Source organism: Mesoplodon bidens (assembly GCF_964165515.1).
Source record: "Mesoplodon bidens genome assembly, chromosome: 12".
NCBI classification, from domain to species: domain Eukaryota; kingdom Metazoa; phylum Chordata; class Mammalia; order Artiodactyla; family Ziphiidae; genus Mesoplodon; species Mesoplodon bidens.
Window position 1 is genome coordinate 38,346,483 of NC_138168.1, and position 72,089 is coordinate 38,418,571.

A 72,089-nucleotide genomic window follows, 5' to 3' on the forward strand; every position below is an offset into this window, starting at 1 on the left:
GAGGGTGATCAGCAAATATGTTGGGCATTGGAATGGGATAAAACTTTAGTTACGATCAACTTAAAATACACTTATATATATATTGAATATATATATCACTTTTTCTTTAGTATACTACTAAAGAAATTCATCAAATATCAATGAAGAGAGCAAGAGAAGAAGAAAGGAAGAGAGAACTTTAAAAACAGCTGGAAAATAAGGAACAACATGGCAATAAGTAAATACCTGTCAATGATTACTTTAAATGTGAATGGACTAAATTCTCCAATCAAAAGACCTAGAGTGGCTGAGTGGATTAAAAAAACCTGGACCCATCTATATGCTGCCTACAAGAGAATCACTTCAACTGTAAAGACACACATAGGCTGAAAGTGAAAGGATGAAAAAAGATATTCCATGCAAATGGAAACCAAGAGGAAAATGGAGTAACTATACTTAGACAAAATACACTTTAAAAGAAAGACTGTAAAAAAAAAGTGGATATATGTATATGTATAACTGATTCACTTTGCTGTACATCTGAAACTTACACAACACTGTAAATCAACTGTACTCCAATAAAATTATTTAAAAAATTAAAAACATAAAACAAAACTGTAATAGGAAATAGATGGTTGTTACATAAAGATAAAAGGCTCAGTCCAACAGGATGATATAACATTTCTAAATATTTATGCACCCGATATAGGAACACCTAAATATATAAAGCACATATACAGACCTAAAGGGAGAAATAGACAGCAGTAAATAATAGCAGGGAACTTGCACCAATGGATAGATCATCCAGACAGAAAATTATAAGGAAACACGATTATCATATAGATGAAGAGATAAATAATTGATTATAAGACATGAGAGAGTAAGATGTGACGTTATAAACAAAAGCACCCATTTTAGCGGGCAATTTGAAAATATCTGTAACAATTAAAATTACATATATGACTCGACTAATCATATCTGCTCATAAAATTTTATCCTGAAAATATATTTTCAAAGTATATATAGTTTCAAAGGATGTTTCTTGTTAATTTAACAGGAAAACAGCAGAAACAAACTAAAAGTCTAACCCTACAACATTGATTAGTCATATCATAATGCATACATTCATGTGTTCGTACTCATATCAAACATTTAGAAGCGTTACACAAGCATTTTATGGTTATTTCTGAAAACTGACTATGGAGGAAAAGCCTTTTTATGTAATTCTGGAGATACTTGCTTTTTTTAAAAGAATAATTTATTATAAAATTACAATGAAAAATAATATGTCCTATATTTTCAATAAATTTATATATATGTATACACACAGTTTATATAAAGTAAGGTAAAAACCTTAAACAAAGAGATAAATGGCTGAAAGTCATACAGAAATAAAAAAGGAAAAAGAATTCAGGATTTTCCCTATAAGAGAAGAGCTAGAATAATAATACAGTTATCAAGCTTAGGAATAAGAAACAACCAGAAGGTCGTGATAATTTAAATGCAGTAATTTTTTTTAATGGAGTCAATAGATATTGTCCATAGACATTACATAGAGCTTAAGAGTTTAAACATCAAAAGAATAAAACTAGAAATATTTGAAGGTAATTGCCTTAGAGGAATGGCCTTGGAGGTGAGGAATGTGTATTGAGAGTCTGTTTATCTGGATCACGAGCTCTTGGGTATATATTACTTTGACATTATTTTTAATAAAAATAAAGCAGTTGCCTCATACCACTAAGCCTGCAATTAGTCCTTTCTTTCTAAGGTTTAGATACTTCTTCTATAGGTATGTACTTCCATATCTAACAGAGGCTCATTGTCTTGGAATCATTTGCTTGCTTTCATCAATATTAAATGGGAGAAAAGAATATGCCCAGACAGATGGATAGATACATAGATAATATGGGTGTATATAAAGATCATATTTCTAGAAAAAAATGAAAAAGAAACGTTGGTTGTCTGTTGAAAGACAGAAAATAATGACATTTTACTACAAAAATTATTTTAAAAATGTCTTTATGCCTTTTAAATATACCTGTTTAAAATAATTAAAAGAATACAAAAAATATAACCTTATCTAGAGATGTGATACTGAATTCCTCTAATATTATTTACTAGCTTTAGATTTGTTATATGATCTTCAAAAAACTACCATGTAAATATTAAAACTGCCAATTTTAAACTCTGCCGTTTTCCTGAAACTTTATAGTAGCTTTATAAAGGGAAAGGACAAATACTTGGTTTTCCCATCTAGTTTGTTCTTTAATCACACAACATAACCTCAAGCATAAAGCATAAATAAGTGTGGCTACATTTCAAATCTACAATTTAAAAATAAAGTAACAGGGAAATGGATATGGATATCAGAGAAATGGGGATATGAGGCAGTTTTTCTCTACTTTAAGCTTTGGGTTTGTTAACAGAGAGAAAATCCATTAGCAAAATACAAAGCATGATCCTTCCTTCCTCATTTGACAGATGAAGAAAGTGCTTATCAAGAGTACACAGGCATTCAACATTTCATTCCCAGTGCTTTCATATGTGGTACCTATTCTGTCATTAAACCAGGTATCTTTCTTAGCAAATCTTATTCTAAACTTCATAGGATTTCTAAACATCAATCAGTAAAACATACTTACACTTGCCTCTAAGTCTTTGAGGAGGCTTGCAAAACAAAGGGAGTTTCAAAAGTTGCTGTGACTAACCCTAAAAAAAAAAAAAAAAAAAGGTTGCTGTGAGCCAGGGAGGTGAGGATTTTTATAAAATTACCTATGAAATTATACGTGACACACAAAACGATATTCAGCAATAAGTAAAAGTTCTGATTTATTATTGTTTGTAGGCTATACTGTAGCATCGCATACTTTCTACTATATCAATGTGTAAATCCTCATATTGTTTCATATTTCATGTACCTAATTTTAAGAATACATATTTATAGTGATAAATTATATAGCATATAGTGTCTCCTAACTGGTTATATTTCAAATCATAGTTTGTGCACTGTGAGTGTTATAAGGGATGGTATACATTTCTTTTTGTGAACACTGATTTTCTCTGATCAATACAATGTAGATAATGTATGTAAAAACAATGAAACAAATTTACTTAAAAATAATCCTGAATTGACAATCCAAAAAATAATAATGAAGAAGAATATTATTATAGTGGATGCTGTGGTGCATTGATGGGATTCCCCTTCAGGACACAGGCACTGACTCCCTCAGCTGACTGCTCACAAATTGGTCCCTCCCCAGCAATTCCCAGGGAAATGCCTAGTTCATTTGAGGTACAGAGGACAGTCCCCCTTCCACATTTTATGGCAACTCTGAATGTAACCAATGGAATTGATTATTTGATACATACATACATACATCTAATTTCTACACTGGTTACACACCTGACAATATATTGATATAGTTTTGACTTTAAACAGCCAAATTTGTTTTATTTTTAATTTTTAAAAATTTACTCATGCATTTACCATTTCTGCTACTGTTCATATCTTTTAGTATATCCAAATATCTATCTGGTGTGTCCTTTTCATTTTACTGAATAACTTTCAGTAACATTTCTTTCAGTGCAGGTTTACTGACAATCCCTTTTTCAACACTTTTTCTCAAAAAATGTTTATTTTGGGCTTCATTTTATTATAACTTTATTAAATTTTAATTGATGTATAATAAACTGCACATGTTTAAATTCTATGATTTGACCAATTTTGACATTTGTATAGAGACGTGAAACCATCACCATAATCAATACAGTAAACATTTCTATCATTTCCCCCAAAGTTTCCTTGTGCTTTTTTCAATTCCTGCACAGCTCTCTGATAATCTCTGAATTACTTATTACTACATTTTAGCTTGTATTTTCTAGAATTTGATAGAAATAGAATCATACGTGGGTCCTATTGTTTGCTTGGCTTATTTTACTCAGCACAATGATTTTTAAATTTGTTTAGACTGTTATCAGTAGTCTGTTCCTTTTTTTTTCTTTCTGAAAAAGTTTTATTGTGCACAGCGGGGAAAGGCTCACCTCTTCTTGGCTGCTGCCTTCCTCGTGGCGGCCAGGACGTTGCTCAGCTTCTCTCTCTTCCTCTTGGCATGGATGTGTGTCCCCACCTTTTTCTTGATGAACTTGAGGGCCCACTTGTCCTTGGAGACCTTGAGCAGCTCCATGGCCCTCAGCTCATAAGGGGTGAAGCCACACACCTCCCGGATCATGTCCTGCCAAACTTGGTGTGCTTGGTGAGGCATCTGTGTCGGTGGCTGTGCCTTGGCTTGCTCACTTCTTGGTCACCTTGTGGCCCTTGTTGAGGCCCACAGCCATGAGGTAGCACAGAGCTATGGCTGCTGCTCTTCAATGGCTGCCAGGGTGGAAGAGCCAGTAGTCTGTTCCTTTTATATTGCTGAGTAGCATTCCATTATATAGATATTCCACAGTTGACAAACAGATACCGGTGGGTGAAAAGCAAGAGAATCTTAGGACATCTTTTTTTTTAATTAACTAATTTACTTATTTTAACATCTTTATTGGAGTATAATTGCTTTACAATGGTGTGTTAGTTTCTACTTTATAACAAATCAGCTATACATATACATATATCCCCATATCTCTTCCCTTTTGCATCTCCCTCCCTCCCACCCTCCCTATCCCTCCCTTCTAGGTGGTCACAAAGCACTGAGCTGAGCTGATCTCCCCGTGCTATGCGGCTGCTTCCCACTAGCTACCAATTTTGCATTTGGTAGTGTATATATGTCCATGCCTCTCTCTCACTTTGTCCTAGCTTACCCTTCCCTCTCCCCATGTCCTCAAGTCCCTTCTCTAGTAGGTCTGTGTCTTTATTCCCTTCCTGCCCCTAGCTTCTTCATAGACATTTTTTTTTCTTTTTAGATTCCATATATATGTGTTAACATATGTTATTTTTCTCTTTCTGATTTACTTCACTCTGTATGACAGACTCTAGGTCCATCCACCTCACTACAGATAACTCAATTTCATTTCTTTTTATGGCTGAGTAATATTCCATTGTATATATCTGCCACATCTTCTTTATCTATTGATCTGTTGATGGACACTTAGGTTGCTTCCATGTCCTGGTTATTGTAAATAGAGCTGCAATGAACACTGTGGTACATGATTTTGAATTACGGTTTTCTCAGAGTATATGCCCAGTAGTGGGATTGCTATGTTGAATGGTAGTTCTATTTTTCATTTTTTAAGGAACCTCCATACTGTTCTCCATAGTGGCTGTATCAACTTACATTCCCACCAACAGTGTAAAAGGGTTCCCTTTTCTCCACACCCTCTCCAGCATTTATTGTTTGTAGATTTTTGGATGAAGGCCATTCTGACTGGTGTGAGGTGATACCTCATTGCAGTTTTGATTTGCATTTCTCTCATGATTAGTGATGTTGAGCATTCTTTCATGTGTTTGTTGGCAATCTGTATATCTTCTTTGGAGAAATGTCTATTTAGGTCTTCTGCCCATTTTTGGATTGGTTGTCTTTTTGATATTGAGTTGCATGAGCTGTTTGTAAATTTTGGAGATTAATCCTTTGTCAGTTGCTTCATTTGCAAATATTTTCTCCCATTCTGAGTGTTGTCTTTTTGTCTTGTTTATGGTTTCCTTTGCTGTGTAAAAGCTTTTAAGTTTCATAGGTCCCATTTGATTATTTTTGTTTTTATTTCCATTTCTCTAGGAAGTGGGTCAAAAAGGATATTGCTGTGATTTATGTCATAGAGTATTCTGCCTATGTTTTCCTCGAAGAGTTTTATAGTGTCTGGACTTACATTTAGGTCTTTAATATATTTTGAGTTTATTTTTGTGTATGTTGTTAGGGAGTGTTCTAATTTCATTCTTTTACATGTAGCTGTTCAGTTTTCCAAGCACCGCTTTTTTTTTTAAACATCTTTATTGGAGTATAATTGCTTTACAATGGTGTGTTAGTTTCTGCTTTAAAACAAAGTGAATCAGCTATACATATACATATGTCCCCATATCTCTTCCCTCTTGCATCTCCCTCCCTCCCACCCTCCCTATCCTACCCCTCTAGGTGGTCACAAAGCACTGAGCTGATTTCCCTATCCCAGCACCATTTATTGAAGAGGCTGTCTTTTCTCCATTGTATATTCCTTCCTACTTTATCAAAGATAAGGTGCCCATATGTTCATGGGTTTATCTCTGTGCTTTCTATCCTATTCCATTGATCTATATTGGCTCCAAGGTCTTGCCACTGGTATGCACACGCAGTGAAGGTCAGTGACAGGAGCCAGGCAAATGACAGGAAGTGCACAGTTGTAGAGGCTATTCTCCAATGCAATCACAGCAGTGTAGGTCAGCCACAGGGGTCTAGAATGGCATCTTTCACTTGTGCAGCCACAGAGGCTGGGGTTGGTTGCCAGTATGGATCCTGGGCTCCAGCATGAGGTGAGGGGAGAGAGTGAGGAGGAACTGAGGTGGCTAGTGTCTGCAAACACAAAATCTCATTGAGGACCACCTCAGTGTTAAAATCTCCAAGAGTTCCACGATGGCTATACTGGCCCTTGGTTTCTTAGGCAGTGAGAGGAGACCATTGGAAACTGCAGTTACTCCTGCTGGTGGCTGATACTATTTGACCCTGCCCTTCTTTTCTTCCTTATTCCAAGTCATCTTTATTATATCTCAGCTTTGCAGTTTCTGGGTGAAGTAAAAGTTGAAGCAAGTTCTTTGTGCAGTGTCCCCAAAAGCTACAGATGTTTGTTGCTCACCCCACTCTCGCTTTCCTGGCTTGGGGAACTCTTTTGAGCCATGGAGTTCCCTCTTGGCATTGAGCAGTACTGGCCGGGGTAAAGAAATGATGCAGGCAAAATGAAGCTGCTCTTCTTTTCCTTTTAGTGCAATTATTCTCAGTTTTTTTGTTCCACTGTGTTGCTGAAGTTTCTTAATTGGACTCCTGAGCACTGCTGGAGCTATTTCTTCTCATATATAGCTGTCTAATTGTTGATCTTTGGGCAGGGATGGAGGCTGGGGTCTTCTATCTTTGGTGATATTCTCAAAAAATGATCTTCTTATTCATAAATGAAAATACGGCTGGGCATTCCAATTATTTGCATTTAATACAAAATAGTTCTCATTTACAGTACCACATTTTATAATATTTTATAAACATTCCTACTCAAACTACAAAAACACATAAGGAGGAACAGAACCTAACATAATAAAACAGCATAATCCTGTACTTTAGAGTCTCTAAAATATATATTAAACTAGATAAAAAGTTTAAAGTTCTCCTACTTCACAATCGTTATGAAATCTCATCATTGTCTGAATCTTAAATAGATAGCAGCCAGCCATTATGTAGCATATGGGATTGCTATGGAAGTCCATATGCTTTGTAACAGTTGGTGTTCAAATGAAAATGTGTGAAGTCAAATAAAAATGTGGCCCAGACAACAAAACCTAATTACCAGCAGCATCAAACTGCAGGCTTTCTTTCAAACTACCTATATAACTTTTTCTGGTGCTTTATAGATCTTTGGTAAAATCATTTTTGACAGACTTATAGATTATAATAACATAACCTTTTTTGAAAAACTAAAATTAAAGATTACAAGTATAACTTTTATTCTAGTTTTAATCAACTGATTAATAAAGATGATGGTTTCCTTCTTCTCTAAAAACTATCCAAAAGCCAAAAGCAACAGGATAACTAGAAAAAAAAAAAAAAGAGCCATCATCTGTGAGACTAGGAGATATCTGTATTTGAAATGCATGTGTGTATTTATGTGTACATTCATGTATCTTTGCAAGTATGCATGTAGCTCAAGACTGCAGGAAGACAGAGGGAGTATTCATCGTTAAATACATAAATTAATTCAAACAAAAACATTATTCTTTAAATTAATAGCAGAATCCGAAATTAAAATCTAATACTACCTCTTTGGAAACATGAAAACATATATGCAGGCTAGATGGCTATACTTCCTGAATCAGATTTTGGTATCAATTCTTGAGAAGGAGGAAAGGCAGGGTTATACAGGGAATCTTATAAACAATATATATATATATATATATATATATATATAAAAGAAGCTTCTGACTGGAGAGGAGTGAAGATGAAGAGACATTCTCCATTGTGACTTGTCTTTGTGAGTAATATTTGCTGACCATGAAGACATAAAACTTAAAAGAGCCCACACTAAAGAGTAGGTCAGAAGAAGAAATTCTTTCATTCTGGAAGTTATCTTTATTCCTATTCAGATATGAATATCCAGAAAATAATTTGTTGAGAAATCATTAATATCCTTGCAATAAAATAGGAATTAGTTATAATAATACATGTATTACAAGATAAAAGAAAAGAAGAGGAAAATATCATGGCAGTGGAAGAATATAAGTAAGTGTGGCATAGGGGAAATGAAAATTGTGACTTAATATATTACCATCAATTAAAAAATTTTTGAAACAATCTCCTTTATAAAATAAGGTTGTAAAGATGAAATAGCAGAATATTCTGAAAAGTGTGTGTGAGAGAGAGAGAGAGAGAGAGAGAGAGAGGATTGTGAGATGACAGAGTTGCAAAAAAAACATGCCTACAAAGAATGAAAGCAAGGTTAAAAGCTGCACAGGGACTTTGTGGTGGCACAGTGGTTAAGAATCCCCCTGCCAATGCAGGGGACACGGGTTCGAGCTCTGGTCCAGGAAGATCCCACATGTCGTGGAGCAACTAATCCTGTGCACCACAACTACTGAGCCTGTGCTCTAGAGCCCACAAGCCACAACTACTGAGCTCACGTGCCACCACTACTGAAGCCCGCACACCTAGAGCTCATGCTCCACAACAAAGAGAAGCCACCGCAACGAGAAGCCTGCATCAGGTATATAAATTCTCCATACTAATACGTATATTTTTCAAGAAAATAAAGTGTGATGAACATTAGTTAGATCCAATTTAGATATTAACCTTCCTGGTATTTCACATTGGACGAGAAATGTTTTCATGCACCCATGAAACCTGCATATAACACTGATCATTATTTAGGCTACAAAGTAAACCTTCATAAATTACAAAAGATGTATTAAGTTACAGGTAATACTCATGTCATAATGATATCAGATATGAAATTAATCTAGGTGAAAAAGGGGACTTGCCTGGCGGTCCAGAGGTTAAGACTTCACCTTCCGATGCTGGGGGTGGGGTTCGGCTGGTCGGGGAGCTAAGATCCCACATGCCTTGAGGCTAAAACACCAAAACATAAAACAGAAACAATATTGCAAGAAATTCAGTAAAGACTTAAAAAAAAATCTAGGTGGAAAAAATGCTGGAAGTTGAAAAACCTAACACCTAGAAATTAAATATGTTAATTAATGCACACAAAAAAACATACATTCTACCTTTCAAGATAAACTTAAAACTCAAATAGCAGAAAATGTAAGGAAAAGGAAAAAAAAAAGGAAAAAAATGTAACCAGAACTTTAAATGTATCATTTAAAGCTTGTGTTTCCTTATTTATTTTCATTTTGGATGATCAGTCCATTGGTGAACGTGGGGTGTTAAAGTCCCCTACTATGATTGTGTTACTGTCCATTTCCCCTTTTATGGCTGTTAGCATTTGCCTTATGTATTGAGGTGCTCCTATGTTGGGTGCATAAATATTTAAAATTGTTATATCTTTTTCATAGATTGATCCCTTGATCACTATGTAGTGTCCTTTTTTGTCTCTTGTAATAGTCTTTATATTAAAGTCTATTTTGTCTGATAATGAGAATTGCTACTCCAGCTTTCTTTCGATTTCCATTTGCATGGAATATCTTTTTCCTTCCTCTCACTTTCATTCTGTATGTGTCCCTAGGTCCGAAGTGGGTCTCTTGTAGACAGCATATATACAGGTCTTGTTTTTGTATCCATTCAGCCAGAATATGTCTGTCTTTTGTTTGGAGCATTTAATCCATTCACATTTAAGGTAGTTATCAATATGTATGTTCCTATTACCATTTTCTTAATTGTTTTGGGTTTGTTATTGTAGGTCTTTTCCTTCTCTTGCGTTTCCTGCCTAAAGAAGTTCCTTTAGCATTTGTTGTAAAGCTGTTTTGGTGGTGCTGAATTCTCTTAGTTTTTGCTTGTCTGTATAGGTTTTAATTTCTCCATTGAATCTGAATTAGATCCTTGCTGGGTAGAGTAATCATGGTTGTAGGTTTTTCCCTTTCATCACTTTAAATATGTCCTGCCACTCTCTTCTGGCTTGCAGAGTTTCTGCTGAAAGATCAGCTATTAACATACAAGGGGATGCCCTTGTATGTTATTTGCTGTTTTTCCCTTGCTGCTTTTAATATTTTTTCTTTGTATTTAATTTTTGATAGTTTGATTAATATGTGTGTTAGCGTGTTTCTCCTTGGATTTATCCTGTATGGGACTCTCTGTGCTTCCTGGACTTGATTGACTATTTCCTTTCCCACATTAGGGAAGTTTTCAACTATAATCTCTTCAAATATTTTCTCAGTCCCTTTCTTTTTCTCTTCTTCTTTTGGGACCCCTATAATTCGAATGTTGGTGTGCTTAATGTTCTCCCAAATGTCTCTGAGACTGTCCTCAATGCTTTTCATTCTTTTTTCTTTATTCTGCTCTGCGGTAGTTATTTCCACTATTTTACCATACAGGTCACTTATCTGTTCTTCTGCCTCAGTTATTTTGCTATTGATTCCTTCTAGAAAATTTTTAATTTCATTTATTGTGTTGTTCATCATTGTTTGTTTGCTCTTAATTCTTCTAGGTCCTGTTAAACGTATCTTATATTTTCTCCATTCTATTTCCAAGATTTTGGATCATCTTTAGTATTATTACTCTGAATTCTTTTTCAGGTAGACTACCTATTTCCTCTTCATTTGTTTGGTCTGGTGGGTTTTTACCTTGCTCCTTCATCTGCTGTGTGTTTCTCTGTCTTCTCATTTTGCTTAATTTACTGTGTTTGGGGTCTCCTTTGCACAGGCTGCAGGTTTGTAGTTCCCATTGTTTTTGGTGTCTGCCCCCAGTGGCTAAGGTTGGTTCAGTGTGTTGTGTAGGCTTCCTTGTGGAGGGGACTGGTGCCTGTGTTCTGGTGGATGAGGCGGGATCTTGTCTTTCTGGTGGGCAGGACTGCATCTGGTGGTGTGTTTTGGGGTGTCTGTGACCTTATTATGATTTTAGGCAGCCTCTCTGCTAATGGGTGGGGTTGTGTTCCTGTCTTGCTAGTTGTTTGGCATAGGGTGTCCAGCACTGTAGCTTGCTGGTCGTTGAGTGGAGCTGGGTCTTAGCATTGAGATGGAGATCTCTGGGAGAGCTTTTGCCATTTGATATTATGTGGAGCTGGGAGGTCTCTGGTGGACCAATGTCCTGAACTCAGCCTTCCCAACTCAGGCCTGACACCCGACCAGAGCACCAAGACCGTGTCAGCCACGTGGCTCAGAACAAAAGGAAGAAAAAATGAAAGAAAGAAAGAAAAATAAATAAAGTTATTAAAATTTAAAAAATTATTAAAAATTAACAAAAGTAAAAATTAAAAAACACAAAAAAATGGTCAGACAGAACCCTAGGAAAATGGTAAAAGCAAAGCTATACAGACAAAATCACACAAAGAAGCATACACATACACACTCGCAGAAAGAGAAAAAGGAAAAAAAAATATGTCTATATATAAAAAAAAGGAAGAAAGCAACAAAATCAATAAACAAATCTACCAATGATAATAAACTCTAAATACTAAACTAAGATAAACATAAGGCCAAAAACAAATTAGATGCAGAAAGCAAACCCCAAGTCTACAGTTGCTCCCAAAGTCCATCACCTCAGTTTTGGGATGATTCGTTGTCTATTCAGATATTCCACAGATGCAGGGTACATCAAGTTGATTGTGGAGATTTAATCCGCTGCTCCTGAGGCTGCTGGGAGAGATTTCCCTTTCTCTTCTTTATTCACACAGCTCCCGGGGTTCAGCTTAGGATTTGGACCCGCCTCTGCATGTAGGTCGCCTGTGGGCCTCTGTTCTTCCCTCAAACAGGACGGAGTTAAAGGAGCCGCTGATTCGGCGGCTCTGGCTCACTCAGGCCAGGGGGAAAGGAGGGGCACGGAGGCTGGGCGAGCCTGCAGCGGCAGAGGCCGGCGTGACGTTGCACCAGTCTGAGGCGCGCCATGTGTTCTCCCGGGGAAGTTGTGCCTGGATCACGGGACCCTGGCAGTGGCCGGCTGCACAGGCTCCAGGGAGGGGAGGTGTGGAGAGTGACCTGTGCTCGCACACAGGCTTCTTGGTGGCGGCAGCCGCAGCCTTAGCATCTCATTCCCGTCTCTGGGGTCCGCGCTGATAGCCGCGGCTCACACCTGTGTCTGGAGCTCGTTAAAACGGCGCTCTTAATCCCTTCTCCTCCCGCACCAGGAAACAACGAGGCAAGAAAAAGTCTCTTGCCTCTTCGGCAGCTCCAGACCTTTTCCCGGACTCCCTCCCGGCCAGCCGTGGCTCACTAACGCCTTCAGGCTGTGTTCACGCCGCCAACCCCAGTCCTCTCCCTGCGATCTGACCTCCGAAGCCCGAGCCTCAGCTCCCAGCCCCCGCCCGCCCCGGCAGGCGAGCAGACAAGCCTCTCGGGCTGGTGAGTGCTGGTCGGCACAGATCCTCTGTGCGGGAATCTCTCCGCCTTGCCCTCCGCAGCCCTGTTGCTGCGCTCTCCTCCGCGGCTCCGAAGCTTCCCCCCTCCGCCACCAGCATTCTCCGCCCGCGAAGGGGCTTCCTAGTGTGTGGAAACCTTTCCTCCTTCACGGCTCCCTCCCACCGGTGCAGGGCCCGTCCCTATCCTTTTGTCTCTGTTCTTTTTTCTTTTGCCCTACCCAGGTACGTGGGGAATTTCTTGCCTTTTGGGAGGTCTGAGGTCTTCTGCCAGCGTTCAGTAGGTGTTCTGTAGGAGTTGTTCCACATGGAGATGTATTTCTGATGTATTTGTGGGGAGGAAGGTGACCTCCGCGACTTACTCCTCCGCCATCTTGAAGGTCTCCCCCTAGGGCAAAGTTCTCACTAGGGTGCTGTTGAACATAACAAAATGCAACAACTAGATCAGAATCTATGAACTTTTTGAGGCAATAGCATTTTCAATACTCAGCAGACTGAAAATGCTTTAATTGTACAAGAAATAAAATAAGGGTCTCTTACTCTACTGGAGCAGGAACATGTTGTTGAACTATGCTGACCTTCAGGAATGGTCTAATCCCCAGCCTCCAATAAGGTAAGTAGGTACATAGATAGATAAACATTTATTGTAGAATTTTTGTAATATGAAAATATTGGAAACAAACTGGTTAAATAAAATATGGGGTATGGTTCAATATTGAATGTTAGGAGTGGCTGAAAAAATGAGACATCTTTATAAGAAAGGACATAAAAATTTACCAAAATAAAATTTTCAATAAGAAATCAAGATGCCATACTTGTGTGCTAAATGTAATTCCTTGCTTTCTTCTGTAACCTGCTCCTGAAAATATGTTGCATAGCAAATTTTCAAATAACACGAGCCTGTAACCCATGATTAATGAGTAAATAATAATGTACTATAGCACATTCAAAAATTACATTAGTACATTTCTTACTTTTGAGATCCATTTCACTTCATACTTTTTGATCTATATACATATATCATTAAACTGTGAGCCTGTAGTATATTATATAAACTTTTCATCTATAAAAACTGATTTAAATCCAGAAGAGTTCTTGATAAATCAAAGTTAACAACCATTTTTAGTATTTGAATGAGGCCAATGTGACTAAATCTCATCTTTTTATTCCCCCACAGACTGTTACTCTCATGGGTTTAGAAGAGTAAGCTTTTAGCCTGAGACAGCTATTAAATAATCCAAGATAGAAATACTGCTACACAGACATTAGAATTTTATGCTACTACTATTTTTTTTATGCTAGGGATATGACCTCATCCCCATGTAGATACCAAATTTTTCAACCTAAATAAAAATGTTGAAAAATCTTATCAGGCCCATGATCATGTGGTGTCTTCCTTCTTTCATCTACTTAATGAACAAGTATAATCATTGTGCTAGCAAACCTGTTTCCCTTTATCATTGACCCACAACTATACTGATTTCCAGCCTCATTTTAGTAAAATGCAGGAACAAGTTGGAATTCTAGATGATGCAGTGAGTATAAGCAGAAATCATGTATGCCACTTCATAAGATTCTCCTATGTGTGATCTTTATACTCATTTTTTTTCACAATCTTCATGCAGAGCAGCATGGGAAACTTAGAAGGCACTTCTTGAAATGGCAGAACTACAAAATGAAGGGAGCTTGGGTGCTCAAATACAGAACACCAATTTTGGACTTCATTTGAGTGAGTGATAAACTTTTATCATTTCTGATTGATTATACGTTTTGAGGCTTGTTACAGTTGCCAGCTTGAACTAAACCATCACTGAATTGGGAAGCATACAAATCCACGTGATAGAATTCTGTTCTTTGGTTTTATTCCTTACTAACTGACATGCAATTACAAATTAAAGCAGTATCTGAAGCTGGCACTTAGATAACCAGTAGAGTCTTTTATCTGAATTACCTTCAGAATTTTCTTTTTTAGTCTACAACCACAAAAGAGTTATTATTTCCTGTAAAGTGTTCTGTTATGCTGTGACTTTAGAGACAAGTTTTAACATGCCATTGCTTTTGTCTATTAAGACAAGAAGGTGTTATTTCATACCCAAGCTCAGGGATAAAGTCTAGATAGCATTTGGAGGAAAAAGTTATAGAATTTTAAATGATTAAAAATGGGTCAGTGGAAGAAATGTGTTTAGTCTCATTTAGAGTTTCAGAACTCTTATATACTAACTTAAATATGTAGTTCTCACTTTTAATAGGCAAATCTGTTATTTCCTTCCTCTTTTCTCAAAGTTTTTATGTAACCCCCATACCAAACTCAAGTCATGTGATTCAGGATGAGTAGAGACCATACCCAATAACAGAAAAACAGTTGCAAACAATATGCATAACAATAACAGCTAATTAGTTTTCTTTTTAAAAAGCACTCATATATATATGCCTGGCATACTCCTCTTATAGCAACTTGAGAGTAGGCATTATTACTGTCACTAAACTAACTGTCCAAGGTAAGCTGCAGAGCAAAGTTTTGTACTGAGGTAGTTTTGTACTAGATCTTTTCAACTTTGCAGTGAACTGGCCATTCAGAATAATGTGGTTCCTCTTCACCATAATCTAGTTATTTATCTGGGTGGTTTTTGTCATACTTTTGGATCTCAGGACACTGTTACACAATAATTGGTGTGGACCCCAAATAGCTTTTGTTTATTTGGCTCATATCTATCAAGATGTATCATATTAGAAGATAACACTTAAAAAACAAATGTTTCATATTTAAAATAGCAAAAGAAATTATTAATGGAAATGGAAATATCTTATTTTTTATAAAAATCCTATATTTTCCAAAACAAAAATTAATGAGAAAAGTGGCAATTATTTATAATGCTTCAGATCTCTTTAATACCTAGTTTATTAGAACACAGCAGGATTCTCAAATCTGCTTCTGTATTCAGTCTGTTGGAATATGTTGTTTTGTGTATGAAGAAAACCTGGCCTCACTCAAATATGCACTTAGAAAAGGGAGGCATATTTATTAGTTTTCAGATGCTTGTGACATTCTTCTTGTATACTACCCCATAATTTGATAAGCGGTATTTCCTTAAAAGTTAGTTGCAAAATGAAATCAGAAGCCATATCAATGACAATTTTATAATCTGTTATATTATAATCCATTGGTCTGTTTTGCACTTTGAATTGGTCTTTTACTCATGTGTGATTTTGTAACATTGTATTTTTGTCAGTTGGAAAATATTCTTGCAGTTATGTAGATCTGTCAAAGTTGATATATTTTATGGTAAATAATAAAAAAACCCATTAATTAACATTACCTTCAGTTTTGTCAGGATAGTCCTTAAGTATCCAGAGCTCTTAAGTTCATTGTAGCAGTTTTTCAAAAATTTTCATCTCAAGTTTTACCTTGGCAAAAACCTACCATCATCATTTGTTCTCCTTAAAGTAACCATTTATTTGGAAGAAAATTATTGTATAATACCCAATTCTGAATAATAAGTGTTTTCTTCTGTCAGTAATTCTTTAAATTAAAAATAATATTTCGTGAGAGAGGCAGCTGGTTCTTTTCCCAACTAAAGCAATCACAATAGTACTTTTCCTGCAGACACCGTGGCATTTTGGCATGCAGCAGAAGTGCTATATGCAAACTTCTCATTACATCAAACAATATTTTAATACATGTGTCCATTTTTGCATCTAAAAAAAATCTCCTAATTCCTGGATATATAATGGAATATTACTCAGCCATAGAAAAGAGTAAAATTCTGCCATTTGCAACAACATGGACAGACAGACCTGAAGAGTATTTTTCTTAGTGAAATAATTCAGACAGAGAAAGATATATACTCTGTTATCACTTATATGTGGAAACTTAAAAATAAAACAAACAAATATATGTAACAAAACAGAAACAGACTCACAGATACAGAGATCAACCTTAGTGGTTAACAGTGGTAAGAGGGGGGGCTTCCCTGGTGGCGCAGTGGTTGAGAGTCCGCCTGCCGATGCAGGGGACATGGGTTCATGCCCCGGTCCAGGAAGATCCCACATGCCGCGGAGCAGCTGGGCCCGTGAGCCATGGCCACTGAGCCTGCGTGTCTGGAGCCAGTGCTCCGCAATGGGAGAGGCCACAACAGTGAGAGGCCCGCATACCACAAAAAAAAAAAAAAAAAAAAAAAAACAGTGGTAAGAGGGAAGGGAGTGAGGTGAGAGTGAGGTACTAAACTAATAGACACAAACTACTATGTATAAAATAAATAAGCAACAAGCATATATTGTACAGCAGAGAGAAATATAGCCATTATTTTGTAATTACTTTAAATGGATTACAATCGATAAAAATATTGAATATTGTACACCTGAAAATGATATAATATTGTAGATTAACTATACTTTATTAAAAATACTTTCACAGAATGTAAAAAAGAAAAGAAAAATATTTAAATAACACAAATAGTCAAAGAAATACAAAATGACATAAAACTGGTAAAATGTTTTAACTTAATTTTTAAAAATTTAAACATAGTTACATGTTTGTCAAGGGTGGAAGATTAATAAATATATATTAAGAATATAGAACTATACAACATTTCTTTTCCTTACACATTGAGACATAACTGACATGGACAGAGATTTACTTATATGTGTGTAAAATTCCAAAATATCTTCTATATATTAAGATGTATAATATTTATGTGCATAACCATTTAACCATAAATAAATATGTTTATTGCCAAAAATAAAACTACAATATTATCAAAAATCAAAATTATTAAAATTAATTATCTTCCCTTTTTTCATGTTTTATCTTTTCCTTTGCTTTTTGACACTTTCCATCTCCAATTACTTTTTGTTTAATATATTTATTTTATTTTTATTTTATTTTTGGCTGAGTTGGGTCTTTGTTGCTGCATGCAGGCCCTCTCTAGTTGCACCGAGTGGGGGCCACTCTTCGTTGCGGTGCATGGGCTTCTCATTGCAGTGGCCTCTCTTGTTGTGGAGCACAGGCTGTAGGCGCATGGGCTTCAGTAGTTGTGGCACGCGGGCTCAGTAGTTGTGGCTCATGGGTTCCAGAGCGCAGGCTCAGTAGTTGTGGTGCATGGGCTCAGTTGCTCCACAGCATGTGGGATCTTCCCAGACCAGGGCTTGAACCTGTGTCCCCTGCATTGGCAGGCGGATTCCCAACCACTGTGCCACAGGGGAAGCCCTCTTCCATCACTTTTATGTTCTGTATTTTTGGTAAGTTTCCCATGACTATGGTTTTAAGAAAATCATTTAGTCTCAAACTGTTGTCTCTGCCATGAGTTTTCAAAAGTTTATCTTCAAATTAAAAAGGTCGTATTCAAATAAGTTGTCATCTATTCTGTGTAGTGACATCCTTTCTTGTGGCATGCAGTTTGGAATTCCTTACACACAGTTTAAGGGGAGGACTTTAAGTTAATAGAAAAAATTGGCTTAATGTTTCAGATATTGCCTATTTTACTGGTTACAACAAAATCCAAGTTGTAATGCTCTAACTTGGCATTAAATTCAACTGGGATTTCAAGCATCTGCTACAAAGTCATTTTACAGTTATGTCATTTTTATAAAAAATAAAGAAAATTCTATCAATTAATATGCTATCAAAATCTTTGTCTTAAGATCTAAAAGGTCTTGTGACACCTGGATAACAATATAAAGAAGCAAGTAGACTCATATTTCATACTTTTTTCATAAATATGTAGTCTAGACAAAAAGAAGTGTAAATATTCACTAGAAAATAAATCAAATTTTAATATAACAGAAAAATAAGAGGGAACACTTACATAGTTATGTTACATAGTTGTGATGATAAAGTCTTTGAAGGCTCAAATTCTAGATGCCATTAAATTAAATATTAATAAATTGGTCCATATTTTTAAAAATAAATATTGTTTTAGGGAAAAAGAGCCAGTGCCAACTTAAAATTAAAAAAAGAAATATTTTCAAAGAACTGAGCCAAAAAGAAAAAAATTATGTAACTGCTTTTTAGGTAATGATAAAATATTTAGTATTTTACTATTAACATTTATTAAGTGCTTCTGTTCTGCCAATCTTTATTCTAAGTGGGTTGAATATAGTAATTCATTTAATATTTTATAGAGGAGAAAAGTAGGCACAAAGGGTTAATTCTTATTTCCAAGATCTTAAAATATTATTTGGAGGTTAATAGAAATAAATTCAAGATTGGATTCTTCTTGGGTAAATTTAAAGAATATTGTGTGTGTGTGTATGTGTGTATACATATATATATATATATACATATATGCATATATGTGTGTATATATATATGTGTATATATATATTTGATTGTAAGGACTCTTACCTGAAGCACTCTTTGAAATAAATAAGTTAAAAAATATATATATAAAAAAGCAATTCACAGGAAAAGTATGAACAATTGTTTGAACCATTGTAGTAAGATAAATGTAACAGAATGGCAAGTAGTTGACATTTTCCACATAATCACACATTTAAAAAAAGTCAATAATATTTATTTTAACACTAAAGATATGGCCTAAAAGGAAACTGTCATGGTTATTTTTGGGATCATAAAATGAGGCAACCTTTTAGAAGGCAGTTGATAATTACACTCAAAGTATTTGTAAATTTATATTCCTTTCTCCAGAAATCCTACATCTATAAATATCCCCTTCTTATAAAGAGAGAGATAGTAAATGTAAAGTTCTTTGAAGTTGTATGGATATGGAGTCAAGACTAGATAACCATGTTTATTTTTGATATAAAGAGGTAAAGTTGTTTCTTTGTGCCCAGGGGGGAAAAAGAAGAGTAGGTATAGGTATTGACTTTGAGACAGCTAAGACATCTTCCTCTGGGAAGGCCTTTTCTCTTTTACTTTTTAGAAATTAAGTATAATAGTATGAAAATTTTGTACTGAGAATAATGTCATCTACTTTTAACATGTGTGTGTGTGTATATGGGTGTATCCATGTGTTTTGTGCATATTTTTCAAAATCTCAGATACAAACTATGAAAAAAAACTACAAATATGTTAGTAGTGCTATTACCCAAAAGGTTATCACTTTTGCAAAAATCTCTTGTGCCCAATGTTCATTGAACCAAGATAAGAAAATTTCGATGATGATGACTACTTAAACCTACAGTCTTCAGGGAGTGATTCTGTGTTATGCCTGCATGAAAGGATAGAGGCAAAGCCATTCGTCTCTGCTGCCCTCTCGGATAAAAACAATAGACTAATATTCACTATGTTACTCATCTCTACCAAGGAAGGTTCTTCGAGAACGCTTGCCAGCAGCCAGGAATGTTATCCTCTCTATTAACCATCTTTGATAAAGCACTGCTTCAGGGCCATAGTAATCATCAGTAAATGATGATCAAGTCTTCCAACTGTACTGAGGTACAAACCCATTAGATACCTTTATGAAAGAACTGCAGCTGGTTCTCTTTCTGTAAAATTATTAAATATAATGCTTTCATTTTTTAACTAGTTTAATATGGGGTTCAACAAGTATGCAACAATAGCTGGATATTGCACATACAGACCATTTCACATCTCTGTTAATTGAGAACTTAGTGTTATATAGAACTTATATGTTGTTGTTGGACTACTTTTGCCACTTAATTGCCATTAAGTAAATTTAACTGTTTGCAATTTGATTTCTCATATTAAAACATGCTTTATACTGTTTCCAAGATACCTATAAAATATAACTATAACTAAAGCATATAAAATCTTCCTATTTTTTCTTGTTTTTCCTTATCATTGCTGAATTTCACCTCAAATTTCATGGTGCATTGAATTACCAAGGGACTAGAAAAAATAATTTTTGGAGTCATAGATTTATGCAAGTATGCCACTTTTCACTTTCTCTTCAGATATCCAACTTCTTTATTCTTAATACACCAATCAAATAATAATATAAATTATATATTTTGTATATTATGTTATCAGATCATACACCTAGCCTGTAGTCTCCTTGTCTTGAGAGTGTGTGTTAAGACTCTCTTCTCCTTTATACCTGTTCAGATTATCTCCTGTTTTCCTAGATCACAGCTTCAACCATGACTATCTCTACCTCTACTCTCCATGCTTTGCTTTGCTAAGATTACATACCTTATTATTCTAGGGAAGAAAACAAAGTTATATCTCCTATATAAAAATAATTAATTTTCTTAGGCAACCGTTACTAAATCTAGAGAATACAATGTATAATATCATAACAATTATGTTTGAATCATCAGTTATCTCTTCTTTTATTGTTTCCCTATGCAGAGATATGTCACAAATAATATATAGTAAACTTTGGAATCTGGAAATTAAATCATCTTTATAATTTGCTAAAACAAGAGTACTCCATAGGCACAAACATATCTAAGGTAATAAATGTGTAATGCCATATGCGAGCATACTATTAATTGCTGCTACAATATTTAGTCATTGTAACTCAATTATGTTTAAATCATTATAATAAGATAAATAGAAATCAAACAAGTACTTGTTTATCTTTAGGAATTTTTACAGCTAATCAGAAATAATTATCTCATTTTTTCTGCTGGGTGTTTTTTTTTTCCTATCTCTTACATTGAATTTGCTTTCTTCTTTTGAATGTTCCTGTTTATTCATACCACATCATGTAAATGTACATGTGAATTGCTGTCTGTGTAGTTTCACATGCTCATGCTACAAGTGATAGACATTGCCTTAATCATTGTAACACTCTACCGCCCAATCCCTGTTCTAATCAGGTAGCGTTCAGATACCTGATCTCTCCAATTTATAGTGAACCAGTGTTTCTTATTTCCAGAAAATTTCATCACCCTATCCTTTTTTATAGCGTTCTTATTCATATAATTGTGTCTTAAGTTTTTAAGGTACATACACATATTGATTTTAATTTTTCAAAATATGTACAGGTTGTTCTAAGTTAAAATGACCTGTAGCTGTAGCTTTATGTTATATTGTGTATTTGCTCCCATTTACTTTAAGAGTTCAGGAAGAATTGTGAACTGTGAAATGAGTCTTTGAAGAGAAGTGTTCTGCCTATTTAGATTACCCTATATACAAGTGTCTCCTAGGTTTGGGTGATGATTATTAACAAATAATTAGAAGCAAGGAAACCATGACGAATTTAGAGAATACAGGGTTTATAAACATTGCATAACAACAATGTATTGTTGGTTTACAAACTTCAGAATATATGAAGTATAGTGTAAATCCAAAGGTAAATGAACAATAAATTAGAATTCATAATATTATACCAGGAAATAAATCAGAGGAATATAAGGGAATCATTTTTATTAAAATTTCAATAAAATTTGAAGCCCTCAAGATTTCTTCATAGTGCTTTGTAGGAAGGAATAAGTGCTTGATTTCTTTCTGTTGATTGAGCAGTTGCATTCCTCATAAATGCCTTATGATCTTTTGATAAATGTCCTCATATAAAAGATGATTTCATTAATCACACATTTCATTATTTGAATTGCTCCTTATTTGCACCTTATAGCTGACTTTTCCTGACCATATATTTAATTATCTCATGAGCACTATTCCATACTTGATAAGATTTTTTTGCAAAATTAATAAACAAATACATCAACATACGGAACAGTTTCTTAATATCAGACTCTGAAAGGAGAGTTCACACATTCAAAGTGTTTTCTTCCCAGCATTAACTAGGCTCATTTTCAGATTTTACCTCCTTGGCGATGCACTAAGTTCCCTGCTAATATGTAGTTGTTTTTATTATCTGACTTTCTTGGTGTACCAATTACTGAAAATTGTGGAGAAAGTCCAGAAACAAAATGTTGTTTCAACTAATCCTGGCATAAGCACCAACAATGCTTGGGTCTAATGCTCTGAAACTTAAGCAGATCTGTGTCCAGAAGCTCTGAGATATACTTTATCAATCCGTCCTGTGGGTTGTAATAGAAATGTGTCTGGAATACTGCCTATCATTTAGTCCTTCCAAGTCATTCTGTTTCTAGTTCTTGAACTGGATAAGAAAAGAGGTGCTTGCTTTATTCTGCCTTTGGTCTTGTGTAACTGTGTTAGTATTCTATTGTTGCAATAACAAGTTACCAAATTTAGTGGCTTAAAAAAACCCATATTTATTATCTTCATTTCTGTAGGTCAGAAGTCTAGCACGTGTCTTGCTAAACTAAAATCAAGATGTTAGCAGGGCTTGTTTTTTTGTTTTCCTGGGAGCTTTGAGATTGAACCCAATCCCAAACCCACTCAGATTGTTAGCAGAATCTTCTCCTTGTGGTTGTAGGGCTGAGGTCCTTGTTTCCTTACTAAATGTCAGCTGAGGGCCACTCCTAGCTCCTTGAGACCTCTGTCTGTTCTTTCTACAATGTCCCCTTCATCTTAGGGCCCATTATTGAGTTCTCACACTTGGAATCACTCTGCTTTTGCCTTCTATGCATCTCACTAACTTCTGCCACATCTCTCTGTTTTTGAAGGGTCATGTACCTAGATTGGGACCCCTTGATAATACAGTATAATCTTCCTATTATAAAATCTTTAATCTTAGTGACATCTTAAAAACTTCTCTTATTACTTAGAAGATTTTATTCTTTTTAAATTCAAATATAGAAAAGCAAATGGGAGAATTCCTGCTTTTGTTACTACAAGTCTTTTATAACATAAATTTGAAGTTTTCAATTTTTAAGAGCACACTATATGAAATACTGCAAACTTTGTTATGCATCAGTGGCAAAATGTTAAATCTGATTAGCCTCAGTTAAAAGTCAAATTTCACCCTACTCTTATTTATCTGACCTAAATATTATATACCCAAAATATATGTTCAAAACAAGCCTAGAAATTACAGGAGCAATAAAATTGCAAGGAGATTTGGTGTGATGAGAAGAGAGAGAAGAAGAGAAGAAGGAAAAAGTGATTTTCTTCCTTCTTACTAAAGGAAAAAAATCATTACAGTATGAAATTGATCAAATCAGGATAATGGCAAAGGATGAAGTTTAATACCTACTTTGATAAACCAGTGAACAAGTAGAGATTTTTAAGATTATTCTTATTAAATTTTCTATCTTCCACTGTTTATTCATTTAGTCAACCATCATATGCTGTATATTTTGAGGCTACAATGTGCCAGCTACAGTGATAGGCTTTGAGGAAAAAGATGAGAAAAAAGACAATCTTCCCCTCATAATGTGGAGCATGCATTCTAGTCTGGGACTGTCCATTAGGAGATATTTAGAGATAGCAGTAGAAACTTGGGGGAAAATTTTTTATATACCTAAAGATATTGACACGATGCAGAGTGCAGAGTAGTAAAACAATAGCATCATGGATAAAATCTTGAGGTAAACATCCCATTTTAAAGACATCCAGAAGAAAGGGGCACTGTAGAAAACAAGGGGAATACAGATAAGCAGGAAGAGAATCAGGGACAGTATTGATTGCAGAAGCTAAGTGTGGAAAGCATTTTACAAAGTAGACTACGTGAGCATCAGATTTAATACATGAAAATATTTTAAAACTCAAATTTATCAGAAAAGTTATGGTTAAATGGATGATGTCATATACTTTTGGATGTATAGCCTCTTTGAAAGGCAACCTGCTGATATTTATTATTCAAATTTTCAAATATCAATCTTTTATAAATCTATAATTCTACTTTTGGTATGTGCCCTGGTGAAATGCTCATACATGGGTACAAATTCTTGTACAAAGATGATTCTTCAAGTATTTTTTGTCATAGTAATTACTCAATGTAAATGCTTGCCCAGCAAAAAAGGAATATCAAAATTAGCACTATCCAATGAAACTTTCTATGTTAGTGGATATATTCTATATCTGCTATCGAATACCTAAAGCTGCTAAGCATCAATATTTTTAATGTAAGTAGGTTAAAATATGACTTGAAAAAAATATCATATATACATACATATACATACATGTATTACTGGTTTAAAGCTTTAAGTACAGAATAATGCACATGTTGCGATATATGTCATACATTTCTGTATGTGTGTATATGCATACATGTAAATTTTTAAAATATGTACTTAATAAATCAATTTGATTAAAGTAATCAAATTACTTTATTAAAGTATTTAATATTAAATACATTTGTATTTAATATTAAAGTATTAAATTTTTGTATTAGAGTAATTAATGGATAAAAATATTCTTGAGTAAATGTTTCATGTCATTAGTTTAGATTTTTTAAAATATCACATAAGTAAAACTTTACAATAAAGTTGATACAGCTTTACAAATATTCTCATAATTCAATTAGAACAATCATGATCTAAAATTATACTATGATGAATGTGATTCTTATGAATATGCCAGCCTTTATTGCTTTTAAAAACAATAAGCATAGTTCCTATACTTATCTTATAAACCAACTTTTATTAGAATTTATACTTTTCTGTTGCTAAGAGAGTAGATCTTAAAAGTTCTCACCACAAAAATGAAGTGATAATTACGTGAGGTGATGAAAGTACTAGCTAATGCTAAGGTCGTCATCATATTGAAATGTATGTGCATCAAATCAACACATTATACACCTTAAACTTACACAATGTTATATGTCAATTATATCTCAATATAATTGAGAAAAAATTATTATTCCAAAGCTGGAAAAAAGGAATCTATAATTTCCCTCCTTCCTATGTGAGTCTTGTTTTAATTCATTTTGAGGTAATCACTTCATATGGTTTCATAGTTCATCATTTTTACATACCAAATTCAGACCATTCAAAGCCAATTCACATTTCTTCCAGATAGCATGGTAATTCTGTAATAAAATTCAGTGTAACTTCCACTGGATGAATTATCAGAATCTTTTCTCTAAAATGACTTGTGATTTCAAAATATTTTTCTTTTTGTTTTCTGACTAATCAGTCACTAGATAAAAACAATTAATATTTTAATCATATTCCTCAATAGCTGAGTTATATTGTCTGATTACATAGTATTTTTCATGAAAATCCTTATATTCACATTATTTGCTGAAAGTATTTTTATATTTATTGAACATTTTCCAATTAGTTAAATATATGGCACAACTTTTAAACAAAAACTTAAAACCAATAAAATTTTGAGCATCATTTGCCATTTTGAAAGTTCTAAACATATGCAGTTTACTCAGATCTTATTCAAAGACTGAAAGGGCTGAAAAATTTCAGGTTATATTATTGAATATTACATATTGTAAGATATATATTTTTGTAAATATTCTAAAGTATTCTTTTATGAGTAGTTTGAGCTGTCAAGTGGTACTTAAATCATCCCAAGTTATTATACTTTCTGTTAATACTTGGAAATACTGCTTTAATTAAATTTGCAGAATGTACAAAATTACCTAGCTTCTCAATAAAAAATTGATGTTTATGCTATCATCCCAAATTTGCAAATAAAAATAGAAAACACTCTCCTAAATATTTTTATTAGATTTTAATTGTACAGCTAAAAATGAGGGGAGAAGTCACCTTTTAAAATCATTACAATTATGTAATAAAAATATACCAAGAAAGAGCAACAAAAAATCCTCCTCAATCCTAATTGTAAAATAATTTCATTTCTGATTATTCAAGGGAAATATAAAACTTTCAGCATATTTATATTTTCTTAATAATCTTGAAGCTATTATTGCCAGTTTTATAATGAGAATATGAAATGTTTAATATGTTGGTTTGATTCATAAGGGACAGAAATAAATATATATATGGATGGTATCCAATGTATGTTTATTTTCTTTCTATAAATCAAGAGTACAGAAGAATATTACTTTATGTAGATTATTATTTTAATTTTTAGAAATTTTCTTTGCATAACAAGCTTAATACAAAGAAATAGGAAATGCATTAAATGCCATAAAATGTAGTTTTTAATTCCCATAAACATACAAACGGACCAAACCACCCTTAATTCCCTATACATCTAATCTTCTGTACCAGCCCCGCTGTACTTCTCCTTCAAAGACGAACAGCTAAAAAGGATGCTAAATAAACAAAAATTACTTTGTAATTCTTTATATAAAGTATTATACTTAACAGGGTATTTTTTTTGACTGACTGCTTCTCCAGCTCCTACAGACAAAAGGATGTAGACTCTTACAATTTACTTAAACAATGTAGCCATTACTAAAATGTGCAAATTCAGTTAGGAATGAAAGGAAGAAATAAACTGTCTTCATCTATAGCTGATATTGTCATGTATTTATAAAATCCTTAGGGAGAAAAAAGGTACTACTAAATAAGATGAGTAATATCCCAGACATAGGCATAAACACACACACACACACACACACACACACACAATCTCTCTCTCTCTCTCTCTCTCTCTCTCTCTCTCTCCCCGTCTCTCCCTCCCTCTCCCTCTCTCTCTCAGAACATCAGTTTTCAACCTACATTCAAATGCATGGAAGTTTTGTTTTTGTCTTGTTTGGTTTGGTTTTTCATTTTAGTTGAGGATAAATAGTTTGGCATAAAAAAATTTGTGAGGCAAAAAATATACAGATAAGAAGGATGGAGATGATGGGATATATTCTATCCTCAGTTGGCCCCTGTGTCTTGGGTAAGCCCCTATTGTTAAACGATGAGAAAGGACAATCATCTTAAGATCTCTGTCCTAGAGATAAGTGTGATATATGAAGCGTGAGCAGAAAACAGTTTTCTGATGCTATCTTGTTCAGTCTTCTACTTCTTATATCTCAAATAGACTTTGATAAAATTATTCTTAGACCTATGTCATGACCAAAAATTGTTGACTTAACTAGAATTTATGCATAAGAAGGGATGTCATCCATTCTTCAATTTTTTCTTAATCTAAATTCTTATTTACTAGCACTGCGATTTGAACGTCTCTCTCGCTCTAGCTCTCACTCTCTCCCCACATGCATGTAATTTCCATAAACCTATCATTTAAGCTGTTATATTACCTAATTCAACCAATATTCCTATTTTGGAAAATTGGAAAATGGGAGTACAGATTCAATTTGATTAGCAAAATAGATTAATCTTTAGTTCTTTTAGATAAACGCAATAATTTCTTTTTTTATTTGACTGTATTCCTCATTTTGCTGAGCTGGGCTGGAAGGTCCTTGAAGACTTTATTTGCCTGTCTGACACCTTGGTGCTCTTCCATTTAATAGTGTAGCTGTGTTTATTTGCAGCATAGCAGCAGGATCCCCAGAGAGAAAGTGGGAGCTGCTAGGTCTCTTAACATCCAAGTCCATAACAGTCACAGCATCATTTTCACAACATTTCACATTTTATGAACTGTAGGAGTTACTGGAAATAAAAAAGTATAGAACAGTGATTAAAAGCATTGGTACTGGAACCAGACAAAATGTTGTTCCCTGATTTTTTATGGCTAGTGGGGTAATCTCTAAAATCTCTAAGACTTATTTTCCTCTCATAAAATCAGATTTTAAATAGTTCACTTTAAAAGGAATTTGGATTGATTTATCAATAATAGTTCATAGCAAATATATCTTTATGTAATTAATATATTTCATTTTTAAAGCCCTAAAATTAGCCAACACTATCAACAACAATTCAGTTAGCAGTTGAACATTTTTTTCAATTAGTTGGGCTAAACTGAATAATCTGATTCCCTATATGTTCCAGTCCTCTTTAAAAGATGAGAACCATGGTCATTTCTCTGCATTCCCAACATCTAATGTTATTTAAGTAACGAAATGGTCAGGGCTACCTAAACTATTATTACTGTAACTCATAACTTTAAAAAGTCAGTGCTTAGCACTGTTATTTTATCTTGTGTGATTAAACTGAAAAGTCATACTAAATATCATTCATTTAACCCTCTGAATACTTTCATTATTGCTTAATTTTGAGCCAGAAAATCAGTACTTGAGGGCACACATAGTACTATGTTTCAGTTCAATTATGTGGGTGAGCATGGGTCATGAATGTATCAGATAGATAGGTAGATAGATATATAGATAGATAGATAGAGATTTAATATCGTGCTGCTAACATTCTATACCTTTACCCTTAAATGTTTCAGAATACATCTCCTAAGAATCTGTAACCATAGTACAATTATCAAAATCATTAATTAGAACATTGATACAGCAATTTTATTAACTCAGTTGTACATATTCAAATTTCATTGATTTTTCTATTAATGTATTTATTAGCTATTTTTTCCCAGTGCTGGTTCCACTTCAGACAATCTATATTAGTTTGCTGTGTTTCTTTAAGTCTCCTTTATTCTATAAGAATTCATTAGCCTTTTTTTTTAGATTTCATGAGCTTGACATTATTTAAAAAATTACAGACCAGTTATTTTGTAGGCTGTCCCTCAATTTCATTTTGATTCACACTTACTAACGATTCCATTCAAATAATGCATTTTTGACAGCAGTATCATAGAAGTGATGCTGTGTCCTTCTCAGTGACTGATAAGGGGGCACATGCTGTCACCTTGTCCCATTACTGATGATGTTAACTTTGATGATTTGCCTAAGGTGATATCAGCTAGGTTCATCCACTGTAAAATTGCTAGTTCCTCCTTGTTAAAAAAAAAAAAGTACTTTGGCGGGAACTACTTTGAGAATATGTAAATATCCTGCTCCTCATTAAACTTCTACCCATTAGGTTAGCTCCCACTCATGATTTTGTCTTATTCAATTATTATGATAGTTGCTAAGTGGTGTTATTTTTAACTCTATCATTCCTTCTTTATATCAGTTTTCTGTATAAATTATTTTCAGCTGGTCTAAGACAGCTCAGTGCTTATCTCCAGGTATGCCTGGAAGTTTCAAACTGATTCTTGGCTAAGAGAAGATTGAGAGTGCTAACTAATGATTTATAATGTGCTATTTAAAGTTTGAAACTTTCCAGGTGTCGCCAAGCCAGTTTGCATATTGATCACTTACACATGATGTAACATGTTACATGGCTTGGCTTGGCTGTATAACGATATAAGGGCATAAAAGATCCCACTGGGAACATTTGGGAAGCTCTTCTAAAATCACATGCCTCAAACAGGTTATAAAGGTTTATACTCCAGAGATGAATACATCATGTGTGAATAAGAATAATTCTGGGGAACTGTGCCTGGAAGTCTCTCAGGCTATTGATTCTTGCCTGCACACTCTTTCTGTATCCTTTGACTTTATAAAGATCTTTGTGAATATGCTCTCCAAAGTCTTGTGGGTCCTTTCAATTATCTGCTCATATGAAATCATTATAGCACTAAATGGTAAGAGAGATCTTTCCCTTTTCTCCCATTAATTTCTATCAGTACACATTTATAGATTCTTGTTTTTTCAGAAAAGTTGTTACAATTATTTTTTCTTTTGATGCTCAAATTTTCTACGCTTTGACTACTGGGAGGTCCTTTAAGTTGGTTTCATTGTCTCATCAACATGCTATCATTATTTTATGTGCATTTCCCTGCATTTTTTTTTGTTTTGCATGGTAGCAAGGTGCCCATATTTATGTGTATATATGTATGTGTATATACACAATAGTGAATATAAAACTGTGTATATATGTATAAATAGGTTTTTAATGTCACAATGCAGCTCATTCTAAAATTCCTTCTTTCTAATATTCTAACTGTTTTCTAACTCTCTTTTCTAAACTAGTTAATATTTTATATCTTTCCCCAACTGACTGTACAATAGTTACCTAAACACCATTTATTAAGAAGTAAATTTATGCCCTAGTAATGTCAGATGTAATATTTATAATATATCAAATGTCCCTTAATAACTAGCTCTGTTTTTGGACATTCTATTCTATGTCATTGGTCTATTTTTATGTTTTTTCACCAACACCACACTACTTTGAGGAGCATGGCTTTAGAGAATGTTTAAACTTGTGTATGTCTTGCCCCCATGTTTCTAATTATATGTTATTATTACACAGTTGTAATCAGCTTGTCTAGATCCATGAAAGTTTGTAGGCATGTTTATCATGATTGTGTTAAATTCATAAAATTACTTAGAGAGGAGTCACCTTTATGATGCTGAGTCATTCTGTTAAAGAATAATATATATATTTTTGTTTGTTCAAGCCTAGTTTGTGTCTTTCATAAGTATTTTAAAGTTTTCTTCATATACAGTTTGCATATTTCTCTTTACATATATTTCTACGTTTTCTCATCTTTGGTGTGCTATAATTAATAGAGATTTTTTTGCTCCCATTATGTCTTTGAACTGGTTGTTGTTTGTAAGTCAGAAGGCTTTTGATTTCTGTATGTTCATGTTATTCTCCTACTCTAACAAATTATTTTATTTTTGAGACAAATGTATTATTGATTCTTCGGGCTTTCCAAAAATACTATCCTATCATGTACAAATAGAGTTGTACTTCCTATTTTACAATTTGAGGCACTAATTTATTTATTGTTTCTAATTGGATTGGCAGATATTTCCAACACAGTTTTTAAATTTTATTTATTTATATTTTGTATACCTATATCCCCTCCCTTTTGGACCTCCCTCCCAACCCCCCATCCCACCCATCTAGGTTGTCACAGAGCACGAACTAAGCTCCCTGTGTTATACAGCAGGTTCCCACTAGCTATCTATTTTACACATGATAGTGTATTTATGTCAAACCTAATCTCCTAGTTTGTCCCACCCTCCTCTTCCCCGGCTGTGTCCTCATGTCCTTTCTCTATGTCTACTTTTCTATTCCTGCCCTACAAATAAGTTCATCTGTACCATTTTTCTAGATTCCATAGATTTCTGTATTACCAATACAGTTTTAAATACTAAAGTCTTAGTTGGCATCTTTGTTTCTGATCTTAGTTGTAATACTTCTTTTTCCCTGTTAAGTAAAATACTGGTTTTATAACTAATTTTTCTTGCTTTTATCTTGTTAAGGAAATATGTATCAATTTGTATCTTCCTAGCTATATTTTTATGAGGAGCAAGTATTTAATTTTGTCAAAGACTTCATCATCTTTAGAGATAATCATATGATTTTTCCCCTTAGATACATTAATGGCATGTTGGCTTAATAGATTTTTAGATATTAAACCAAGCTTGTGTTACTGGAATAAATGCCAGTTGTTTGTGATGTATTACTTTCTTAAAGTTGTTGAATAAAGTTAAAGTTGTTTAATAAACATCTTTAGGATTTTAAATTAATATTGTTAATGGTTAATTTTATGAGCCAACTTGACTTGGCTAAGAGAAGCCCAGAGACCTGGTGAAATATTATTTATGGGTGTGTTTGTGAAGATGTTTCTAAAGAGTTAGTAGACAGAGTAAAGAAGATTCATACTTAACAGTATTGAGAATCATCATCCAATCTGTTGAAGGCTCAAATAGAACAAGAAGGTGGAGGAAGGATAAATTCTCACTATCTCTTCTTGAGCTGGGACATCCATCTTTTTCTGCTCTCTTATATCAGGGCTCCTGATTCTCGGGCCTTTAGACTCTAGGAGGTACACCAATGTTCCTCCAGTTTCTTAGGTGTTTGGCTTTGGACTAGGAGTTACATCAGTGGCTCCCCTGGTTCTCAGGCCTTCATACTCAGACTGAATTATAGTACCTGCTTTTCTAGCTTGGAGAAAGCATAAGTCAGCTTCCATAATTGTGTGAGCTAATTCTCATAATAAATCTCTTCATCTATCTGTCTATCAATCATCTATTGGTATCTCATTGGTTCTGTTTCTCTAGAGAGCCCTAACTGATACGAATGTTAAATCATTCATTGTAATTTTCTTTTTTGTGCTTATTTTTGCTATTTGGAAGAGGTGTTGTGCCAACTCTGGTATTTTCATTATTTTTTTTGCTATCTTTTCCTGTAAAACCCTAAACTTCACTCTTTGTCTCTTATTTCCATTACCAGTTAATATGGAAACAGATGTCTTTTCTTGCACCATTTTCTTGCCCAGCCATGATGACTTGCAAAGCTTAAGCCCAAGAACTGTGCTCACTTTTAATTTGTTCCCCCATGTTCAATCCTCTGAAAAACCACGTTTCTTTTCAGAATTTTCACAGTTAAGGTGGAATTTTTCTTTCTGGCAGTGATTTTAGGTCAATCCTCTGATATATATATGTATATGTATATGTGTGTATACACACACACACACACACACACACACACATATGCTTTTACTCAGAAAAATGCCTAGCAATAGATTTATATATGGCTTAAAACAAAGCTTATGAAATGTTTTCTTGAAATCTTACCATCTTACTATGTTTCTTATCTGTTTGTTTGTTGACCTCATTGGTGGGAATAGAAGACTCAATCCAGTCTGTATGGGAACATTTGCCCCCCCCCCAAAAGTAATTTTTATTTTGTCTATAGCCATCCTAGCTAATGTGATCTCATGAACACTGAATTATTATCATATAACCTAAAAGAGTCCCAAAACATAGATTCTGAGAACAGTTATAGCAATCTTAAACAGTGAACATTTTTACTGTTGTGTTGAAATAAGGGGCAGAAAATTAAATTACTAGAACACAGCTTGAGTTCTTTCTTAGAAAAATGTTCCAATGCATGTTTATTGAGGTTGCCTCTGGGACTTCTCCCAGATGTGCACTAAAATGCTATTTATAGAGGAAATATCTTTCATAAAACCAGTTTCCCCTCTCCAAATTTTCTGGTTTTGTTAAGATGACTACTACATTGAATGTAGACATCAAATTCTTTGAGCCTTGTACATTTATTAATTTTTATTTCTCATTTGAACCATTATTCTGCCTAATCTACCCACTTATTCATATATGGCACTCAAATGTTGAGAGCAACGATGAGTGTATTCATGAACTCCATCCATGTATAAATGCATAAATAACCATTTAACCTTTAAATATCTTGATAATCATTCAGCAAGTCAAAGGCATAGATGTCACCAGTTTTAATGCACACACTGATTTGCTCTTAGATTTTATCACTTACAACCATTAAGAATTGAAAGGATAATTTATCTTGAAGGTTGAAGCATGTGTCTTTTAACTAAGTGTTATCAGGGGACAAAAAAAGGAACCACAAACAGATGGATTAGTTCTCTGTGCACTAAATCTAAAGGATACCGAGCTGCATGATATGTTCTCTTTTGTTTTTGTCCCTAGCTCAAGGTCACAAGTGGAAAATAGTAATTCTTCTCTGAAAGCTTCATATTATATTGTTTTTTCTGCAGTTATGCAGAAAATTGTATTAATTATATTTATATTAGTTTATTGCTTTTCCCATGCTTTATGTATTTTTAAAGGGTTACTTTTACTGAAATAATATCTAATAAAATCAGGCAAATGCATAATGCTAGGGTAGAATAAAGAGCAAAAAGAAATAACACTTATTGGGAACATATATTAACTGTTATTTACTTTAAAAAAGCTAACTCATTTAACACTTACATCACTCCTATAATTTGGATAATGTATGACAATGTTAAAGATGAGGAAATGGAGATTATATCCTCTATATAACTTATACAAAGTCATAGTTTCTCTGTTAAGTAGAATAGCCCAGATTAAATGCCAGGTTTATGTGATGTTTTCTATAATTTAATACCTAGTAGAATATTAAAGCATACATGCAAAATTTATGCACAAACTCAGGATTTATAAAATACAGTTGTAATGCACTGTTAACTGTTATGAGTAGGCTATTGGCAAAGGATAGATACATAGATCAATGGAACAAAAAAAGAGAATGAAAAGGTAGACCCACACACATATGGCCAAAATATTTTGACAGAGAGGTAAAGGCAATTCAATGGATAAAGAATATCCTTTGAACAATTGATGATGGAATAAGTGGAATCCATAAGCTAATAACTAAACTCAACCTAAACCTCCCACCTTACACTATAAGTCAAAGTAGATTATAAATGTAAATGTAAAAAGTAAACTTACAAAACATTGGAGGGAAAAAATAAGATAAAAACCTTTGTGGCCTGGTGTTAGACAATGAATTCTTAAACGTGACAGGGGGCAACAGACTGGGAGAGAATATTTGCCATCGCACATCTGACAAAAGAATTTTAACTGGAATATATAAAGAACTCTCAATACTCAACAGAAATAAAACAAAAACCCCAATTAGCAAAAGTGGGTACAAGATTTGAACAGATACTTTATCAAAGAAGATATATAAAAGTTAAAAAAGCACATAAAATTCATTCAACATTATTAGTGAGGTGGGAAATGCAAATGAAAACCATAATGAGAGCCACTATAACACCTTTCAGGATGGCTAAGATAAAAATTATTGATAATCCCAAGTGATAATAAAGATGTAGAACAACTGGAACTCTCATGTATTGCCCTTGGTTATGGAAAATGATACAGCTACTCTGAAAAGAGTATGGCAGTTTCTAATAAAGATAAACACATAGTTACCTATATGACCCAGTAATCACACTACTGTGTATTAACCTAAAGAAAGAAAAACTTATCTTCAAGCAAAAACCTGTACATGACTATTCACATAAGTCATAATTAAAAAAAACTAGAAACAACCTTAACATTCTTCACCATGGATGAATCACAGAAGCATTATGCAAGTGAGATAAGCCAATCTCAAAAGTTCATATACTGTTTGATTCCATTTGTATGACATTTACAAGAAGATACAGCTGTAATGACAAAGAGAGAGTAGGTAGCAGGATGATAGGAGTTACCTACCTACCTACTTTTTTTTTTTAATACAAAATGATTTATTAAAAAATCAGTAAGACACTACTACAACGTGACACTGTCACACTGGGCTTTTAACATGAGACTGGGGTGGGGGGAGGCATAAAACACAAATTGATTCTGAAGCAGAGCAATTAAGAAATAAAACAATGAAAGCAAATTTCTTTTAATGAGAACTCAGAATTAAACTTCAGAGGGACCCAACGTCATACTTCCATTTGGGGACTTGACACAAAAAATTTAGTTTGAACTGCTATTAGCAGGTGGCAGGAGCCACCTTCAAATGAATCTTCAATTTGGAAAATACTGCTTCACCACCTGTTGGGGATAAGTTGCAGATGGAATAATTTAGTATGGTTTGTAGCTATTTTGATGACCATCTCGCCTGGATGCTTTCCCATAACCACTCTGCTGGTCACCATCTCTTCCATGAGCTCTTCCCACAAATCCTCCTCTAGATCCCCACTGTTGCTGTTGCTGATACTGTTCCTTTGACATAGCTACTTTTATTCCACATTTACTAAGACCAACACTGTGGTATTTCTTTTCCATTATCTTCTTCACTGGTTCTTCTTCCTTAAAGGTAATAAAGCAGAATCCACGCCTCTTATTGGTCTTGTTGTCCATGGGGAGCTCTATGGATTCAACCTCACCAAAACCACCAAAATACTCCCTTATTTTCTCTTCAGGTGTATCTGGAGAAAGGCTACCAACAAATTTTTTTTTTTACATCTTTATTGGAGTATAATTGCTTTACATGGGGTGTTAGTTTCTGCTTTATAACAAAGTGAATCAGTTATACATATACATATGTTCCCATATCTCTTCCTTCTTGCATCTCCCTCCCTCCCACCCTCCCTATCCCACCCCTCTAGGTGGTCACAAACACCGAGCTGATCTTCCTGTGCTATGCGGCTGCTTCCCGCTAGCTATCTATTTTACGTTTGGTAGTGTATATATGTCCATGCCACTTATTTGTAGTGAGGTGGATGGACCTAGAGTCTGTCATACAGAGTGAAGTAAGTCAGAAAGAGAAAGACAAATACCGTATGCTAACACATATATATGGAATCTAAGAAAAAAAAATGTCACGAAGAACCTAGGGGTAAGACAGGAATAAAGACACAGACCTACTAGAGAATGGACTTGAGGATATGGGGAGGTGGAAGGGTAAGCTGTAACAAAAATTTTTTAACAGGCTCTTTTATTTTCATGGCTTTGGCCCTCTTAGGATCAATCACCTTCCCATTCAGTTTCTGTTCTTTCTGATCCATGACCTTATCTACACTCTCCGACCCTTTAAATAGCACAAAGCCAAAACCTCTTGATCGCTGTGTGATAAGATCTAACTTCAGAGTGCAGTCTAGGACTTCACCAAATTTGGAGAAGTAGTCCTTTAGATCTTTCTATGTAGTATCCCAACTAAGGCCTCCTATAAACATTTTCCATTCTTCTTGCTGTGCCGTCGCTGCTTCAGAGTGTAGCAGGATGGTAGTAGTTAGGAGGATGGTGTGACTTAAAAAAGAATATCACAAGGTAGTGTTTTGGGATAATGGATCTGTTCTGTACCCAGATTGCTGTATGGTTACGTGTATCTATATATGTGTTAAAATTCATAGAACTGTACACCAAAAATGTATTTAAAAAAACCTATTGCAGCCCTCAGAAAAAAAATCTATAATTGTGTCAGTGGTGTCAAAGTTATAACCATAAGATGCAATTTTGAATAATATCCCCAGTTATTATATGAAAACATAATTCTGTAGTAAATAAATAATACCATCCTCTGAAGTATATAAGCCATAAAGCTTTGAGGACACACAAACCTAATTAAGTATGTAAACATAAACCAACAGTAATTACTACTGCTTGTGTTAATTTTTAATGTTTATGTAATCAAAATAAAGAATATTGCAAGGTTCCTCTAAAGAATTTGATTTTCCCATAAAATACTGTTGACATTCAATCTTTTTTTTTTTTTTTTTTTTTTTGGCTGCCCCACGCGGCTTGTGGGATCTTAGTTCCCTGACCAGAGGTTGAACTCTGGCCCTCAGCAGTGAAAGCCTAACCCCTGGACCAGGGAATTCGATATTCAATCTTTTTAAACTTACCAGTTATTCATGTTTCACGGTGAATGTTTCTAACCTTTTACTTATCTTTTTCTTCTATGACTCATTCTTATATTCTGAAAGGAAGTTTATTTTTGAAAATGATTTTAAATAAGTTTTTAAATAAGTTCAACATCATAATAAAATCAGTTTGGGGGACAATAAAAATTTTTTAAATAATATATTATTATAACTTCTTAGCACCCGCTTTCACTTTCCAGTGAATCTTGGACAGCATATTATTTGTTTAAGTTAGTAGTGATTTTATTTTCTTACTGTGGCACAGAACTTCAATTCCCTCCATCTAGCTAAAATTCTTTCTTCATTTGGTTGGCATCCAACTCTACTTCCTCCTGTAGTTTCGTTTTTCTTTGCTCTGATCCCCTATAGATCTTGTATGTACGCCCTTGTTAACAATAATAGGTTGTTGCCTAATACTGTTTTTTCCTATCATGTTTTTTGTTAAATAAGTCAAAATTTCTTTCAGAGCAATAAAAATGATTTACTTCTTTTATACAGAGGTATAACATGTATCTAGGATACTGTTATAGTTTAGGCAATGTTTGATGGACTTATTATCCTACCATTGATTGGTGAATCATCATAGAATTAATTTTGCATCCCTTGGCATGCCACTTAGTAAATTAGAAAATAGGAAGTTGTAGAGAAATGATTCTGTACTTATACTTATCTTCTTAAGATAATTATGCTGATAGGAAATCGCATCTGAATTTATAAGGACATAATAAATAAATTTAGGTTTTATGAAAATGTTCCATTTTCATGTGCATTAATATTTGCATTGATATTTTTGAAATAGCAGAATTGTAAAATTAAGAGCTCTCCTTTCTAAACTTTAATTATATTATGCCTATCCAAATGAAGATTTGAAGGCAACATTTTTTTTTTCAGTGAAGATATTTATGTTTCCCCAATTAGAAAACTGAGAAAAGGATGAACATGATGCTAAAAAATAGACCGTTTCTCTCAAATGATCTATAGGAAAAAAATGATAGTAATTTGAGCTTACTTTAATATTATAAAAATAAATATTTAACAAAATATTATGCAAAGACTTTGAAATATTTTATTAAATAAGCTAATGGTGTTTTATCAAACTAATGATTAAATCTCAAATGTATTTAAAATATATTTTTCCAGTATCACTGCTTTGAATTTTTTAATGCACTCTTCTTCTTTAAGTGCTGAGGGAAAAAAAAATATGTATATATATTGCTTAATCTGGCCTCATTGCATTGCATTACACTGCTTTCTAGCTTTATTTTGTCCAGTAGAGCATTTCATTTTATAACAGGTGAAACCTGTGTCACTATTTCTTTCTACCTCTGAAGTGGACTACCTTGGTAATGCAGCATATTCATACTCTCAGGAAGAGGAAGCATCTTAATTGCTCTACTTCTAGGGAAAGCAAACAAGTCCTGCTTATTGAACTTACTAAATTGTTTGTAAAAGCAGAACAAAGGTGACAATATTCTGAATCATAACATCATATTCTCAGAATTATCAGATCACATGTGCAACTTTATTCAATTAGAAATTTTCTGAATTAAAACAACAGCTAGAGTGTTTTCCTATTGTTAATCTACAACATCTGGAATCTAATTTAAAACATCACCAGGCTTGCAAAAGAGCAGGGAAAGATGACTTAAAATGAGGAGAAAAAGAATCAATTGATACTGACTCAGAGCTGAACACGGATATATGCATCTGAACTCCATTTAGTGGAGGTTATTCGAATACAAAGAGGGCAAGAAGAAGCTGGGGCAGAAGAAATGAAACATAATTATTTTATCTCAGGCAAGATTTTTTACTGTAGGTGATAAAAGGGACATCCATTGAGACATACTGAGTATTAATTCATAAGTAAAAGTATACCAGAGGTTCCCAAGAAAGTATAAAACATGATGTCAGGCATCTGGAATCCAGATTCTGAATATTAGAATTTCCCTTACAGAAAGATTTAGAATGAGTATAGTGCCTATCTGGAACCCCAAAAGAGACAGTTATGTACTTTCACATCTTCCACAATCCAAAGAATGGCCTGAGGAATAGTGGGTCAGTGATGTGCTCCAAATAGGGTTAGATATAAGCCAAAAGAATGAGTTAGAACAGAAGAGGCCTACAAGGGAAGTTGTGCCAACACTAAGGCCTAAAGTAATTATCTGACTTGAGTAGAGTGTGTTAAACATTTGCAGAGATACAAAGTCCAACAAATAAAATTACTCAAGACTTCAGGAAAATATTGAACTTGTTGACTGTATTGATGCATTTTAAGCTTAGTAGATAACATTAGCATTTTTAAACCAAAAGAGCAAATATAATTTTGATCTGACTAGAAATTGCAAATATCCATCTAATACTGAATTTTAAATTCCTATTTAACAAAAATCAGCAAGAGAATGGCAGTATATTCAACAGAAAAAAATAAATAAATCAAGCATATGATTTGAAGAGGTAGTATACAAAACAGGAAACCAAAGTGCCATTCAATATATGAAGAGACCCAGACCCTCAACCTGGCTAGAAATCAGATAAATAAAAATTCAAATTATACCACTTTACATCCATCAGACTGTAAGAATTAGCACTTGCTAGGATTTTGGAAAAAAACAACTTTCATACACTGTACAAGGTTTATAAACTGTTCGAGCTATCCTGGAAAGCAGTTTGGAAGTATTGAAATTTGGTATGCATATAACCTCTAGACAAGCTATTCCACTCTACAGCACATTTAATTTATAACCCAAGTAATTTATCACATAGGTCTATCAACAGATACCTTATTGTTATCACTCCAGTCTTTTCTGTAATGTAATATAATTTGAAATTAAATGCATTTAACATAATAGTATAATGTTAAGAAGTAGTAAACTGAAAAGAATTCAGAAGTAAAATATTGAGGGAATAAATAGGCAAATATAACAAAATACAGTTTTGTATTTTCCAAGAATATGCGTATGTTTAAATAAAATCTGGTAGCAGTGATTAGACACACATACATTAAATACACTAAAACTGGTTATCTAATGTGTTGAGATGGGAAGAAATTAAGCATGGAGGATAAAGAGAATGAAATTGAAAAAAATAATTTTTAAGATAAAACAAAATAAAAGGGTCTTGTAAACACAGGTGATGATATGATGCCATGGACTGGAGAGTAAGATCAGTTTAACTTGGGGCCTATCAGATCATTGTTGAAGCGTTCAAAAAGAACACAGTATGAACTTCTAGTATTTTTTATAAAAACAACATGTATTTGGAAGTGGGTATAATCTGTGCAGCTGAGACATGAAGTTTTTAAGCAGCCAACTAAAATTTTTACAGATTTCTAAGAAACTTTAATTTGAAAACTTGGAAGAGATAATAAGTATTTCTAATCTGGGAAGTGAGATGATCTAATTTTCTGTTTTGAATGATCACTCTGTAACGTGAACAGATTAAAATGGGGCAAGAATAGAATACAGTTTGTTTCAGTAACTCTTACAAATATGATAAAGGCATTCACCAAGGTATGCTTTAACAAGAAGAGGGGCTAGATTATATTTAAGATATATAAAAACTTTAGATTCATTAAAATTTCATGATAGTTTTTTTGATAGGTAGAGATAGGTAAGAGAGAGGTAAAAGATGACTCTTGGTGTTATCAACTGAAGAACTGGTGTTTTTATTAAAGATTGTGAACAGATGATCAAGTGGAAGATACACTGAGTGAGAGGTCTCTGCAGCCTATAGGAAGATATCCAGTGGACAGTTAGATATATGGATCTTAAGAAAGCTGAAAGTTAATTAGATATTTTATATTTATCTAATCTAAGAAGACCTTTCCTTGACAATATTGAACAGATAACATTTGTGCACAAAATTAAAGAGAGATAAGCAGAATATCTGCCATCCAATAGGCCAATAAAAAGATTATGAATAATGCTTGCTGCTCCCAAGTTTCTGTAGTTAAATAAGTGGATTTGAAATGGACATACAGTTGTAAAGCTGAATAACTGAATTAATGGATTTTAAATGATTGTCAATTACTATCACAGTCATAATTCTATTTTGAAAGAAAATCTAGAGGTTATCTTACTGATTTGCAGAAACTGATTCCTGTGCTGTTTCTATTATATAAAGATAGCAAAATATTCTGGTTAGGAAGATGGGCTTTGGGGCTAGATTATTAGGGTTTTACTTTTACCCTGAGCAAGTTAAAAAATGCCTTTGACTCTCATTTCCTCAATTTAAAAGGGCAGCTAGTCCTTGCTTTGGAGGGACTAGCTGGACAAGCTAGTCTTGCTAGCTAGACAAGCTAGTCCCCTTGCTTTGGAGATATTCAGTTGACATATCAGAAATTCTACTACTCTGAGACTCTCATGCTAAAGAGATCATACTTAAGTACTTGGGTTAACAGACCTGCTGAACTCCCAAATGACAGATGGGCATTTGAGGGATCATATTGGATGGCCAACCAAGCTGAGCCTTCAAGTGACTACAGCTCCAAGCAGCATCTTAGTCTCATGAGACCCAAGTGAGAATTGCCTAATCCAGCACTTTCTGAATCTTTGACCCATAAAATCATGGGTAAAATAAAAATTGTGTAAAGTGTCTAAGTTTTGGGGTAATCCACTATGTAGGAATAATAAATGAAATATTATTCAAGGTGGAATACCTAGGAAAGCTGAACGAACCTCTCACTTGTCTTAAAGAGAGCCCAAATCAGACACACAAATATGAGTGATGAAAGGAACAATGGAGACATCAAGTGTAATCTCTTACTTGAATATTGAGGTAAATGACCTGGAGAAAATAACTACTTATTGGTAGACCAAAGACTGGAACACATTTTTCATGATTGCTGTCTTGGTATTTTTGCTCAGTTTAAAATAGCCCTGTATTTGAAGAGATTAAGTAACCATAGAATATTAATTGACATTTTTATATTTTATGACATATTCCTATTTTCTTTCTTTTAGAAAATCAGTCCCTATTTAACTTTATTTGATTCTCAAACTCATTCACGGTTTTATATTTAAAACCTACATTATACAAGTACTTTAAATGCTGGGGGATTAAATATGAAGATTTTATGCCATTGAGGTATGAAGAGTTGTTTAATGTAAAGGCATTTAAATCATATACTGTGAATAAAATATGAGTAGTTACATAAGAGTTCCATTTTAAAACATGTTATCAAATAAAGAAGAAAATTGGATTCAATAAAACATCAGATTTATTAAGGCTACCAGTGGTGTTTGAGATGCTTTGTGAAGGTGAATTGTCTTTTAACAAGTAGAGGTGGATGGTCACAGCTTTTAAAAGGAGAATATGCTAAACAAAGGCATAAAAACAACAGGTATATTCAGGAGGTGGTGAGGGTTTTCACATGCCAGGATATATTATATGTTTGTATACACTGAGAGGTGAGATTGAGAAGAGGGATGAGCACTGGAAGATAATAATTGATGTGTAGATTGGGGCCATATGGCAAAGTATCTTTGATACCATACTGAAGGGGGCAAGAAGGCAGTGTCAGAGGTTAATTATGATCAAAGGACTTCTTAAGAATATGAAAAAAAACTTTTATTACTGAACCTCCAGCAATAACATAGGAATAAACTTTTGATTGTGTTTTCTTAAGAACTATTACTGCCCATTTACAATTATCTTAGACTTTTCAGAATAGATTGATTGCAATTGTGAATATTAAATTCTGATATAGCATTCAGTTATGTGATAATGCTTTTTATCATTTTGGGCAACCAGTAACCTTTGATTCACAAGTACCACTCGATAACAAACCTAGTCGGCACAAATTACTCAAATAAGCATCTAAAAGGTAGATGTGACATGGTTGCAAATCACACAATCTCTTCTAGGAAATAAATAAGTATTTCATGTAAATGAGCCATTATTTTTCTTTAAAAACCAGTCATTCCATGTCTGAGAGCTTTATCCTAGAAGCTTTACTTTTTTCAGAGCGCAATTTCCTTTGCACAACAGATAACCTCCTTGTAGTGACTGGAAAATCACCTCATGCATTGATTTAGCTAGTCGGTCATTCAGTCTTTTTAAGGCAGGTACTTGCTATGTGCTTGACCCTCTACTATGAGCTGGGGAAAAAAAACGTTCATAATTTATCCTTTTTTTTTTTCTTTAAAAAGTTTGCAAAATGTAGCTCAGTAGGAAGTCAAAGATTGCCTTTCCCATACTAGACTCATTAGCCAAAATTACCCTGACACAACTGGAAAGGTCTGAACAGTAAAACTAAAAGTTGTAATCTTGTCATTTTATAGAGAAAGTATTTTTTCTGACCACTAGTACATAAATTAAAAAAAAAATGTTCTTGGCAAATTTAACTAATTCCATTCTCCAACTCACAGAATCATAGATTTATTTAGTATAGCCTTATTTTTCAAGCCCAGTGTTCTAGAAAATTAGCGTTTTTAAGACACAGGTAATTCTGAGTATAGTAAACTGAAGGTAAATTGAATAAATGAAGATGCCTAGCCAAAGGGATTTCCTGGCATCAATAAACAGAGAAAATAAAGAAGAAAATAACCCATTTCACAGTATAAGAACATAATCATTTGACTACAGCTATTTAACAAAGAGATATTTGATTGGCTTCCTTAGCCTGGGAAATAAATTTGAGATTAAAAGTCAGCTGATCCTCTGTCTACAAAAGAGGATAATGGATTCAGTGATTTGAATACAGAGCAGCAGGTAAAATATATCTTGGAAGCGTGTACGGTCCATGGATCTATCCTTGTCCCGTTGAATCAGAATTTTCTAAACGAATCAATAGGAAAATATGCTTTAAAAATATTATCCAATATTGCTAATTTAATTTAGAAACAGAGATATAGATCTCCTGTCTCTCCTCCTTGTTCAAATAACAATGTGCTACAGTATGGCTTAGCTGCAAGACAAGGAGAGATTCTATGGCTAAAATGCAGCCTTGTTGTTTACTTTCCTTTATTTCCTAACAGTTAGATAGATAACAATATGTCTAGCTGAAGCAGCCTTCTTATACCTTTGATGCCTGTGAATACTTTTAAGAACTCTTGAAAATATTTAGGAGAGATTTCTAGCGAGCAGAAGAATTACTGGTGTGGGGCTGTGAGTGGAGTGGGGCAAGTCAAACATCCTAGGGATTCTCATAACTAGAGCAGCCCTTTGTACATCAGGGAGATAAATAAGCTCAACATCACATGGTTTACTGAGAGTTCTTTTACATATATATTAAATATATATAAACGCTTGGGAGATAATCTCAGGTTTCCAAATTTATAGTTTAGAATAAATGGCAACATCACTTGCTGTATATGCATCAGGACAAAAATGGCGAATTAGGTGGAGTATTCTCAAATTAGTTTTATTTCACTGACCAGCTACAGGATAATTGGAATACACATGATAGAATGGAAGTATCTATCATGTGAGACATTGAATGTTGAAACACTGAAAAGCAAGAAATAAGCAGGGACAAAGGAATGATAGTGCTGTGACCTGCATTTTTGTTGTGACACAAGCTTATCTTCCACATCTATGGAAACGTAAATCATTTAACACTTTGTGTAGGGGCCTCCCTGGTGGCGCAGTGGTTGAGAGTCCGCCTGCCGATGCAGGGGATACGGGTTCGTGCCCCAGTCCGGGAGGATCCCATATGCCGCGAGCGGCTGGGCCCGTGAGCCATGGCCACTGAGCCTGCGCATCCGGAGCCTGTGCTCCGCAACGGGAGAGGCCACAACAGTGAGAGGCCCACATACCGCAAAAAAAAAAAAAAAAAAAAAACACTTTGTGTAAAAGAATCATATTTTAGTTTGCCTCCAAATTCCAAACACCCTGAAGGTAATCACCTTGTGGTGACTGAACCTGTTATGTGACGATTAAAAATGTGAGCACTGGGGTTAAATCCTCTGCATCCCAATATTACTCCCACCACTTACTGGATGTATGGTGTCAGGCAAGCTATTTCCTTCTCAATGCCTCAGCTACTTCATTTGTAAAATGCAGGTATCAACGGTACCTACTAAGAGTTAAATGAGCAAACTTCTATAAAAGATTTATAATTGAACATAGCAGATAAATACACAACTAGTGCAATCTACTAGTGTTATGCTCTAACATGCACTCTATTTTAATGTTTATATTAACATTGACTTTATTTATTTATTTATTTACTTATGGTTTCCTGAAATTATACTGATGTAGTAAATAAAAAAGTCATTACACAGTCTTTTACTAACAGTAAACATGTATACATTTGTCTTATAAACACTGTCATGCTACTCTAAGCTTTTCATATTTATTAGAAATGTCTCTTTCTGTATAGTCATGTTGTAATTGTCATAAACAATACATGTAATTACTATACAAGACATCCATGCAGTATTAAAGAGAATTCCACTTCATTTAGACAAGAATCCTGCATTATCTTCTTTGAGCAGAAATATAATTATATAGATTTTTAATGGTTGTATAAAATTGGAGGAGTGGGTTTCAGTCCAGATCCCAGTGAGAAACTGACTCTTTCTACAAGAGTCACTTAAAATAACTTTATTCATATTTAGGAAAAAAAATGGATTTCATTAGAGATCACAGAAGACAAAGAGCACTTTTATTAAAGAGAGTTATAGAGCTGCAAAGCAATGCACAGGCAGTTTCTACTATGTGGTAAGGTAAACAAGGCTTTTTCTGCAGATACTTCTAGAGGAAGAAACCATCCACAGCAATGCCAAAATAAGTATTTGATTGTTGACCTCCAAGAAAGATGGAAGTGTAAGGGCACAGCTCATTAAAGTAGAGTATTTCATATGCTTTGAAGACAGGAGAAAGCCACAATTTCACATCACAAACTGAACAATAACTGATAAATAACAATGGCACTTCTACAATTCACAGGGGCTCCAAGAATTTAGTACAGAACAATATACAGTGTGTATTTTATGATGCAGTAAAAGCTATAGGAAATAGGTGGAAGAAGCTCTGATGTACCTTACTAACAGGTCCAGTTTAAAGGCTGAGGGGCAGACTAGCCACGGAAGAACTAGAGCAACCTCTTTAAAGACTGGAAGGTATGCTTAGGAACTAGGTGGCTGTCTGCCGTTTTCTGTGCACTTCAATAACTTCCTTATATCGATACTGTCTAGAAATGAAGCTTAGCAATAAAACAATGTATATCAGCAATCATAGAATGCTCATTACTGACAACATTGAGCAACCTGATAAAAATACCTAGGCCAAAACCATGCAAGGGTATGGATTTTAATCTATAGGTTATAATAAATTTAATTTAAACACTTAATATCCAAACCATTATAGAATCATTAAAACACTTAAAGCTCCTGCAAGTAAGCCCTAAACCAGTCTCTGTCAGTATTTTCACAATATTTTTATGTGTGCATGTGAAATCTGGGAAGCAATAAAATAAGTGAATAAATTGATGGCTAAGATTACATAGAGAAAAGTAGCCACAAGATATTTGCTTAAAATAGTATCAAAAATTGTTGCTAGTAAATTATAATTCATAAAGTCAAATAAATTCTATAATAAAATACCATCTCATATCTAATCATACAATCACATATTAATATTGATATGAGAAAAACATAAAACATGGAAAGGTATACATGGTTATGACCAAACTTGAATCTGTTTTTAAAAATAAATCTTTACTAAGATAACCAGAACTAACAAGATTATTTTCAAATTTCACTGGAATAATAAAGATCTATTAAAGGCTGTCACTTTTTTTCAGAAAGAAAAAAAAGAAAAAAAATGAGGGAAGTGTTATGTGCTACCAGTTTTAAAAAGGTATGATGAAGCCATAGTAATAGAAGCAAACAAGGAATGAAAAAAAAATGACCAATGAAATAGAATTGATAACTCAGAGACCAAGAAATGTGTTTTTGAATATTTGATTTTAAATAGGTAAGCAAAATAAGATTTTGTAGCTGGTGTTAGAGAAACCTCTTATATAGAGAAAATAAAATTGGATTTCAATATAAAATTTTATAATATATGTAGATGTGTAATTCAGATGTACTAAATATCTAAATGTGAAAGTTAAACATATTTAGTAATTAGTAATTACTATGTAATTATTTAAAATATATTTGGCCTAGTAGTGTGAAAAATTTCAAATAGGGCCCTAGCATAAGTTTAAATAAATAAAATAATAAATTAATAAGCAAACACATATTCATTTGATTTCATCAAAATTATGGATTTCTATACAGGGTACCTACATAAAGTCAACAGACCATTAACAACTTGTAAAATGCTATTTTTAGTATATACAACAAAAACTAAGATAAAGATGAATCAAGAAACTCATGTAAATCACTCAGAAACACAACAGAAATCCAGATAAAGAATACTGTATGGATAAGTAACACTCACAAGTGGAAATCTGAATGATAGTATATGAAGAAATTCTCAAATCATTAGGAATAGGAGAAATAATATTTAAGGCAACAATGAGATGCCAGTTTTCCCCATCATATTTGCAATATTAGAAAATTGCATGATGCCAGAGTCTAACCAGTCTTATACAATATAATCATAAGACTGGCATCCTATCACCTTGACCATATTCTCTTGGTTAGAAGCAAGTCACAACTCTTACCCGCATTCAAGAGGAGATTATAAAAGGACATGAAAAGGATAAAGATATTTATATTCTACTATATTAAGACTATAAGTCTCATAAATCATTTCTAAAGGAAACATTAAAAGGAGAAGGGTAATAGTGGAAGGAAGGCACCAATATCCTTTTTAGATGACTTGCAGTCTTAGGAGAAGTGCATTAAGAAAAATTAATAAACTAAAAAGAATATATATAGTACTAGACAAAAAGTCAACATGATTTTTTATAATTAAACAGTATACGTTAGAATTAAATGTTCCTGAAATAAAGATCTTGTTCTGCAGATTCAAAGGATGCGGCATGTTTCAGTGTGATCAATAAACACTTAAATTTGTTGTTGACATTTTGAACAAGGAGTTTAAAGAAACCCATTCCAGTGAGGGTGCTTTATAGACTTTTAACTTGTGATCTCTTAATTTTCTTTCTTCCGTTTAAAAAAAACAAAAAAATAACCTCCAGATAAACACTCAATTTCAGGAACAGTATTTTGACTTGTGTGTGGGTGAGAGTCAATAGGAATAAGGAAACAAGACCCTTACCTTTGTAGTCTTTGCACTATATGGAGGCAATCAAAATCCAGAAATGGAAGAAGAGTCAATATTCAGTATATAATGGTTATATGGAATATACTGCTTGTTTTGTGGGTTTATTTATTTTTTTAAATTTTGTTTTGTTTTGAAATTCTGTTTCCATCTTACAATAATTTTCCAGGAAAAAAAAGAGCTAGGATATGTCTTTTTCATTTGAAAGATTGAAAAGAAAAACAAGTGAATGCCTGAGAGAGTTTGTGGACTCAAATGGCATGAGGTGCAAACAAAAATGTGCCCAGTGTTTGGGGAGCAGCCAGAATAGTTGTGAGGATCAAAAAGACCAGGCTGTGACCTCCCTGAGATCCTGAAATTGCCAGCAAGAATTTGAATTCAGCTTGGGTGCGTGTGTGAGAGGAAGGGATTAATTTTAATTTTCTCAAGGTTTATGTGATAAAAAGAGCTGATAAGGAAGTTGATGAATTCAAAATTATAGGTTTCTTCAGTATGTTTAAGGTAATCACTAGCATAAGAAAAATAAATACACATATCCTAAGTCATTAGATGGGGAAAGAATTAACTAATGCACAAAATCTGGAATCACCATGCAACGAGCACTCTCAAGCAAAACTAGATGGTCTTATCAGACAAAAGGAAAAACACCAAGGACTGCTGCATTCAGCAGCTCTTTCAGTGGCACAAAATAAATACTAAGCTGTAAGGAAAAATCTTGTATGAACTAACACAACATTGCATCATTCCCCCATTTTTAATTGCACATTAGCCAAATTGTTTTAGTGACCTTATTTGCTCTTTTAATATCACATTTTAATATTTTCTGTTATTATTCTGATTTATCTTCCTCTCTATTATGTAAATAATAAGTGACAGCTTCCTCTGCTAACGCTTTTCCCATGGAGAACAATTAAGAGTTTGGTATGTACTTCCAGGCAATGTTCTATTTCCAGGCGTACTAGTTTTCTTTTGTTGCTATAACAAATTACCATAATCTTAGTGGTTTAAGGAACACAGATGTAATATTTTACAGTTCTCTGTGTCAGAATTCTGACATAGGTTCCACTGAGAGAAAATCAAGATATCAGCAGGGCTTCTTACCTTTCTGGAGGCTCTAGGGGAGAATCTTTTTCTTGCCTTTTCCACTTTTTAGAAGCTGCCCGCATTCCCTGTTGTAGCCACCTTCTTTCATCTTCAAAGCCGGCATTGGAGCATCTAGTTTTTCTCACACTACTGTCTGGTATTCAGAGAACCAAATGAAGATGTTTCTTCTTTTAACGATTTTAAGGAGTCAGATGATTACACTGGACCCACCTAGATAATCCAGCATACTCTCTCCATCTCAGACTCAGCTGATGAGCAACCTTAATTGCATCTGCAACCTTAATTCGCTTTTGCTATGCAAGGTAATAGCATAGCCACAAATTCTAGGAATTAAGGTGTGATCACCTTTCAGAGGTTTTATTCTGCTTAGCATACCATATATACACAAACATTATTTCTTTGTTTTAGTCTTGTCTTTAAAACCAGGAAAATCAGATCAGAGTGCTTGTCTTTTATTAGTTTTATTTCTTTTTAATAATAAGTGTTGTAGGATTTTCTGTTTTCACTATGCATAAATTTAATTCATTATATTTAAAAACTGATATTATTCTAGAGTATGACTATAGACTAATCAAATTAACCATTCCCCTTTTGATGACTGGACACTTTACAAATTTTGCCATTATAAGCAGTGATGCAAAAATCAACCTTATGCCTGAGTGAGGGTACAATTTTGTCATTAGTTATGTTAAACTTGTTCAATGGCTAAAAAGTGAACACTCCAAAGATATTTGATTCCTTATGGACTTAGAGATTTAAAAATCAAATTGTGATAAAAGGAAAATAAAACAAGTACAATCATAACGGTACAGGCAAGATGATAGGCTGGAATAGGAGAAGAAACAACTAAATCTGACACAGTTATTTAGAAAAAAAAATATTCAGAGGGAATGGCATTTGTGCTAAGTAGTAAGTTATGTTTTGGTAAAAGAGAAATGAAACACATGATAGATTGGAAGAATATTATGAACACAGGTTTTGAGTAGTGGGTAGTCACATTTGCCCACTGTTTGGAACACAAAGTAGTCCAGAATGTTCCAAACACTAGACTGTCATATGTTTAGAGGAAAGTATTGAGGTACAAGTCTGAAGTGGTGGGATGGATTTAATCATAGAAGGTGACAGCTTGCATTGGAAAACACTACAACAAAGTATGTTGAAAGCCCTATGGTTTTGTGACTTTCATGAATATGAGGAAGAGAAAGGAGTATTTGTTCATAAAAGAAAACAAGACAGCAGAAAAGTCTGCCTAATAAAAAAAAGCAAGAAAACTTCATAAAGAAATTATGGATCTAAGGAATGGGGATTGAGGTATCATAGTTATTAAGAGTGAAACTCTGGTGCCAGACTTCTTGGGCTTAAACCTTGCTCCATTATTTCTTAACCATTGTTGAGATCTTAAGCAAGTTAATTAACATCTCTACCTGTGTTTCTTCATCTTTAATATGGGGGTGAAAGTAACACTATGTTTTACATTATTGTGAGGATTAAAAAGAGAGTCGTATCCTCTAAAGTAGCTAAGAATGAACAATGGGAAAAGGATAGTGTCTTCAATACTATGTTGAATACTTGAATACTATGCTGAACAATACTATGTTGAGGAAACTGGACAGTTACATTCAAAAGAAGGAAACTGGACCCGTATCTTACATCATACACAAAAACTGACTCAAAAAGGATTAAAGACTTGACAGTAAGACCTGAAACAATAAAACTCCTAGAAGAAAACATATGGGGGGTAAGCTCCTTGAAACTGGTTTTGAAAAACTATATATATTTTTGGGGGATTTGACACCAAAAGCAAAGGCAACAAAAACAAAAATAAATAAGTGGGACTACATCAAGCAAAAGAGTTTCACACAGCAATGGAAACCATCAACAAAATGCAAAGGCAAGCTACAGAATGGGAGAAAATAGTTGCAAATCATATATCTGATCAATGTTAATATGCAAAAATATAAACAACTCATACATCCCAAAAGTAAAAAAAAAATTATGAAAAAATGGGCAGGGGAGCTGAACAGACCTTTTCCCAAAGGAAACACACAGATGGCCTACAGGTACGTGGAAAGATGCTCAACATCACTAATCATCAGGGAAATGAAAACTAAAACCACAATGAACTATCACATCACACCTGTTAGAACAGCTATTATCAAAAAGACAAGAAATAACAAGTATTGGCAAGGATGTAGAAAGGGGAAACCCTGTGCACTGTTGGTGGGAATGTAAATGGATGCAGCCACTACAGAAAACAATATAGACATTCCTCAAAAACTTTAAAACGTACCTACCCTATGATCTTGCAATTCTACTGCTGGGTATACATCCAAAGGAAACAAAATCACTATGTGGAAGAAATATCTGCACTCCTAGGTCCATTGCAGCACTTTTTACAGTAGCCAAAATGTAGAAACAAACTAAATGTCCATCAACAGAAGAATGGATAAAGAAAATGTATATATATATATATATATATATATATATATATATAAAGAAAATGTATGTGTGTGTGTATATATATATATATATATACACAATGGAATATTACATTAAAAAGAAGAAAAGCCTGCCATTGTGATAATATGGATGTACCTTGAGAGCATTATGCTAAGTGAAGTACATCAGACAGAGAAAGACAAATACTGTAAGATCTCACTTCTATAGGAATTCTTAAAAAAAAAAAAACAACCCTCATAGAAACAGAAAAAATTGGTAGTTGCCAGAGGTGGGGGTAGGAAGTGGGGAAAATGGGTACAGATGGTAAAAGGTGCGAATTTCCAGTTATAAGATGAGTAATTTCTGTGAATGTAATGTACAATATGGTGATTACTGTTTACAATAATGTATTGTATATTTGAAAGCTTAGAGAGTAGATCTTAAAAATTCTCATTACACACACACAATTTGTAACAATGTGAGGTGATGGATGTTAACTAAACTTATTGTGGTAATCATTTCACAATATATACATATGTGAAATCATTATGTTGTATACTTTAAACAGACACATTTTTATATGTCAGTTATATCGCAATAAAACTGGAAAAAACAAGTTAATGCACATGAAACAGGAAATTTTGGGCACATAGTAATTCATAAATATTAATTAGTATTTTTATTTGTTATCATTTTTGCTGCAGTTGTTAGCATAATATCAAACAACCGCATCACTTCTCTTTATTAGTAACCCACATTCATTTAAACTCTTTGTAAATCCCTTCTATCATATTCATAGCTAACTACATGTTTTCCAATTTCATCTTGGTTTAGGTAACCTGTAATGAATGCAGGGCATACTTATACAGTAAGAATAAAATTGATTTACATATAAAGGTGTAAAAGTATTCATTTGAAAAATACTTTCATCTAATTAGTTTAGTTCCGAGTTGCTTGACATCATACACCTAGAGAAACCCTCTGGAGTCCTTCCCATATTAAAAATAAGACCCTTACTTATTTAATTCATACACAGTTTATGCTCAAATGCAACTCTCTAAAAGCGCTAATTTCTCTCTTAAATTTAATTCTTTTTTATTATCCTAATCTGTTTAAATGAAGCAAAACTTTTAGACGCTAGCTTGGATAAACAAACTTCCTCAAAGCTATTTATGATAAATACGTTGAACAAATACAAATCTTTGCTCTGGTTCAGATACACTGTAGTAATCAGGATGATTTAAAATATGACTGTCACAATCACATTTAGTTGCCCTGTCTTTCTTTCCTCTTCCCATAATCCCATTCTCTCAGATTATCCACATGAAAGCTTTCTCTCTGTTCCCATTAATCTTTTCCCTACCTGAATCCAAAATGCTATGGCTTCTATCACAATTGGCTTCAGAAAATAATAATAAAATTACAAAGAAAGGATTAGAATAATATGCTGAGAATAAGAAACAGAAGAATCATCAAAACTAAAACTCCTGTTTATTTTTCTGTGTTGGCAATAACAATAGGGAGGCCAGCAAAGAAGATAGGTGAAAAGCAATTTAAGCCAGGACACAGATACATAAGTAGAATGCTTTTTGTATTATAGCTACATCGAATGCATTTGGAAATTTTCTATGGCGTGTCAGCTTCTGCTTAAAATATATTTTTAAAGTTTTGCCCATTATAATTTAATCACATTAAATTTATCTCCCCTTCAGGGAATAGCTAATACATTAAAATTTGTTATTGGAGTAATAGATAAAAGATACATGTTAAATTCCCTACTCTATCTTTTAAAGTACACTCATTATTCTTTTATTTACTATTTTTGACATACAGATCAAGAAAATTGTTCTAATAGTTGTTTAAGTTGCATGAAATTAGTCAAATGCTGTGATTATTTTCTCGTTTTCATTGTGCTGTGGAGGTTTTTTGCATCTAATGATTTAATGTAAAGAAAGGGCCAGAATATGATGGCATATACCTATCATTTTTTGAAGAAAGTTTTCTGAAATGTTTTACTTTTGAATAAAAGAAGTGTTAAATTGTGTCCTAATTGGCCCTCAGTGAAGAGAGATAATTTCTTTCTGAAACTCAAACTTTAAAACATTCCAAAATGGACAAAAAAATTTACCAGCATTAGAGGTTCTACATATATCAGCCAAGCAGATAGAAAAGAATTAGTTAATATAGATTACAAACCAATGTGATATTATTAGGTTAAAATTTAACAACAATTTTAAAGGAAAAATTTATGCTTGACCAAACTTCTGAAGTATGGTATAGATGTATGTGCTATTTAGCCTTACCTCCCTTTTAAAATTTTACACACACACACACACACACACACACACACACACACATTTGTCAGAGATAGGAAATGACTTTAATGCAGGTAAGGAAGAGTAGGGGTACATGTACACTGCCTGACTGTAGAATATTTAGCAGTGCTGTCCAGTGGGATACAGAATTGTGACAGGTATCCATTAACATTTTTATAAACTGTCAAAAAACCTTGTACAATCTTTATTGTGGGAGTCCTTTTATGAAGTGTGCATGTATAAATATTTATCAAACTGTACATTTTAAATATTCATGGTTTATTGTAATCAAGCATATCTCAATAAATCTGTTTTTAACAAAAAATGCATGAAATGATTTCTAAATATGAACCTTATTCCCAGTTTTCCTAGTTATTAATTTATCAATCCAGTGGGGGTAAGTTCTGGGAAATTTTTTCATGACATATGGAATAGCAGAAAATTGGCAGATGAGTATGATTGCAAACAAATATTTCTTAAGGAAATAGTTCGTTGATTTTTAAGATGACAAAAAAAATCAGCTAATTGGTATCAGTCAGTTACTATGATTAAAACATTCAGTCTAAGCTGAGCACACTATATAACTAATTGATTCATACAGTCATATCTAGATTCATATTACATCATTTATTGAGGACCTATTATGTACTAAGTACAATGCTAGGTGCTAGAGAAAACATTCAAAACCAGATGATAGCACTTTTCCTCTGGGTGTTTATAAACTAGGCGACCGCTTCTTGAAGGAAGTTCTTCAAAACTTGAACATAAATAAGTATCAACATCAATGCTAGAAAAGTAAAAACTTTCTTAACCACGTTCAACCACAAGGGACCCCAAATAGCAAGAATGGATAACATGGAGCGAGGGAAAGTGAGCCCAATAATGGGATGTCCAGAGAAATAGTAAAAAAGTAAGAGAGCGTTTGAAATAAAAGGGGATATATTTTAGAACTTTATCTGAATCAGTGATGACTCCTGCTCTGGGTCAAACCTACCTGATTATATTTTAAAACTGTGAGATTAAATGTATACAATAGTAAGAACAGTATTTAGTGAAAATTATTTTATCATTCCATAACTCTTTATCAAGTTAATGTCCAGTCAAATTCACTTATTACATGCACTGCTTTCCTTCTACCACACAGTGGAGTAGGTATAGAAACTGAATGTGAAGCCTGGAGGCCATCAGCCTGGATCCATCACTTACTAACCAGATGACCTTGGGCAGGTCACTCAACATCTGTGATAATAATAGTTTACACCTAGAAACGTTGGAAGAATAAATTAGTTAATATTTGTAAGGGGCTTATTACCAACACAAACTAAGCACCGTTGAGTACTATTATTAACAGTCACCATTGAAAGCCCAAGGTTTACTGATACTGCATGACTAACTTGTTCTCCTGGGGGAAGGATGACGGTAAAATAGAAGGAGGTTTGATGAACAATTACTGCCCAGCTTTATTACTTTGTAGTAGATAAGTGTTGTGACTGCATTTATTATCTTCTGTGGGAAAAAAGTGGTGATCTGTAGTAAAATCCAATTAAATCTTTATTATTTCATTGAGACATTTCAAGAGATACTTCTTTTATTAAGAGAAACAGAAACTGAAAATAAGCTCAGTTTTTTAAATCAAAAGATTTCTCAGAGGAATATGGCAAACATGATGTTCATTTTCTCATTGCAGTATATATAATTTACGTACTATGAAAGGATCTTATTTTGATTTACATAAGAACAAAAGGCAGCAGATTTAATTTGCTAATTCCATTTATTTTCCATGTTAGAAAAAGTAATCATAAATTTTATAAATATCATGTTTGACCAAAGATCAGTCAAGGGTCATGTAGGATCCTTCTATGTCTTAATCCCCTACTTGGAAAATCAAGCTTCTCTTTCTGTAGTCTCCCTGACTTTCTGTATGGTAAAATTTAATACAATTTTTATTTTGGATCTACTTTATGAATAATAAATGATACACTAGTATCTCAATCCTAGAGGGCTGATTTTTTTTTTTTTGACCAAAGACAACTTTCTTTTAGAAGTCAGCTAAATTGGGCAACTATAGCTGTTCACATTTCTATATGTGTTTGATTTATTCATTTTTATTCAAATATTATTTATACTACATCAAAGTTGACATTTTCAGAAGTAGTGACATTTCCAGTAAATGAAATCCACTTAATGGCAAACAATTTTTGATCATAGACTGAAGTACTAAATACTTTTTGGTAAAGAGGAAAATGATAGAACAAAGTTATAATTTCACTATTATACATATCAAATATAACAGACAAGTGAAAAATTAAAATCAGAGCTCTGTATTTCAATATTTTCCTTTTACTTTTATACTGGAGTTTATTGGTCTTGTTTAAAGCATATATCATAACCAAAATATGATATTTTTTAATATTTAACATTTTTGCATTTTTAGAAAAAATTGCTCTACAAGCAATTTTAAGATATATGTTTAATCTGAAAACTTATTTAAATATACAGAAATGAACATTTTATATATTGTGTGAAACTTGATTAAAAAGTTCCATTTAGAAGCTTTTTATAAACAACAAGTTCCTGTTGTATCACACAGGGACCTATATTCAATATACTGTAAAAAACCATAATGGAAAATAATATGAAAAAGAATATATATATAATATATATACAACTTAATCACTTTGTTATACACCAGAAACTAACACAACATTGTAAATCAACTATATTTCAATAAAAATCTTTTTTTAAAAAGAAGCTTTTTCTTACAGGTGTTAGTTGAGGTATAATTTATATAACATTAAATGCACAGAACTTTCTTTCACTATTGTGAGATTTGGTAACTGTATAGGCTATGTAACTACCAACCAAGACAAGATGTAGAATATTTTCATCACCCAGAATGTTCCCACAATTGAATGACTGTGCCTCTAACAGTCAATCTGAGCCTTCCTCCCCTACCTCCATACAGTGGAACTCCTTTTTCTCAGTATAATGTTTTTTGAAATTCATTCATCTGCTTGTCTATGTTAGTAGTTTATTTTTATTGCTGAGTAGGATTCCATTGAACAGATGTGTCATAATTTGTTTTTCATTCACCTGTTAATGGGAATTCGGATTGTTTCTAGTTTGGGGCTTTTATAAATTAGGAGGTTAAGAACTTTCCTGTGCAAGACTTTGTGGGGACATACATTGTTATTTCCTTTTTAAAAATACCTAGGAGGGCTTCCCTGGTGGCGCACTCGTTGAGAGTCCACCTGCCGATGCAGGGGACACGGGTTCGTGCCCCAGTCCGGGAAGATCCCACATGCCGCGGAGCGGCTGGGCCTGTGAGCCATGGCCACTGAGCCTGCACGTCCGGAGCCTGTGCTCCACAACGGGAGAGGCCACAGCAGTGAGGGGCCCGCGTACCACAAAAAAAAAGAAAAAAAATTTTTTTTTCCATTTGAATATCTAGTCTATTAAGAATTAACATATCAAATTTTTTCCATTTGAGTAGTCTATTAAGAATTAACATATCAATGAATAGTAAATGTTATAATTAGCTTTAAAATAGTTACAGGGTATTCATGATAACATTGCATACGTATTTCATTAGAAATTAAAATGAAATCTGTATCTTAATTACATTGCATAATTATATTATTTCAGAAATATTAAATTTTTAGAAGTCAAATTATTCAGCTGGATGTTTATGGTTCTTCACACATTTGCATTGTCAAATATTCTTCTGTATTATTATAGGATCAAATTTGATTAATTAATAATTGAAATACATTGTATGTAGTATCTACCTGAATTCCTTTCAATTACTTCACCCCTGTAATATATGCAGTAGGAGAAAGAAATAACACGTATAGTTCTCTGTAAGTGTCAGAAAAGGTTAAAATATGAAATGTGGTGGAATAGGAATAAGAATTGTCATGATTATTTTAAAATTGATCTTTTGTGTTTAGGATATGATAACTAGCCAATTTAAAGGTGACCAAAAACTTGGCATACAAGGTCATATGAAGCATAAGGCATACAAAAGTCATTTTTATGATTTCAAAAATAACATATCTCCAAAATAATATCTCTTCTATTTCATTATTATTAAGTTTTCAACTTGAACTAACCCTTGTAGTGCTCCTCACTACCAAATTGTTTCCCTCTCACATACATACAGTTTTGCTGTACCTTTCTTCTCCATTAAATTTCTACTCTGCCTTTAAGATTAATCTCCTTAAGATTAAGCTGTATAGCTTATATAAAACCTTCTGATTCACTAATGCAAACTTATGTCTATCTCCTCTAAATATATATAACATAGATTTCTATAATATAGTTGACCCATCTTATTGTCTTGTATTATTAATTATCAATGTATTTATATTCAACTTGTTTCTCTAAATTCTTTTTAATTCCCTTTGCGCATCTTTTAGTGGTTAGCACAGAACCTTACATGTGTGGGTAAAAACACATTCATACTCTTAAGAAAACATAGAGCTATTTAGCCTACTTTTGCTATGAATAGGTGAGACAGAAAAATTCCTAGAGGGAAATGTACTTTAACCATAGTTTCAGGCATATCTGTATGTAGAAAATAAAGAACAAGCAGAAAGAGAAAGCTTTAAAATGCAGATGAAAGAGTGGATGATATTTAGAGGAAGACTGCCAGAGGAAACTTGAAGAATTGACCAATTCTAACAGAATTTTACTAAGTAAGAACTCTCTGCCAGTCAGAAATATTAAAAATATAGAATGAACTACCTCACTTTGCCACAAAGTTGAAATCCATCAGCCAGGGGCCAGGGATTTTTTAAATTGAGAATATTGAATAAAAATTTCATAAATTGAACTGTAAGTTCTAATATAAGATTTGTAGTTTAGCATTGCACTTACGAGATTTCCTAATTCTCAAAAGGCAAAAATCAAGTCTTAAACTACTTTGCATCTCTTATAGTTCAGAGTATATTGATTTATAGCTTGAATAGTTATGTGGATTTGAACAAGATGATGATTTCTAAATATTATTTAGCTATCTCAGGAATTTAGTAGATAATCATTTTATGCCTATCACTCTCTAAGTACATAAAGATGAATAAAACCCCCATGACACTAAAATAATGATTTTGTCTTTCCTGCCTAATCCTATTTACAATAGAGAGAAATTTGGTATAAATGTGCTTCACATGTACTCCAGTCATGAGAATTCAGAAGTTTTTGGATCTTATTTTAGGACAGTCTTATACAATGGATTCTGCTGTCAGTACTCTAAGGAGGATTTAGCCTTTAGATTAAAATTTTCTTTTATTTCCTCATAAATCAATAACCTTTCAGGGAGAAGCTCAACTCTTCATAACATGATATACAGGAAAAAATATTTTCCTGTCTCCAAAGTTTTGCTAACCATGGTTTAATATACAGGAAGATCTCTCTTGTCCTCTTTAGGCTTAGGATCTAAGTACTTTGTTTCTCTTATCAATATTTCTCTTGATATCACGTATTAACCCCGCCAAAGTGGTCCACTTTGTGACATTCATGTGGATTTCAGGACAGGACTGTATCTAGCTAGTTATACCTGATCAAGGCATTAATTATTTCATATTCATCCCTTCTCACTCTCATTCCCTACAAATAGGTAGTAACAGAAACTAATGGAAAAGTTCAACGAACATGTGTTCAATGTGTTCCATCCAAATTAATGCACTGTAGTTTCATCAGTACCTTGCTATTACTGACTTGGATATTTGATATTAAAAGGTTTTTGTGAAAACACTTCCGTCACTATATGAATGAACTTTTGTGTGCAAAATTAATTAAGTCTCTAAGTTACGCACACACACACACACACACAAAGCAATTTTTTTTTTAAGGCTGTGCCATGTGGCATGTGGGGTCTTAGTTCCCCAAACAGGGACTGAACCTGCGCCCCCTGCATTGGGAGCACAGAGTCTTACCCACTGGACCGCCAGGGATGTCCCACACAGAGCAATGTATTAAATGTAAACTCTACAATTGTAAACTTAGTTTTGACCATCATTACCCTTGGAAACTACTAGAATTTCAATTCTACAGCATTCATTAATTGCCTACTGTTTTCATCTATCTGAACTTTCCTTTACTTTTGTCTTAATATTAGCTAGCTCAGAAATTTTAAAGCCTTCCTCTGCAACAATGCTTTAATAAATTACGTCTACTGGATCACTTATGCCTTCTCTGTAAATTCTTTCTTTCACTCTTCTGCACTCTCTTCTGTGAGACATTATAGCATAGAGGCTAAGAGTTCAGACTCTGGAATGAGTACACACGTGAGCAAACCTCAGGTCCATCTTTTTACTACCTGTGTTTCTTAAAATGTAGAAGGACAACAGAAGACAGGCATGTGTAATAGGTGGATGAATGGATAGATAGATAGACAGAATAAATGAAGGAATGAATAAATACATGCATGAGAGTAAGAGAAGTTCACATGGACTTTGAGGACAATGATTAGTGTTAGTTCTCCATCAGAATATTTCACTGGAGAATTGTTATAGCTTATTTCATATTCTGTTATGTAGATAATGGAATTATTGAGGAAAACCAGTGGCATTTCTGCCTCAATCTGAAATTTTATCAGAAAAAGTTTTAGTTTTTGTTTTGAGAAAGAAATATTACTGCCTAATTGAAATTAAAATTCTAGGCCTAAACTTTTGAAATGTAAAAATGTTTCCAAACCAATCTTAAAATATAACAATTTTGGCTTTCTTTTCTGAACTGCAGATTGAACCTTTTACATTATATTCTGAATATGAAGCTCTGTATGGCTGCTATTAATTTAGATTGGTTACCTTGGAAACAGGAGTTCTTTCTTTTTAACCCATCACTAGTGTCATCCACTTCTATATAACAAAGAAAAAAATTAACATGAAATTTTAAAAAGGTAAACGATATATACATATTTTCCTATTTGTCATTTGGGAGAACAGTTCAAACATAAAATATTTAGTAGCAGAAATAATATTAATAACAAATATAGCTAAATCCATTTAGCTTCACCTCAATGATACAAAGTCTTCTCAGTACTTATGCTTTAGATCTCTGAAAAACAATAGCTGTTTTGATAAAAGCTGTATGTCTGCTATGCACCATAAAATCAAAAGTGCACATTAATATGTACTGACAAATTGAAAAGAGTATGTTCTATGTGTACTTTGCTAAATAGAACTGAACTTCAGTAGAAACAGAATTCTTATGATGCTATTTCCAAATAATTACTATTACCTATTAATAATTAATAGGCTGAAGGAAATATTATTATTACCACTTTTATATTTAAAGAGGTAATGTTGTCAAAGCAAAAAAACAAAGTTTCTAGAGGTTGCTAAAAGTTTTGGCTTGTTTTAAATGTTATTTAATTTACCTGTGTGGTGCACTTTTAGAAATAATATATATTAATTATATCAATTAATAAAGTGATAAACATTTATAGTTAGTAAATGGAGGTCAAATAATTTATACAGTTATTCTATCTCCATAGAATATGAACAGTCATTCATAAAGTTATTTCTATTGCAAAATTAATTCTGATTTGCAGCTCAAAGTGGAATAAGAATAAGAAAAAAATAGTGTAATAGAATAAGAAAAATTGTCAGGAAAGGAATAGTATAAAAATGCATGGAAGAAAAATAAACGATCTGTGAAATTATTGAAATTTACAGCTCAGTGAATGGGTTCACCAACAGATGAAACACCTCTGAAGAAAGAATTAGAAATATCTAAGATAAGCCTGAAGGTGCTACCAGGATGAGGCCCAGAGACTCAAAAGTTGTGATACAAAATAGAGATAAAGAGACATAGAGGATATGATGAGGGCTTAAAACAAGAGATATTTCTTCCATCTCAGTTGCAGAGGTCAGAAGTCTGAAATTATGGTGTGGGCAGGGCCAGGTTCCTCCAAAGATTCTAATCCTCTGCATCTTCCAGGCTCCTGGCATTCCTGGCATTCCTTGGTTTATAACAGCATAACTCTCTACCTCTGTATTTACTTGGCTTTTTTTTCTCTTGTCTCTGCACACTCCTCTTATAAGGATGATAGTCATTGGATTTAGGGTCCACCCTAATCCAGGATAATTTTCTCTCAGGATCCTTAACTAGTTACATCTGCAAAAACCTATTTGCAAATAAGGTCACATTCTGAGGTTCCAGGTGGACATGAATTTTGAGGAGACACTATTCAATCCACTACAGAAAACAACTAAATAGCCAATGTGAAAAAAGTGGAAATATAAAATTGGATTTATTCACAAAGTGAACCGTTACATATTGGTGAAAATGAATGAACCAGAAATGCATGGATAGTGACATGGGTCAATCTTATATGCATGATATTGAGTGAAAAAGCTGTCTCTAATTATGTGTACAACATGATTCCATTTATATATCAAAACAACAATCTATATGTTTTGGTCATATACAGATATGGTAAATTATATTTTAATAAATGAAAGTGAATAATTATTAAAAACACAGGATAGTGTTTATGACTAGATGTGGGAAGAAGAATGGAGGATGAAATTAGAGAGGCACACAGATAGTTTCAGCAATGTTGGTAATATTCTAGTTCTTAGGTTGAGTGATGGTTTCCCAAGAATACATACATGTATATGTATCTGTATTGTGTGTATGTATGTAAAATATCGTGTAATACCATTGCTTTTAAAAAAACTGAAAGAAAAAGTCACAAAGATGAGAACAGGTGCCTCAAATTTAAATAAGAAATAAGGCACCAAGAAGACTTAACTACTTGAAATGTAAAAGTAAGAAAGGAGAGGGGCAAGAAAAAATGACTGTGAAATACATATGAAGAAAGAGCACATGAAAGCTTTTTGTTTTAATTTTAGACTCATTTCTCACATATTTACATATGTGCATCATCATGGAAGTAAATATATCTGCCTTTTAACTGTGACAGTAACATTAAAAGAGATGAAAGTTCCATTTTAACTCATTTTAAAAGCAATATGAAAATATTGTATGTATATTCCATTCCAGCGTATTCATATATTACTCTAATGATGATATTTTACATCATTGTTGAATTCTGATCAACTTGTTACATGGGACATATGGAAATACCTATTCAACAAAATAAAAGATGAGCCTAAATTACATTTTAAAACATGGAAATTCTGTATTAAAAATAAAAGCTGAATCAAAAATACGGCCAGGTCACATAAATTTCTCTGTTACCTCTCACCTGTGTTAATGCTAATCAGCTATATAATTTAATTATGGGAAATATTGTTCCATAGCACAATTTGAATAAACGGTGGTCACCTTGACATATTAGGAACACATTTTAAAATGTTTAAGTAAATGTCAAAAGCCATTTGTCAAGCTATGTGGTGTTTTGCCATACTTAATAATATTACAAATTTATTAAACTGTATATAATGAGAATTTAGTAGTTTGAGATTTCTGTGACTTTACTGCTTCGTGACAATTCTCCTTTACTGAGAATTTAAGAGTACTTTTGAGTAAAAATTAAAAGCCAGAACTTTTGGTTTCTATTGTGCATCTTCCTCACAATCTTTATTTTTCCAGTTTTTATAACATTGTTTGACTTATAGATAAGCTCACAGAAATGCATCAATACTCAATTGTTTTTTCATTAATGTTTAGTTGTGTTTGAAGGTCTTCCCCATCCAGTAGTTTCAAAACTTCACCTTACTTTGGGCTTGCTCTCTGACAAATTATGTCTTCCTCTTTTCTCTCCCACTCTAAATAGGTATGCTTTAAAGTAGGAACAAATGCCCCTAATGCAGCTTTGTTGGAAGTTCCTTAAGAGCTTAGTCAGTTCATTGTTTGCTCTAGGTACTAGCAGATCAAATGTCCACTATTGTCTCATTCCTTCATTTAAGAAGCTTTTCTTCTTGTATTCAGTGTTGTGAGCCTGCTCCACAAAAAGAGAGCTACATCTTGGCTACACCCATAAAGCCAATTATTAGTGCAAATATTCAGTTCAAAAATCAGAGAAATCCAGATCTTCAAAGAATTTTTGAAGGTTCAACCAAAGTCAAAACTAAATTCAGAAGGTTACAATTATTTATTTTTCCCCCAATCCTGCAGCTGCTGAGATGACTTGTAACTACTTACATGAAATATAAAGCCTGGACATTTCATCTACATTATTTATTTTTCCCACTGGTATAAGAAAGAGTAATTATACAACACATTATAGAGTTTTGCAAAAAGAATACTATAAAAGACTAAAAAGTACTTTTCCACTGGTATAGGAAGACAGCTTTCTCATTTTCCTGATCTTTAAAACAATAAAAGTGTTCTGTTTCTATGAACCATGTCTGTAGAAAATATACCAAAATGGCTAAGGGAACAAGCCTGACATTTCTGGGTACCTAGCCCAGTTCCTTCTGATTTACTAAAAGGTATTCTGCCTTCTGTTCACATTTACATCTTTTTTTCTTAGAGTTGTACCCAAGTAAAACTATTGGCACCTTTCTGTGGAAGGTGTGGAAGTTCTACTTCTGGCATGAGTGAAAAAAACACTGGGCTAGCTTTCAGAAAACTCCCTGTAACTGTAACCTTTCTGAGACTTTTCTCACACAGTTCTTCCAACAGACCAAAGATGGTCATAGGATTATTGAGAAGAGCAAATTAGATGACACATACCAACTACAGTAACAGTTCTGGTTTGTTACAACTATGTAAGTTATGTGAATATTAATTAATATGCAATCTTCCTTCGAAAATGCCTATGTTTCTGATTTCCACAGTGTTTCAAAATCGCTATTTCATACACTAGACACTGTGTTCTTCCTCTCAGAGTTTCCAGGTTAATAAAGGAAGATAGCTTGACTGACTTCAAATGTATGTTTTCTTTACACAGCAACACTCTTGATTTGCTTTCTCTTGTTAGAGCAGAAAGTACCGCATGCTATTAACCTGAGTCTCTGTATCCTTCAAAAATTATTCTGTTAACGATTCCCTTTTAGGAGAAGTTAATCATAAAAATAAAAGCCTTACCAATAATTACCTACCATCTTGTTTTCATAATGTACTTAAATATTTATACTTCTACTCCTCCATTAAACTAATCAAATGAGAAATACTGCTAAGGGAATTGCCTTATAAATAAAGGCTGCCCAGAAAGATGATAATCTACTTTTCTATGCTTCTGTAATTTTCTAACCAAATAGGTTTTCATTGTGTTGCAAAATACTACAGATTACCAGTGACATGAAAAATGTGTCAGCACATATAAATGCAGGCTGATACTAATGACTATTATTCATTCTATTATTGACTCTCAAGAGATTCTGTTTACAGAAAGCAATGTTTGAACCAAGGATAAATAATGCATTTCAAAAATACAAAAGCTTTTTCACTCTTCCATTAATTCTAGCCTTTTTATTAAGAAAAGCTAATTTTATTTAGAACAGTTATTATTGGCTTGGATTTGTGTAGGTACTTAAAGACTAGTTTGAACATATCAGTTAACTTAGATAAATATTCTATTGCTATTTTATGATAATAAAAATTAATTTTATTATTAGAATCCCATTTAGAATCATATTTCAGGGTCCAGTTCATCCCAGGAAATTCAAAGAAAAAAGTTAGGAAAAAACAAATCTTGGGCTTCCCTGGTTGCTCAGTGGTTAAGAATCCGCCTGCCAATTCAGGGGACGTGGGTTCGAGCCCTGGTCCAGGAGGATCCCACATGCCGCGGAGCAACTAAGCCCGCGAGCCACAACTACTGAGCTGCGCTCTAGAGCCTGTGAGCCACAACTACTGAAGCCCGCGTGCCTAGAGCCTGTGCTCCACAACAGGAGAAGCCACCGCAATGAGAAGCCTGCACACCGCAATGAAGAGTAGCCCCCGTTCGCCACAACTAGAGAAAGCCCGCGCGCAGCAACAAAGACCCAACGCAGCCAAAAATAAACAAATTTATAAAAAAACAAACAAACAACTCTTTACCAAACAAAAACTTTTTTTTTTTTTTTTGCGGTATGCGGGCCTCTCACTGTTGTGGTCTCTCCCGTTGCAAAGCACAGGCTCCGGATGCACAGGCTCCGGACGCGCAGGGTCAGCGGCCATGGCTCACGGGCCTAGCCGCTCCGCAGCATGTGGGATCCTCCCGGACCCGGGCACGAACCCGTGTGCCCTGCATTGGCAGGCGGACTCTCATCCACTGCGCCACCAGGGAAGCCCACAAAAACCTTTTTAATGATATTAAGACTAATGAAAAATATTTTGAAAAACTTATTTTTGTTTCTTCTTCACGAGTCTTGTTTTTGCTGGCTTTATTGAAAAGTAGACATTAGTATACATATTTTATATATATATAACACACATATTGTATGCATATATACAATATTTAAATGTAAAGTTTTAGATGCTTTCCAAAACTTACTAATGCTCTTAAGTTATCAGGTGTAAACATATTCAGAAGTTATATACCATAGTATCTTAAAGGCAAACTACTTATCTGAGTTTTTCTTCCATTTATTTTAAAGTAAATGTTACAGGATGAGTTCAGATTATCATATAGTAAAAAAAAAAAATCAATATTGTGATTAAATTCACTTAAGGTAATGTAGTTTCTTTAATCTAAATGGAATTTAACATAGAAAAATAGTCACTGTATGAATTTCATACAAGAGTAACAAATGTCTACATTAGGGATGAACATCAATGAGCTTAAAACTTAATAGGGAAACTGATAGAAATTACATATCTGCAAATTTGTAGAAAACATGCTTAAAAACAGTCACTCATCATATTCATTTTAATTTTTGCTTTAGTCATTTAACTTTAAATTATGGCATGCATATTTTTTAAAATTTTTATTTTATATTGTGTATAGTTGATTAACAATGTTGTTAGGACTCCACGCTTTCACTGCATATTTCTTATACATAAAGGAAATTTGCTTTTCTAGAACATGTACTTAAATGTGATGGGCCTTTGATCAGCATATAACATGAGCACATACATAAAAATATTTATGCTACACAAACACTGGATTCATTTCTATTTTATGTTTATTAAAAATTATCATCAAGGAAGGAAAGCATATTTTTTTTGAATTTTATTTTATTCATTTATTTTTATACAGTGGGTTATTAGTTATCTATTTTATACATATTAGTGCATATATGTCAATCCCAATCTCCCAATTTATCCCACCCCCACCTCCCCACACCTCGGCTTTCCCCGCTTGGCATCCATACGTTTGTTCCCTGCATCTGTGTCTCCATTTCTGCCTTGCAAACCGGTTCATCTGTACCATTTTTCTAGATTCCACATATATGCGTTAATATATGATATTTGTTCTTCTCAGAAAGGAAAGCATATTTGAATGTAATATTGCATTAGATTTCTATTCAGAAAAAAAATAGGTTTATGTGATCAAATGGACTTAACATAATTATATATTAGAAAAGATAGATGAGTTAATGTACATTTGATTTTTTTTGTTAGTGTATTTCACAGTAATAGTTCCACAGTAAAGATTTTCTTACGAATCTTTATTATTTTTTCCTTCTTTCAGTTAATCTAGTTTCTCTACACATGTGGAGATAATTTGATAATTTTCAGAAATAGCTTGGATGCTTCCCATAATAAAACAACCAAAACAGTGCTCTTTCTCTGCTATAACAATTACCAAACTTTTTAAAGCCACAGGATATATATATATATATATATATATATATATATATATATATAGTATAATGAAGATTATTCAAAAATCTTAAAGTTATACTGTTAAATATGTACAATGTGGGCTTATTGGATAACACAGCTGGAAAATATCTAGAAAATTTGAAAAGAAATTCTTGACTACTTTATTGTAACAGGGAATGTTTCCATTGGATCTAAAGCAGCTGGAGGATTTCCCAAAATATATATATTTCCTTCACCTTTGAAGGTATTTTAATTTCTTCATAGGGAGACCTAGGAGGTAAAATCCTCAGAAAGACGTTTCTGGCTCCACCACAGTCCTCATGGTCTCAACCAGAGGCGAACATCACCTCCTCCAGAGAAGTAAGCACCTGAGAGGTGTAGTGAACTGAAGCCTTTTATTCTCATCCACTTGTCTTCCTTCCAGTCTCAAGAGTAGAGAGTTCCTTCACAAAACCTACCTCTAACTCTGAGAAGTTGAGATTGCCAAGATTATGAAACAGATTGTGACAGGACAGAGATTCCTTATTGCTAAAGAATACCTCAGGGTGTTAATTATTATATGTTGCTGAGGGCTGTCCCTATTTTAATAGAATTTTGGTATGAAAAATGAGTTTTCTAATTAATCATGTAACATAAACTTTGTACATTTTTTCATGATTTCATTATTTATTGAGATATAGTTGATTTACCATATCATATTAGTTTCAGATGTACAACTTAGTGATTCAGTATTTTTGCAGATTATATGCCTTTATGGGTTATTACAAGATAATGGCTGTAATTCTGGTGCTATACAGTATATCCTTGTGGCTTATGTATTTTTTATTTTCTTTTTTAATTGAAGTATAGTTGAAGTACAATATTCCATAAGTTACAGGGGTACAATATTGTAATTCACAATTTTTAAAGGTTCTACTCCAATTTTAGTTATTATAAAATATTGGCTATATCCCATGTTGTACAATTGATCCTTTTAGTTTACTTTATATATAATAGTTTGTACCTCTTAATCCCCTACCCCTATATTGTGCCTCCACATCCTCACCAATATATGTTTTTTGTGGTCTTTTTGATGATAACCATTCTGACAGGTGTGAGGTGATATCTCATTGTGGTTTTGATTTGCATTTCCTTAATGTTGAGCATCTTTTTATGTGCCTGTTGACCATCTAAATGTCCTCTTTGGAAAAATGTCTATTCATGTGTTCTGTGCCTTTTTTAATCAGGTTGTTTGTCTGTTTGATGTTGAGTTACATGAGCAGTTGATACATTTTGGATATTAACATCTTATCAGTTATATCATTTGCAAATATTTTTCTTCCTTTCAGTAGGTTGTCTTTTTGTTTCATCAATGGTTTCCTTTGCTGTGCAAAAGCTTTTAAATTTAATTAGGTCCCATTTGTTTATATTTGCTTTTGTTTCCTTTGCTTTAGGGGACAGATCCAAAAAATATTGTTATGGTTTATTCTGCCTATATTTTCCTCTAGGAGTTTTATGATTTCTGGTCTTCCACTTAGGTCTTTAAATCCATCTTGAGTTTATTTTTGTATATGGTGTTAGAGTTTCATTCTTTTACAATTAGCTGCCCAGTTTTCCCAGCCCCACTTATTGAAGAGACTTTTTCTCCATTGTATATACTTTCCTTCTTTACTGTAGACTAATTGATCATGTGTGTGGGTTTATTTCTGGGCTGTCTATTCTGTTCCACTGATCTGTGTGTCTGTTTTTGTGCCAGTACCATTCTGTTTTGAATACTGTAGCTTTGTATTATAGTTTAATTAGGCTTAATACCCAACCTTCTAATTGTACTTAAAAGAAAAGTCTCATTCTATATACTTCTATAAACCCCATTTATAATATTCAACTTTACCTAAATAGTAAAAAAAAAAAAATTATTCTTACATAAAAAGTAAAAAGCCATTATAAAGAAGATACTATACAGCAATAAGTAATTCACATGAACCACAAAGGGTACTGCTTTCCTGAAATTTTCATCTAGTAAATATATATCATTTTTAAAAATTTAAACAATTTATATTTCCCTTTTTCTGTATGACTGTTCTTTTCTATCGAAACTACTGTTTTTATCCCCTTGCCTGTTTCAGACTCTTAGACGGTTCCATAGGTATTCTTCAGTAAATTTGGGAGAAAAGTTATTCTATCCATAATTTTCTGTCTTTGTACAGCAGCACTCAAGTAAAAATTACTGCTGTTACTAAGGTATAAAGAAGTAGCAGTGGCTACTAATGTGGAGGGGCAAGGTAAGTGTTATAAGCAGTGAGGCATTATAATCACCTTATCAATTAAATTAAAATAGTTAACCCTAAATTCCTTATGTTCATCCTACTAAGAACTTCCAAAATATATATACAAAAAGCATCAACTTAATCACTATAGAATGAATGTCAAGAGATCATTACTGATATATTCAGATAATCTCTTAGATTATTATGAAATTAAAGTTAGTTATGATAAAAATTCAAGTAAAGGGCTTCCCTGGTGGTGCAGTGGTTGAGAGTCCGCCTGCCGATGCAGGGGACACGGGTTCATGCCCCAGTCCGGGAAGATCCCACATTGCCACGGAGTGGCTGGGCCCATGAGCCATGGCCGCTGGGCCTGTGTGTCCGGAGCCTGTGCTCCGCAACGAGAGAGGCCACAACAGTGAGAGGCCTGCGTACCGAAAAAAAAAAAATTCAAGTAAAAAGTGAAAGAAATATGATCCTTACCATATGTCATTAAATTGGCTATGCTAGTGTATTCATACCTAATACAATTTACATGGTTGTAAAGCTGCATATGGTCACTGTCATTACAATAGGATGAAATATGCATATTTGATATCAAACACTGTAATTTATAACCAAAATTATTTCAGTGGAAATTTAAGCTGTTGTGCTTTGTGCACTGGCTAGTTTTTTGTTAATAAAATGGTAGTGATTCTTCAGAGAAACTACTCTCCTACCTTACTTTGCTCATTTTTCATAAAATTAGTATCTTTTAGTAGGAAGTGGATCATGCTCCCTAAAGGTGAGTGAAGGAAATATGACAAAAGTAGTAAGGGAAATAATAATTTTGTCATTAGTTCTTATTAATCAAGATATTTGTAAATTATACAGAGCATGAAATGGTTCACTGCCAGTAACTGAATTAAAAAGACCAAGTTAATATTTATAAACCAAGTGGAAGTTTTTCAGCATCATTGATTAAAATTAAAATTTCAATATAGCTTCTTGATTATGTGAGCAGAAAGGAATCTTAAGATAAGTACCACATCAAATGTATATGTTGAAGTCCTAGCCCCCAGTTTGACAGAATAGGGCCTTTCAGGAGGTAATTAAGGTTAAATGAGGTTATAAGGGTGGGGCCCTAATGCAGTGTGACTGGTGTCCTTCTAAGAAGAGAAAATGACACTAGGTGTGTACATGCCCAGCAAAAAACCATACAAGGACACAGAATGAAGGAGGCCATCTGCAAGCCAGGGAAACAGGCCTCAGGAGAAACCAACCCTGTCAAGACCTTGATCTTGGACTCCCAGCTTCCAAAACTGTGAGAAAATAAATTTCTATTGTTTAAGCCACCTAGTCTGTGGTATTTTGTTATGGCAGCCCTACCTGACAAATATAGTAACTTCAAAAAGTATTTTCTGTGATTATGGAAATTAAAAATTGGCCTTGCCATTGTATGTCAATTTACACCAATTGAGTTATCCATTGGTAGAACAAGCTATCTCATGAATCACTAACATGTTTAAACAGAGGTGGATGGTCAGCTATCAAGGGCTCTCAAGAATATATATTTATATATTAGGACACAAAATTACTTGACCTCTAATGTTCTATTTACCTTTCAAAAATCTGCAGTAATCTTCAGAGTATCACATAAGTTAAATTTTTTCTACTGTCTTCTACATTCAAACATTAAATAATAATCATAAGAGAAAGAGAATTAGAGAAATGAATACAACACAGTTTTTTCCAGTAAAGGGTGAGAGGTGAGGGGTGGGTGGTGACAAACTATAAAGCAAGTTAAAGAAGCATGATTGA

The 72,089-nt window shown here is 33.6% G+C and overlaps 2 pseudogenes across 2 annotated transcripts; both read right to left on the bottom strand.

The window, feature by feature from the left end:
* Nucleotides 1-4,016: 4,016 nt before the first annotated feature.
* Nucleotides 4,017-4,323, bottom strand: LOC308625879 (large ribosomal subunit protein eL36-like; annotated as a pseudogene). The gene has a single exon. The product of its transcript is annotated as a large ribosomal subunit protein eL36-like (transcript).
* Nucleotides 4,324-35,307: 30,984 nt separating this feature from the next.
* On the bottom strand, nt 35,308-49,689 carry LOC308625880 (heterogeneous nuclear ribonucleoprotein D0-like; annotated as a pseudogene). The gene is made up of 3 exons: nt 49,625-49,689; nt 36,396-36,728; nt 35,308-35,919 (listed from the first exon to the last, which is right to left on the bottom strand). The product of its transcript is annotated as a heterogeneous nuclear ribonucleoprotein D0-like (transcript).
* Nucleotides 49,690-72,089: the final 22,400 nt, after the last annotated feature.